Source organism: Synchiropus splendidus, chromosome 11 (genome assembly GCF_027744825.2).
Source record: "Synchiropus splendidus isolate RoL2022-P1 chromosome 11, RoL_Sspl_1.0, whole genome shotgun sequence".
Classification (NCBI taxonomy): Eukaryota; Metazoa; Chordata; class Actinopteri; order Syngnathiformes; family Callionymidae; genus Synchiropus; species Synchiropus splendidus.
In genome coordinates this window covers 14,006,692-14,075,802 of record NC_071344.1, presented here as the reverse complement: position 1 = coordinate 14,075,802, position 69,111 = coordinate 14,006,692, and the positions used below count along the sequence as shown (strand labels likewise).

At 45.7% G+C, this 69,111-nt stretch overlaps 7 protein-coding genes across 9 annotated transcripts in view; 5 read left to right on the top strand and 2 right to left on the bottom strand.

Annotated features, from left to right (window-relative positions):
* trim105 (tripartite motif containing 105) overlaps nucleotides 1-2,619 on the bottom strand; it is a 6,525-nt gene extending 3,906 nt beyond the window's left edge. The window contains exons 1-3 of the mRNA XM_053879214.1: nucleotides 2,502-2,619; nucleotides 1,842-2,160; nucleotides 1,116-1,211 (exon numbers count right to left, since the gene is read on the bottom strand). Of these exons, the coding sequence (XP_053735189.1) occupies nucleotides 1,116-1,211; nucleotides 1,842-2,135 (390 nt within the window). The 5' untranslated portion in view covers nucleotides 2,136-2,160; nucleotides 2,502-2,619. The remainder of the gene's footprint in view (nucleotides 1-1,115; nucleotides 1,212-1,841; nucleotides 2,161-2,501) is intronic.
* Nucleotides 2,620-8,670: 6,051 nt separating this feature from the next.
* On the top strand, nucleotides 8,671-9,780 carry npy7r (neuropeptide Y receptor Y7). The gene has a single exon (XM_053879906.1). The coding sequence runs from the start codon at nucleotides 8,671-8,673 to the stop codon at nucleotides 9,778-9,780; it is 1,110 nt and encodes a 369-aa protein (XP_053735881.1).
* A 1,737-nt stretch (nucleotides 9,781-11,517) lies between these two features.
* On the top strand, nucleotides 11,518-14,532 carry prelid1a (PRELI domain containing 1a). The gene is made up of 6 exons (XM_053879907.1): nucleotides 11,518-11,625; nucleotides 12,449-12,557; nucleotides 12,977-13,202; nucleotides 13,273-13,386; nucleotides 13,525-13,603; nucleotides 13,669-14,532. Exons 2-6 carry the CDS (start codon nucleotides 12,466-12,468, stop codon nucleotides 13,785-13,787), a joined length of 630 nt encoding a protein of 209 aa, XP_053735882.1. The 5' UTR covers nucleotides 11,518-11,625; nucleotides 12,449-12,465; the 3' UTR covers nucleotides 13,788-14,532.
* A 565-nt stretch (nucleotides 14,533-15,097) lies between these two features.
* Nucleotides 15,098-18,753, bottom strand: mxd3 (MAX dimerization protein 3). 2 transcript variants are annotated; one of them, XM_053879908.1, is made up of 6 exons: nucleotides 17,561-18,753; nucleotides 16,876-16,975; nucleotides 16,753-16,782; nucleotides 16,384-16,498; nucleotides 15,996-16,161; nucleotides 15,098-15,928 (listed from the first exon to the last, which is right to left on the bottom strand). In XM_053879908.1, the coding sequence occupies exons 1-6, from the start codon at nucleotides 17,628-17,630 to the stop codon at nucleotides 15,810-15,812; spliced, it is 600 nt and encodes a 199-aa protein (XP_053735883.1). In that variant the 5' UTR covers nucleotides 17,631-18,753; the 3' UTR covers nucleotides 15,098-15,809. The 2 variants fall into 2 exon arrangements, with proteins under 2 accessions (XP_053735883.1, XP_053735884.1); XM_053879909.1 differs by having other exon boundaries at nucleotides 15,996-16,158.
* A 361-nt stretch (nucleotides 18,754-19,114) lies between these two features.
* fam193b (family with sequence similarity 193 member B) lies at nucleotides 19,115-26,014 on the top strand. The gene is made up of 10 exons (XM_053879231.1): nucleotides 19,115-19,419; nucleotides 21,099-21,377; nucleotides 21,947-22,130; nucleotides 22,425-22,640; nucleotides 23,227-23,629; nucleotides 23,696-23,879; nucleotides 23,985-24,218; nucleotides 24,375-25,371; nucleotides 25,439-25,514; nucleotides 25,611-26,014. Exons 1-10 carry the CDS (start codon nucleotides 19,261-19,263, stop codon nucleotides 25,705-25,707), a joined length of 2,829 nt encoding a protein of 942 aa, XP_053735206.1. The 5' UTR covers nucleotides 19,115-19,260; the 3' UTR covers nucleotides 25,708-26,014.
* A 909-nt stretch (nucleotides 26,015-26,923) lies between these two features.
* ddx41 (DEAD (Asp-Glu-Ala-Asp) box polypeptide 41) lies at nucleotides 26,924-32,969 on the top strand. The gene is made up of 17 exons (XM_053879205.1): nucleotides 26,924-27,100; nucleotides 27,416-27,511; nucleotides 27,613-27,763; nucleotides 27,838-27,912; nucleotides 28,001-28,061; nucleotides 28,151-28,287; nucleotides 28,368-28,440; nucleotides 28,590-28,743; nucleotides 28,818-28,954; nucleotides 29,234-29,396; nucleotides 29,480-29,611; nucleotides 29,689-29,760; nucleotides 29,837-29,933; nucleotides 30,073-30,222; nucleotides 30,295-30,366; nucleotides 32,503-32,613; nucleotides 32,691-32,969. Exons 1-17 carry the CDS (start codon nucleotides 27,074-27,076, stop codon nucleotides 32,825-32,827), a joined length of 1,845 nt encoding a protein of 614 aa, XP_053735180.1. The 5' UTR covers nucleotides 26,924-27,073; the 3' UTR covers nucleotides 32,828-32,969.
* Nucleotides 32,970-33,084: 115 nt separating this feature from the next.
* LOC128767407 (docking protein 3-like) lies at nucleotides 33,085-39,021 on the top strand. 2 transcript variants are annotated; one of them, XM_053879448.1, is made up of 5 exons: nucleotides 33,085-33,234; nucleotides 33,929-34,213; nucleotides 35,647-35,737; nucleotides 35,807-35,994; nucleotides 37,295-39,021. In XM_053879448.1, exons 1-5 carry the CDS (start codon nucleotides 33,178-33,180, stop codon nucleotides 37,976-37,978), a joined length of 1,305 nt encoding a protein of 434 aa, XP_053735423.1. In that variant the 5' UTR covers nucleotides 33,085-33,177; the 3' UTR covers nucleotides 37,979-39,021. The 2 variants fall into 2 exon arrangements, with proteins under 2 accessions (XP_053735423.1, XP_053735422.1); XM_053879447.1 differs by having other exon boundaries at nucleotides 35,644-35,737.
* The last annotated feature ends 30,090 nt before the right edge of the window (nucleotides 39,022-69,111 follow it).

The window sequence follows — 69,111 nt, the reverse complement described above, 5'->3', positions numbered from 1 at the left end:
ATGGACCATACTCAAGACATTTACGACCACACTACAGTCTGTGTCATCCAACGTTCCTTGATAATTCAAAGTATTACGGGATTACGTGATGAAATGTACTGAATATCCATTACAGCACATGATTATATAATATAATGTGTGCAGTGCCATCTGAGGCTGATGAGCTCAGCAGCTGCAATCAAAACCATTCAACAAGTGAGTCAAGACGCCGCTCCTGATGAAGACCGTCGGTCCACACAGCACTCGACAGGTTTATTATGTCGCCTGACCTCAGACAAGTCAGCTGCTCCTGCTAATCCTCAGCCACTTTCAAACGGAATGTGAGCCGGCGAAGATAAAACCAAACAATATTTCACTTCAAAATAACCTCAAATAGAAAGTGGAACTACGGAAATATTCAGCAGCAGAATCCACTCAACACCATGGCATACAGTTCAGCGTAGACTTAAGACTTTCAATTTCAATTCTCAAGTAAAAAAAGCCTTTCAGAAATGGCATTTTGGGTTTAAAATGAATCCCAATGAGTTCACAGACAAATGTCAGCTAAAGCCATGGGGCAGAATAGCAATCCACTCACACATGCCACGCCTGAGCTCCCAGGTAAGAATTTTTTTTCTACCAAAATAAGTCCAATTACTTCCCTCATTTCACATTTTAGCAGGCAAAAGACCTTTTCCCTAACTCTACCACAACTTAAGGCTTGGCCAGGATAGCTCCGCATCTTTAGTCAAAAATAAAGGAGTCCCAGTCAAATCTCTGCGTTTCATGTCTCACGTCTCTGAGGTCAGAGGGATACAAACATCACGCATGTTCCATTTCTACCGGGACACAACTTGACCAACAGCCGTCTTGCCAGTTTGAGCAGGTGCCCAAACAGAGCAGGACTTGGACTCCCAAGGAACTCTACTGTCGACCGTGGAATACTGATACCTACAGGACCCACTGAATAAACAGCATGTTTACAGAGTGATGCGTTTCCTGGTGATCATCTCTGAACTTTAACCCTCTTATCTTCCATCTGTCTCACATACTTCTGACATGTCGCGGCAAACAGCAGTTAGCATGAACAACAGCAGTCTTATCTGTTAAGTGGCAGCTTCTCGAGCGCACTTTACCTTTATGGCTTCCATCTTCTCTTTGTTTCTCTGAATCGTGTTGATAAAATCCTGCTTTCTCAGTAGATGATTTTTCAAGTCTTCTTTCAGTTGTTTCTGTGCAGCAAGCGTAAAAATAAACACCAAAAACATTGAACATCAAGGGACAAATGAAACAGCCGGAAGCCACAATGACTCACAGCCTTGTTTCCCTCTTAAGGAGCTCCAAGTAAGAAAACAAGACTGGAAGATTACTCTTTTTCATCCATAGAAGTACCTTTCGTCATCAGTTTTTGAAGCTTATGTGATTATACACAACTGTATCTTTCATTTCCAACGTTCCCATTACACTTTCAAAGCAGACATTTGTTCGATTACTCGCAATGTGAACATGAAGCCCTGCAGGAAACTGCAAAGCCACTGATTGACAATTACATATGAACCTAATAATTAAGAAATGCCTTTTTAATTTACCACTTAAACAGGAAAACCTTGAAATTAAAAGGTTTAAAGTTGAACTGAGAAAGTGAGAACTAGTCGATAAAAAGTACAGGTTGAGTGTGTTTTTATTGGATTAAATGGACTAAAATCTACATTTATAAACATCATTGTTTTTCCTGGGGAAATAGTTATACTAGATATCCTTTATGACTTCCTGACTCTTACAGGAAACATTATTGTTGTTTCACAAACCAAAATAATGACACAGTCACTGTTATCAGTCATACGACAACATAAGGCTCTGACCTCCAGATTTTTCATGTAGGTGTCAGATGTGGTGGTCCTTATCTTCTCCACCATGGCGGTCACAATATAGTTGGTGTGAAACTGCTTGGTCCTGAAAACCTTCCGGCACTGCGGACACGTCACGGGCCCTTGGGCTCCGCGCCAGTACCTGGATATGCACGACTTGCAGAAGTGGTGCATGCAGGCCAGCATGACGGGCTCGCGGAAGAGGTCGCAGCAGATGACACATGTCAGGTCTTCTTTCAGGCTGCCTTTGTTGGGGGGCGCAGGCGGAGCACAATCGACAGCAGCCATAACCTGGTAGACACACGTGACCGAGCTGGGACACAAACAACGCACCATTGTCAAAGATACAGTCACGTGTAATCCTTCAAGTCATGTACGAGGAGCCGTCTACATCTACTTTTAAACCTCTCTGGACACTCGGAAAGCTAATAATGTTGTGAATAAATGTGAGCAGGATTTCATTTTAAGCGAAAACTTAAATTCACATTCTATCTTTAAGAGCTACTGGTTTGTTTGCTGTGACGAAGTGAAAGTTGCTCGTCGACTCGACTGTAAACATGCCGCACTGACTGCCAGGAAACCCTGCTAACATAGAAAACACACCGCGGGGCAGTCGAACAGAACATTTGACATTAGCTTGAGAATCAGACATACTTGCCGCTGGTCCTATTCTTCGTAAAAGTACACGTAAACTTCGTCCAACGTCTTTGCTATCGGTAGCATTCCACTTGTCAGGAGGGGGAGGCTGGTGGAACAGGATGTTACGACAAAGTGCGCATGCGTAGACGGAAACCTGTCGTCTGATTGGCTCATATTTCATCCAATCCAAACATTAAGTCAAGTTCCCGCCTTTCGCTGCGGAGTTGAACGTCGTATGTTTATTTTTGATTGGCATTTTACAGACACAGAATCATGGGAAATGAATGTACATTTAATTAACAACAACCTTTGAATAATTATACTAATGTATTATTGTTGTTGTTGTTATAGACTCCTCCTTGTGTTGCATTCACATCTATGGAAATATCAATCATATGTAAAGAACATACATAAAGCTTAATGTATTGATTAATTGGTTCATATTCAAGTTCAAACTTTATTTATCTCTTCATTTGTTTATTGTTTTGACTTGTCTCGTCAAAGATCAATTCATCTCGAGAGACCCTCAAGACCTCACATGGCGTTTCGCCCCACTTTAATCCTGAAGACCTGTTTTTGAATGCTGGGCCCCTGAGATCACTGAGAGAAAAAGGACAGTCAGATTTGTGGAGAGCCAAAATCACAACACAGAAAGAGCATCAAGTTTGTCCCCGATGGGATTTCATCTTCCCTGCTCTCAGATCTCTGCACACTTCTGTGATACAGAAGTTTATTTTTAGCGCACCTAGATGCATATTCTTCACTTGTCAGACGGGAGGTCACTGAGTCTATCTGCTGTTGACATGCTAATTAGCTAGCAGGGAGGCGGCGTGTGCTGACATCAAACACATTGGAGCATTGTTGACATTGCCTGTGCAATATTAATCTGAGGTCATTGTTTGCGAGGCCAGCATGGTACAACGCATCGTCCGTTGTAATATGATCATATCTTGTGTTGTCGTCGATTCCCTCACTTACCGTATAGTGACAGAAACACTGAGGTGGGAAGCATATGGGTGACAACATGTCGTGTTCATAGGTGTTTTATTATGTATATGTATTTATTGCCTCCACAAGAACATGTGGAGGTGAAGGATGACACAAAGGACAAATGACTGCTGGAAGTCAGTCGACAAGCTCATGATACAGTGGGAACAGTGGTCAATTTTCGCCGACAAACAACCATGACACAGGCAGGTAATGGATCTGACATTTACCTTTTGCCCTGCTCTGAAATGCAATTCCATCAATGCGTCCAGTAATGAATCAGGCACGTCAAACTGTCCACTGCTGTAGAGTACATTGACGACTGAATGGACTCATAAAGGCCCATTTTCAGCGTAAAAACTATCTGATCATAAGGAGATCAGTAGGGTGAGCTCATGGAGTAGAAGCCGTTTCTGCATTCTGGCCAAGTATTTTTGTGGATTCAGAGAAGCCAGGCTTCATTAGCATCAATAAAACCCAAATTCCATGTGTCATTTAATTCTGTCATCACATTGATTCAAAGGCCTGTTTGACACATATGTTTGATCTTCTCTCTGGGTTCTAAGCTCCATAACCACATCATACTGGGAAAGCGACAGATGTGGCCAGAGCATCCAAATTCATCAGCAGCAGACAGTAAGTCCAGTCCCGGTGTGTTGCGTGTAGCGACAGCAGGACGCCTGGGATCTTGTCAGCAGATCCGTGGCACCAGCTCTCAGAAGAGCTGTGATCAGAGGAAGACCCCTTGACCAAAGTAGTCTATTCATGAAGGCTCATTAAACTGAGTGATATGCAGCAGGTTGGAGGCTCAGCTTCAGCACTTTTCTGTCGTTACAGAGCGCAGCTCCGAACAAACAGTGGCCTAGCAAACTACAATCAATACAACGCCATTCAAATGACAAAGAGAATAAAGAAAACACGGTGCAAACTTGTTCTTTCTCACCTCATCATCCTGTCTTGATGGCTTCAACTGAAAAGAACCCGTCTTCTCGGCAACAACCCAGAACCGCACAACAGCCACTTACAGACAAACAAGCTGGAAAAAAACAAGCGTTTGCAGGTGAAGCGAGATTGACGGATGGACTCTGGAGAAGGTTCTGGTAATTGTGGAGATAAACTGGAGCAAACAACAGCCTTGCCCGATCAATAAGACTAATCTCAGTCCTTAAGTCGATGAGTGCTCCAATTATTGCTCCTGGCAATCTGTGCTTCTCTAGTGACTCTTCTCTTTCATTGTTTTCCTGACCGGGATTATATTTCCCTCACTCGTGAACAAATGACAAGGCAGGTGAACCCTCCACTGAAAATCTAATGTAACAAACAGCCTTAATCTGGAGGAGAAATAAAACATATATGAATTTACTGCAATTTAAATTCTACTCTAACGACAGCAGAAAGTTAAAAGAGCTTCGAGGCTATTATTTATTCATTTATTTATTCAGTTTTTCTCCTGAGATATCATAAATTCTACACATTTTTCATCATTAGATGGTTTATAAAGTTACACTGCTCTGTCAGAGTTTGAGATGGATAGATGGATGGATGGCTGGATGGCTGGATGGATGAATGGATGATGGATGGGTGAATGAATGGATGATGGATAGGTAGATGGATAGGTGGATGGATGGATAGGTGAATGGATGAATGGATGGACAGGTAGATGATAGATGGATGATGGATAGGTGGATGGATGATGCATAGGTAGATGGATGGATGGATGATGGATAAGTGAATGGATGAATGAAAGGATGGATAATGATAGGTTGATGGGTGAATGGATGGATGGATGGATGATCGATGGATGGATGGGTGGATGGATGATGGATAGGTGGATGGATGGATGAATGAATGGAAGATGGATAGGTAGATGGATGGATGGATGATGGATAGGTGGATGGATGAATGGATGGATGGATGGATGGATGCATAGGTGGATGGATGGATGGATGAATGAATGAATGGATGGATGGATGGATGGATGGATGGATGGATGGATGGATGGATGCATAGGTGGATGGATGGATGAATGAATGAATGAATGGATGATGATCGGTAGATGGATGATGGATACGTGGATGGATGAATGGATGGATGGATGATGTATAGGTGGATGGACAGGTGGATGGATGAATGAATGAATGGAAGATGGATAGGTAGATGGAGGGATGGATGGATGCATAGGTGGATGGATGGATGAATGAATGAATGAATGGATGATGGATACGTGGATGGATGAAGTATAGGTAGATGGATGGATGGATGGAGGATGGATGGATGATGGCTGGATTGATGGCTAGATAGATAGATGGATGGATGGATGAATAGATGGATGAATAGATAGATAGATGGGTGCATCAGGACCAGAGACTCATCTGCCCTACAGATCAGGATAATGGCAGGCAACTGGCTGTAATGCAAATGAAAACGTGATGATTCAGCAGTTTGAGCGACAGTAGCCTTTCTGTTGTCCGGCCATGTGCATCAACGAGTCCCGGTCTCTGGTGACTCTCACTGGTTCACTGCGTTTCCATCCTTGGATCACTGACCTGCACAGGACTGTTTGACATTGTGTGTACATCTGAAACAGTCAACACGTGCGCGAGGTGCGGATTGAACCCTGCGGATGAGGAGATTTGCCTATTATATGGTGCTGTGGTGCTTGGTGGTCAACTCTGTGTGGTTGGAGTCAGTACAGTGGCCACACCTGATGGTACTTTTTACAGCCATTACCAAGTTCAGTGACACCTATAAACAACCCCCAGCAGGTCAGAACCAAGTGAGTTCACACATAAGCGTATAATGTTCCGTTAATATAAGAGCAGCGCTGACCCAGACTCACGCTGAGCGCGGAACCTGCCCAGTCGAGCCACAAGATGCGCACCGGTGCTCCAGCCGGGGAGGAGCCAGGGCTTCTCGCTCCTGTTTGACGCCAGTCTGCCATGAAAACGAGGAGGTAAAGGGGACAAGGTAGGTTCGTCGCGATGATTATATACTTGATTTGGATTGACATCTCCGTTCACATCGATTCGTTTGTGCGCGGATGAAGCGCAATGCTTCCGCTCTCTTGGCCGCGCAACTGTTTCCGAATGAGAACCGATGTCGGCTCAAACTGTTGCACGTGCATTCATATGCGCTCTTCAGCGGAGAATTCTGGACGTGAGGTGTTCGGAGCGCGACTGTTCGCGCACTGATCCGCGAGTTTAACGAATGGAGAGGAATTACGCACGAACGAAGGAACGACGTCTGGAGACTGGAGCCGCTCTGTGGATGCGACCGAAACCACAATTGTAGCTCGACTGGAAGGATAAAAATGGTATTATGTTTTAGTGGGAAGCAGAAGAGGAAAAGTCATGCGCGTGAGTCAGGCCGTGCATCTTTACTGCCATCCATCATCGTTAACATCGGAGCTGATGTGTTGACACGGTGTTTTACGTGTCATTCCAATTCTGCGGGATGATGAACGATGACTGTTGTCGAAGTTTCTTGTTGGTGCCTAATTCTGTTTTAGCTTTGTGCATGAAAGGAAACGCATGACGCGTCAGCAGGATTCAGAACAGCTCTCCTTATCTGGTCCTGCACGATAAACATCAGAGCATCTGGGGCTTCTTCTGCTGTGTAATATGTTCTCCAGGTGGGCTGCAACGGGCTCCATAGAGGACGGCATGTTATTTTAACTCATCTTATACATAATGTACATTGCTACTGTGTTCGAATGTCTTGCCTTGATATTTATTTATAAGCCCAGAATCCATATTCCCCATTTTTCTTAGTTCAGCCATGTACTAATAATGTTCTCTCTGGAAAAGATTGCATTTCGGCCTGCTTTACATTCGGCTAAATCACGATCGAAAGAGATAGCGTACATTCAAACTTTCATTTCCTGGTTGTATGGTTTTAAGCAATCTGTATCTGGAGTGACTGCAAGGAGGAGGTGAAAGAGAAGTGGGAGAGAAGAAGAATGGAAGTCAGTGAGAGGAAGGAAGGAGGGATGTGGTGAAGAAGAGAGTGCAGGAGAGGCGGAGTTAGCTGAAGAGTGAATGGAATAACCTGTTGTCTGCACTTCAGATTCATCATGCCTAAATTGTCTTTGTTTTTTTTGCGCAGCAGTTGGGCTTTTTCAATGGCCACATACAATACAACTGGCAGTCACGAAGTTTAATCTGTTACTTTCGAAGACGATACACCAGATCCCACTTGTGAAGCGGTTGATAAGTGGCATGTCTTTATTTGCGGGGAGCAGTTGAGCTGGCCATCTCTAGACTCCCTTTTTTTTTACTAGACAACTGCGCCAACACACCGTAGATGATCTCTCTCCCTCAGTAAGTTTCCATTTTGGCATCAAAGTGTTCAGTGAATTGCCAATCGAATGGAGCAAGTTCAAATTACATTTTAACGCTAAGAAGAAGAGTGAAGTCATAATCAAGGAGAGGAAACTTGAAGAATAAAGGGTTGAGTTTTCACAGAAGTATGCAATGCTCCCAAGGGCAACTCAAGAGGGAACAATTCAAATAAAGCATTCAAAACGCTCTTATGTGAGAGCACGGAAGCGCTGCAGTCATTCCGATGGAAAATGGTCAAGACGCAGACTCAGGCTATATATATATATATATATATATATATATATGGGATAGTAGTATGTGTATACATACTACTATATGGGATCGGAGTTTTTCTCTCACAGCTTGGCACGTTTGTTATGTATATGGTACTATATTCAGCCAGCCATGTGTAGATAGAGAGGAACAAACTCATTTACGTTGATGCTCTTTAACGTCTGGATTCCATTTGTCGGCTGCTCAGAGGATTTGTCACCTGCGCACCTCTCTTATCATCATCTTCTCTTCTGTCGCTTCATATTGGACTGGCATTTCAGCAGCCCGACCCTTTTCTGCTCTGCGTGAAGGAGACTATCATATTCCATCCGTTTAATTATAATGCCCAGAAATTCATTAGCGCCTTCCATTGTGATGCTGTGAGAAAAAGCCTGTAACCAGATTAAATAGTTTCTAGTGAACCGCTCCCGTTAGACCTCCTCCTGTCTCATAAAGGACACAAAGAAAGCCTTTGTGTTGAGGTTTGGAAGGGGTTTGTTCTCCGCAAAAGAAATCCCTTGAAAGCTTTGGTCACTGTCATCGTAATCTGGACTGTGAGCTTCTATTGCCCAAGGTATGTCACTTCCTTTTCGTCACCAGATACCATGAGCCCTCCAGACATGTCCAACAGCAGCGGAGAGGGAGACTCCGCTGACCCAGAGCGGTGGCTCCTCCTCAATGACAGCCAGCATCTGCACGGGTTTCACAGCGACGTCACCAAGCACGTTGGGGTGCAGGTCACTCTGATCACCGCCTACTCCCTCATCATCCTCCTGGGCCTGACAGGAAACTCTCTGGTCCTCTACATGATCGTGCGCTACAGAACCATGAGGACCGTCACCAACTTCTTCATCGCGAACCTGGCGCTGGCTGACCTGCTGGTGGACACGCTCTGCCTTCCCTTCACGCTCATCTACACGCTGCTGGACGAGTGGAAGTTTGGCGCGCTGCTGTGCCACATGGTGCCGTTCGCCCAGGCGCTGAGCGTGCACGTGTCCGTCCTGACTCTGACCGTCATCGCGCTGGACAGATACCGCTGCATCGTCTTCCACCTGGGCCACCGCCTCAGCTGGCACGCCAGCTTCCTCATCATGGCGCTGACGTGGAGCTTGTCGGCAGTGCTCGCCGCTCCCTTGGCCATCTTCAGAGAGTACCGCCATGAGCAGTTCCCACCCATCAACCTGGACATTGCCGTCTGCTCAGAGAGGTGGCCCCACGGCACCAGCAGGGACGGGGTCATCTACAGCCTGTCCATGCTTCTCCTGCAGTACATCATCCCTTTAGCTGTCATCAGCTACGCTTATGTCTGCATCTGGGTCAAACTCAAGAACCATGTCAGCCCATCCAACCGCAATGACAACATCACTCGCCGCAAAAACACCACCAAGATGTTGGTCCTGATGGTGGTGGTCTTTGCCTTCTGCTGGCTTCCGTTCCATGTGTTCCAGCTCGCCAGTGACCTGGACTTGGTCCTCATATTTGAGGAGTACAAACTCATGTACACGGTGTTTCACATCGTGGCCATGTGCTCCACCTTTACAAACCCTCTCCTGTATGGATGGATGAATAAGAACTACAGGAACGGCTTCCTCATGGTGTTTCGCTGCGAGGATAAACCGGACGCTTTTCACCCCGAGGGCTCCTTTCGGACTCGGTCCTTCAGAGGCATGACTCTGAATGGGCGCAACGGTGGACACCCACCGACGGCTGTGTGAGATTCACAGCCTTTCAGACTGTCATTTGTCTTGTACTGTTCTGTAGAGATGGGTAGATGGGGTGTCATGGATCGGGTTTTCAGAGGCCACCTGTCTGCTGTAATCCGATTGCATTTCTTTCTCCTCTGAAAATGACTACACCGTTTCGCCAAACTTGCACGACACCTCTCTACCCATCACTACTGTGGTGCATTACATTGACTTGAAAAATATTGATGGAAAAGAACAATGCTTTTAAATTAAAAACCTTACAATGATCATTCTTTTTTGGATCACTACAATGTAATCTGACGTGATCAGAAGGTTATTTTTCATTGAGAAAAAACAGTGACCATGTACATGACTTCCAGTGAATGTAATTATGCCTTTGATTTTCATCGTCTCTGCGGCTGGAAAGGACTTGAAGCTTCGCATGTTGTGATCTTTGAAACCAATGGTCACTTCTTTTGTAACAGTCAGTGATGTTAAATATCTTGGTCGAATGTTCGTCTCGATGTGCTGAAGGTGTGGGCTCTTGTGAGTTTATTTAGGTCCATGGTGTCATGTGCTTCTTGTGTGGCCAGATCACTTTGACTAATGTGATCCATTGCAAATGTCAAGCATCATGAATATGACAGAAACAACTGGAACTATTCTGGTTCTTTGACTAGAATATTGTCTGCTTTTATGTCATCTAACTTTAATTCAGTGTGCGGAGAACTGAAGCAATTCCAAGGGTCCGATTTGGCACATGTCCCGGTCGAATCAAGGTGGTACATTTGGGAATCAATGGGAAACAGCAACTCCTTAATTGCTTAAGACTTTGAAGCTGTTTCAATTGAAAGTAAATTGGAATTGTAAAGCAGCATCCCTGAAGTAAATCAATTACTCTTTTGTTTCCTTTTAGTTTATTCTGTTGGAAGAAACAAAGCCTGAATAAACCCATCCAAAAACAAAGTTGAAATGAAATGAGATGTGTAAAGACATGATTATATCAATCTCAGAAAACACTGAGATCCGTTCAATTGTTATTCTTATTGTTGTTGTTATTTTAAGTTAAATATGACTGCCTTTGCTGCTTGGTTTTAGTGGCATGCCAAGTCAGTCAGCAAATATTTTGGATGGAAATTGAAAACACTTTATGGGAAACAAAACAAAAACCTGTACATATGGAGGTGAATCGTTCAAAACATGCACTAATCGACAACAACTGTTTGGAGCATGGACTGAGATATTTTCAGGATAATTCTGTGAGAATTTAACCAACGTACCTGTTGGAATAAAAAAAAACATTTTCCAATATGGAATGCTATGACAAATGATGAGTGCAACCACAGATGGAATGTGTTTTAATAAAGCTGCTGGTGAGGAATGTGTGTGATTCATTTGACAGCACAGAGGGATGCCTGCCAGGGCCGAAGGAATCCCTGCTCTTAACACCCACATGCTTGATTTCATGCCTTTCATCTGCAGTAGATTAATATAGAAACTACTGTATATCCAGCCTCCAGCTTTGCAAAAGCCTTTGCTGTTTTCATGTGTAAACTGAATGAATCTATTTGATTCTCTGTCGACTGCATAGGGGACTGATCATGCCCTTGGGCTTTACCACATTCGTTTTTCCTTTATTTATTTTTTCGACACCAAGAATTTACACACCAGCGGTTCAACCGTCGCTGAGCGCTTGTATTGTCCTCTGCCGCCCTCTAGTGGCTCTCAACACACATCACATCGCCGTCTCCTCGCCGGATGTGACGTATGTACTTGACCTTCTTCCTTCTTGGTCATGGTCGGAATGAGTTGCAGGTAACGGAATCGCAGCCGAATGTCGTGGGAAAAGCTTTTCTGACCTTTGTCATGCCACAGGTAATTGTTTATGTCTGTGTAGAGATGGTAGCTTTGTATTCCCTGTGCTTGTGTCAACCTTCGTGGCGTTTTTTATTCATTTGACGTGCTAATGCTAACGAAGAAGCTAACTGTGTGCGGACGTGACAGACGCGTCTCAGTGGTTTTATCAATCGAAAAGCGTTTTGCAGTCATCACCACGGTGGCTACATTTACCTGTCATTGTTACGCGCGGTCTGCCACCGTGGAGTTTAAGCGACAGGTTTCGTGGTTGTAGATGTAAAGCCGTGTCAGTTTTGGGAGTTGACTTTGGCATTTGCTTTTCTGTGAATGGTCAAACCGTAATAACTGTTTTCGGAAGCGAACGTCCAAGGTTCCATTTCCTCATTCCCCTGCCGCATATTCCCGCGAGAGGCCTTTACGACAGCCGCTAGTTGGTCGCATACTGTGTATCGACAGATGACCATTAATCACGCACTCAGATGGGTGTTTGCCAAGTTCGCCTCAGGCTGGATTTGACCTTGAATTCCAAATAAAAGACCCACGTTTCATTGAAACATTGTGCAACATGCTGTCTCTGATGCAAAGTCATAAGAATAAAGCAGCACTGAACCGATTTCCTGAATCCTAATGCTGAAGTTATTCATGCGTTCGGGATCTGTCACGATCTAAAGCTGCTGCTAAACTAATTTTTTCTTTTTTATTCTGATGAGTACATATGACAAGCTGAATAAACAAAAAGAAAATAAAGATCAGTATGGTTTCTTTATGTAACATGCACGTCTGTGAAATGAATATTTGTTCTGCCTGCATGAGCCTTATCGTGTCCATCATTTATTAACAGGGTAAACAGTGGGAACAATGGTGAAGTACTTCTGCTGCACAGGTTTGCTGAAAAGCACCTGGGACCAAGTATGCATTGCCTTCTGGCAACGATATCCCAACCCCTACAGGTAAGGTACCTCGGGGTCACTCGCTGGTTTTAAACACACAAAAGTGGAAATCCCATCATCTGATATTAAATCATCATCATCATATACTGTTTATATGTGTATGAAAGTCACACAGATGTAAATATCTACACATTTAATTTGGAGACAATCTAAAAAAAGCGTTTTTGTCTTTGACTTGAACTGAAACAATTTTCTTTCTAATGTGATGGATTATTCTGGAGCAGAATACGTTGAAATAAATGGGTTAATGCTGTGGAAAAAACACAGGTCTTTGATTTGCTCTTTGAATTTTCTTTTGTTCTCATGATAATTATTGTGCAGCAAGTGGTAACCAAAACTCCAGTAGTGGATTTACTCGTAAATCACATGTCCCAACTGAAATGTAAATCAATTGTTTTTTTGTGGTCTCCCATCTCCAGTAACCATGTCTTGACGGAGGACATTATTTTCCGGGAGGTGACCCCATCCAACTGCCTCATTTCCAGACGTCTGTTGACCAAAACAAGCCGTGCGCCCCGCTGGATGGAGCGGTACCTTCCAAAGCACATGGCCAGCTCTGCTTACATCATTGAGGACTCCATTGTGGATCCTCAAAGAAAGACTATGACCACACTGACATGGAACATCACTCACGCCCGCCTCATGGTACTGAAGTTTCGGTGACGTTTAGAGTGTGAAGATCTCTTCATTTCACTGATGTGTGTTGTGCCTTCAGTCAGTGGAAGAGCGGTGCGAGTACAGAACTAATCCTGAAAACGGCAGCTGGACTGAGATAAAAAGAGAAGCTTGGATTGCGTCTAATGTCTATGGTCTCTCTCGAGGAATCCAGGTCAGTGGAGCAGATGTGTGCCACTCGGCTGTGTCACTGACCTGAAAAAGCGCAGGGTCAGACGGTCGATATATATTTGGAATTGTGATCCTGAATGTTCAGCTGTGAATCCACTCTGCTCACCTTCTGTTTGTGCAGGAGTTTGGTCTTGCAAGGTTTAAGACGAGCGTAACGAAAACCATGAAGGGATTCGAGTTTGTGCTCGCCAAAATGCAAGGTGTGTATTGAAAGTGACCGCAGCTGAAGTTCCTTGTCTGAGGTTTGGTTTCCTTTGTGCTTCAGGTGAAACACCCAGAACCTTGACGGAGGCGGCGACAGAGCGAGCGAGAGAGACAGCGCTGGCAGCTAAAGAGAAAGCCAAAGACCTGGCCTCGCAGGCCCACAAGAAGCAGTATGTGTGACGTGCTTCCCCTGAGTCCAGCATGGGTCTATCTCCACCTTGCTCCCCTCCCAGTCTGGCTGCGGGATGAGCCTGGTCCTGGACGGGGGTCCACGCCTCTCTGACGGAACGGTTCTGGTGGACCAGTCGAGTGCTTCATCGGCCTCCTCTTCCTGAAAACAAGCTATGTTTCTACTTAATCCATGCAGATTTTGATTCTAGCTTTGCATCAGATCACAGCCACAGCCACAGCTTTCATCCATGAGCAGCATCATGCAGACAGTTCACATGAAAGTGACTGCAGAAGCATGTCCGGATCGTTCTCGTACAGAACGTAGCGCGCTTCTTAAGTCATTTGTGATCATTGTTTCACATATTCTGAGCTCTGATTTGTGGCAGAATAGACCTCATGTTAATTCCTCAATATCCATGCAATGTCTTGTTCATCTGTGTTGTTGTTATCTTCAAGATAATTTCACGATCTTTTATCATTCTGCCATGACCGATCGACTCTCTGCTTCAAGTTGAAGTTCATGGATCAAGGAATCATCCTTGCTAGTTGTATGTTCTGAATTAGTTTGTGAGCACAGACGTATGTTCATTTACTCACACAAAAGAAGAAGAAATCATGCCTTGTTTTTGTACTTGAAATCTGATAGTGAAACTGCAACTAAAGGCTCTTGTCAGGTAATAAATGCTCGCATTGTTTTTACCAGACCACATGTTGAAGCCCTTCACATCTCATGGTGATGCCTCATCACTCTGAGCCTATGTTACCGTCTGAGTTGTGTTTTAAATGAGGAAAATCAACCTTTGATTTCAGTGTAACTCAGGTGGAGAGCAGATATGGCCATCAAGGAACTCCTTATTCATGTGTATTAGCAGCTCGTTAACCGGTTATGATGCGGTAACAGCGCCATAATTACACATTGTTAACAGAAATTTGTTCATTAATAGGTAATATATTTCCCAATCTGATTTATTTGTAGCACCAGATTTGGAAGATGCATGAAGCTGTCAGGTTTTCTATCGTGCCACTTCATGGCAAGAGTTGGAGTCCAATCGCAAGGTTTCTGTGCCGTTGTAGCACCTTAAGTTCAGTGGGGCCAGGATCGGCAGACACCGACGTCAGGGCTCTTCATCTTGGGTCCTTTCTTCTCGGGAGAGTCTAGTCTTCCCTTGTGACTGGATCCTCAAAATACCTCTGTGGTTGACTGATTCATCTGACATGGATTAAATGCATTTTTCAGTGAAACAGTGCCACCTATATAGTAACACACGATCCACACCCCTCATTTTCATCTAAATAATCCAGAAGCTAAATATAGAAAATATTTATTCATTACAAAAAGCTTACACCAGTACAAAATGCTACATGATATTACTGGGCAGAGAGACAGATGGATGCATACGTCATTTGAAAAAGGTAACAAGGCCTCTTGCATAAACCAAAGTGAGGGCCAACCACCCCTTCAGTTATTAAATACAAACTCGCAGACGTGTCCTGTCTGATTGGTGGAGCGGCTGGAACAACTTGGAGCTGAGAAATCAGGCACATCGGATCAAATCACTTACTGTTTGATCTACTTGTAAAACCATTCAGAGAGTAAATAAGTGCATCTATGGAGGTCTGTGCAACAGAAAGAGAATAAAATAAGTACAGGCATAGCGAGATTAATGTTTAAGTGCATGCTAGACGTGATCTGGTTGAAACGAAACACAGAGGTGTGTAACTTAAGGCAGAGTTCAGTAAAGGCATAGCTAGGTTAAGAATAAGTTAATAAGAGCCATTACTTCGGAGTATTTTTTTTAAAAGCCCTGAAGGTGAAGAAGTAATGACCAGACTGCGTTGGTGAGTTTTTCTGACGTCCGTCCCAGCCCAGTGACTTTTACTGCCGTTCAGTGCAAATGGACGCGACCACCGTGTGAACTGCCGTCGAGGGTTTGTGGAAAAGGTTCAGCAACATTGTCCCCTGTGATCCCTGCTTTTGGAATGTTTTCTCCTCTTCATATCCTGCTGGTGACTTTTGACTTCCGGGCTGGGTCATAGCCAGGATTTGTCCAAACTGGAGTAGCAGTGATCCACTCCGCTGTGAGTAATGCTCACTCTGTCTGAGTCCACGCAGTCGAACACGATGCTTTCCACGTCCACCTCCACGTCCTCTGCGGGGTTCACAGCACATTCATCAGACTGACTCCAGTGACGGATACGCTTGAGATGTTTCCTCACCTCTGTCAGAGTCGGAGCGCTCCGAGGACATGGTGGAGCCCTGGCTGTCGTTGCGCATCCTCTCAGTCCCCCGCTGAAGCTGCTCCAGTCGGACCTGCAGCTCCCTCTGCTCCCAGCGCAGGCGACCTTTCACCTGCTCCGCGCGCTCGTCCTGCTCCTGCAGCTTCTGGGGTGTCAAGATCAAAGAGATCAATTAAGAACAGAAACACATTCTAGATTCTTCTTTCATAAAGCCTAATTTGCAAGTGTCTTTTTGTCTGTTCAATCACGAGACCAGACGTGACTCGTGAGTTGCTTCCTTTTGCCATTCTTCATAATGGAAAGAAAGAAGATTCCTCCCTTGTTTCTTGTTGTTTGTACACTGCGGCACAGTGTCACTCATGCCCACCTTGATATGCATCTGCGCTCGCCGCAGCAGGTTGAGGGTGGTGTTTCTCATGGAGTCCGACGACAGAGGGACTTGCTTTTTGAGCTGCTCAAGGCAGTGCCTCAGCTGCGCCCGTCTACACAACAAACAAACCATGTTGGCTCACACAGTCAGAGAGAAAGAAAAACCTAACTAAAACCATGTCCATAAACTTATGTCCAATGTGTAGGACTCCTATTTTACAGCCATATTATGACAGAATGTGACTAGTTTAAATGAAAAAGAATCAGCATTTTGTTCACATTTATCGCTAGCACGTTGCTGCACTCAACAAAACACACCATTTCTAATGCTGTATTAAGTTATGACTATGTAGTTACAATCTGTTACCTGTTCTTTTCCAACTCGTTGTGAGCCGACCTGCAGGGAGAACTTGGGTGAGTTTTTCTGATTGATCAAAGTGAAAGCTCAGGGCCACACCCTGTCGTGGCTTGTGTTAGGAAATGTCTTCACCTATTGCCACCCGCAGATGTCCTCTTGCTCTTCTGTTTGCTTCTCTTATCGGAGTGGTTCGGGCTCAAAGGCAGGACGGACGCGTATCCATGTTCCGCTTCTGTGCAGACACAACAATCTCCCTCAGTCTCATTTGTGAACAAACAGAAATAGCGTTCAATGTAAGATTCGCGAGGTGAAAACTCGCTGACTCAGTCTGATCGTGCTATAGAAACGGGAGGTTTTCTGGAGGTTCCGACGCGGACAAAGACGCCGGTCCGCTGTCATCATCAGCTGGACGCGTAGCTTTTGGCGCCATCGCATAAAATGACCGAGGCAAAGATTTTCGTCTGAAAAAGTCTTGGTGAAAACATCGCAACGAGTCATGTTTGAGGGCGAGAAAGACGCAGAAACGCGTTAGGAGTTCGGGCTTCTCGGTGAGCGCTCGAGACTCTTTTTGAAAACGGAGCAGATTGGCGCCTTCGAGTACAATGATGTGAGCGACATGTAGGTCACTGAGTCAAACGGTAAATAAGGCCGAATATGACCTCCCTGCGGACCAAACATTTCCAAGCACGCTCCCCAATGCTTTCACTATGTGCTGTGCATTGCATGCATTGCTATTTATTTCCTCTATTAACGGTGGGGTTTAACAATGAGCATTTCCGTCGCCGTCAAAACGAAAAAAAAAAACAACAACTCTCACCTCTGTCTTTTCTCTCCAGAAACTCAGCTGCACGGATCAGAACCTGGATGTTGTCAATGGTGCTTTCCATAGTGAACTTGGGGTGGACAAGAGGAACCGGCCTAACGCGGGGCTAGAGACTGCAGAGCTGGAGTCGCTGGAGCTGTCCGTCCCCGTGTAACGTCCGTAAACCGCACAGCACCAGCGCTGGCGCCGCCTTCACGGGCTCCACGTCACCTCGGAAATCTGCGACTTGACAGCAACGCCTCATCTGTACTTGGTTTAGACTCTTTTGACAAGTTTATCATGATTAGCTTTTAGAATATAGAAGTACGACCGCAATATTCTGAATACACGACGTTTTGTTTCTGGACGAACAGTACTTGACAACTCAAATGTACTTTTCGCCATTTACACATTCACATAATATAAAACTAAACACTGAGTTAATGAAGTTTGATTCAGTAAACCCATATCTATAATCCGTATTTAAATTTTTCAGAGAACTCCATAGTGACTGAAGGCAAATGCAAAGCAACTCAAATACTCAACAAGAGTATTTGCCACCTCTGCTGTGACAACAGTGGATCAGTTCTGGCCATTGCATAAGATAAGCCTGCAATATTGATCAAAAAAGCTGTAGCGATTTCATTAATCGTAATACAGATATGTAATTACCACAGCAATTACGATGTCAAATAAATGCAAAATCGTGTTTATATGATTAGTGAGTCATGTAAACACATTATAACAGATATAATTGAAGAATGAGAATAGAAGTAACTTGAAGGAAAAGTCAGAATGAAGTAATGATTAGAACGTGTAACTGTGCATGTGTATTTTTTTTCACTGCATAGGGCTTTCACAAAAGCATAAAGATATACAGTATATTTTAGGACTATTTCATAACAACAGCTATGGGGGAAAACATTATTTACATCAAAATCTTTCAACAAATACCTCGTAGATATTAGACTCGTCAATCGTTAAATGATATTTGAATATGTCTACTTTTTATCTATTAGCGTTATTGTCTACTTAGCTGTCGGTGGTATCAAAGTACGTGTCTAAAATAATCATTAAAATAACCTAACTTTATTGACAAGCTGGGGTTGGGAATTGTCCCGTTCCACGGTAAGTGAAGGCATCATGTAACGTCATAGCTCAAATCCCTCCCACTCGCCCTCATGTCGTCTGTCATCGTCGACACACGTAAAAATAATTACGCTGTCATATCCCCTGGGATCCAATAAAATACATAAGAATATATATTTCTGAAGTTGACATTTAGTTATATATATATATATATATATATATATATATATATATATATATATATATATATATATGTGGGATTTTAAAAGAAATGCTCTTTCACATCTGCTCATTTTCAAACACACAAACAAGCGATGAGAATTTCAAGTTTAATGAACATATTAATAGATTCCCCTTAAGACATTTCCCTTACTAAATATGGCGCTGCTGGCGTCACGAAGTGGGAGGGCTGCCATTACGTTGTACGGCAGTCAGTGAAGCCACTTTGCCAGTAGTATCTGTAACCTCTGAACTCCTGAATGTGCCAGCCCTCCGCCATATTGACTGTTGTCTTGACTGGTAGGAGAGAGGGAACGTTTCGAGGTCCGCGAACAAACGAAAGTGTGCTCTGAAAATACCCGAAACTGGTGCAAACTTGGCCAAAGCGCTTTATAAGGACTATCGCAATGGCGAGGAAGAAAAGCAAGCAGCAAGGCGTCGCCCAGAAGGACCTAGTTCCCGGGCAGCAAGCCGCACCGAAGAGCCCAGTCTCTCCCGGCGATGCAGCTGGCGGTGGCGGCGGAGATGCTGGGCTGGATCGGTTGGCGACCACCAGAGCGAACCAGGTAGCTAAAGCTCCTGCTGCCTTCATACACGACTATGGGCCTCCGTCACAAGGAAACTACAAAACCGTGTAGTTTGAAAATCAAAATAGGAATCTGCAGACGGAGATTTGCCCAGACAGCGAGTGTTAAAGCAGCGTTTAATGTAGCGGTCGTGGATCTTTGCGACGCTTTGAAAGCTTTACAAGTTCACTGAAATAAGGATGCCGAAGTGTCGGCTTGCAGGGTGGAGCTGGTCTGTGCAGCCTCCTCTTACTGCCGGACAGGTGACATTGTACCCTGGACAGGTCGCTTGGTTTCCAGCGTTTCCAGCAGTTGATCCGCCCTGCTAGTGTTAGCCAACAGGCTAGTCCGGCTAGCGTGCTGCAAGCGTGCTACACTGGAACTCAAAGGCGAACCAACCATCAGCTAATCGGCTAGTTAGCTGAGAAAGAACACCCTCTTTTTATCAAAAGCCCTGTTAGGTAACGGTACGAAATCGACTTACACGTCCTTTAGCTTGGAAATACTTCACAGTGTGGTTGTCCTGGACAGACTCTTAAATGCGTGCACCTTAACCCAAACTTAAAAGGGCAACCGATCGCGATCTGATGAAATAACATCAACGAGATGGACAAGACTTGAGTGTCTCGGTTTGTGTTGTGTCCAAGGCGTGCATCATTTGGTCCGGAGTCTGTAGTGAAGTCCTGGTTAAAACAGAAGGAAAAAGTCTGTTTTGAGGTTTTTATTTATTTATTTATATGCATGTTATTTCTGTTATTCTGAGTAACATAGTTATTTTTTAGTTTTTGGACCAATGTTTTCCATGAATTATTTAAATATTTCTTACCATTCCAAGAATAAAGACAGTCTTATCTAATTCCATAACTCCATAGGGAGAAGCAAACATGGCAGGCTTCTTTTGATTGATCAATTTTTCCTTTTTGGATTTTGGGTTCAGACACTGGAAGGTAGTCATACGCAACATAAGAGCAGGCTTCTCTATTACGATATGCCATCTGAACACGGGCACCAGTGAGCTTCTGAGCGCAGGCCGTTCACATGCACTCGACTTTGCAATGTTTCTCCTGTATCAGCTCCATGGTTGAAAGATGATTCACTTAAAGTATGATCTCGCAGGATTTAGTCCTGAAAACAAATAACCCAAAACAAATCAATAGCTAGATAATATTTATCTGTATAGTAGATTTTATTGGTATAGTGTTTTATATAATATATACATATTAGCGATGAATATAAATGCCTTTCAGCATGACCTTCGTAACACAGGTTTTACAGCTTCATGCAATGGATTTTGTAACGTAAATTTCCCCCACTTGTGTATGTTTTTTTTCTTCAGATTTTTTTCATGCATGTGACTTAAACTCTGGAGTCACTTATAGTTTGAAAATTATAGTGATTGTTGAGTGTAATTAAAGGCCTGTTGTAATGTTGTTACAATGTCCATTTTAAAGTAATTTTGGATGAAATCCAAAATATATATTTGCTTCACCACAAAATCATTCTTGACAACTGACAGAGCGATCACACACACAGACACGAACACTACTGTTTGTCCAAAAGCTTGACAACATCTTTGCAGACTTGTTGGCTGTGTTTATAGAAATCCTAGAGTGTACGTCTGTTATTGGTCAGATTTTCACTCATGACTCACTTCCATCCATTTCTTCCCTCCTTGACAGCCTATGCACACCTGCTGCCTTTTGTGCCACCGCGAGTTTAAGGACTGGGGGGCAAACTCGATGAACGGACTAACCGGAAGCCATGGGACCAAGCTTGCTGACGCGGTGCCCGCGCTCTCTCAGGCCTTATTGCGGGAAGCACCAGGGCGTAAACTTGCAGATGCAGTGCCCTCGCTGTCTCAGTCACTTTTGGGAGAGGTGCCGCTGTGGATCTGTCAGAGCTGCTGTAAGAGCGTGGAAGAGGAGGAGAGACGGAGCAGTCAAGAGCAACCAATGCCGGTAAGTCACTTGGATAGATTTGGGTCATATGTTTACACACTTCTTTTCCACTGAAAAAAAAAGAGTCATCTTTAAACGTAAGCCTCTGCATTTTCTTTTTAAATGGCCTTTGGGTTCATTTGATAAATGAATCCCTTTTCTTGGAAAGAATAAAATGTCATCTTGAATGATCAAAGTAACCTTAAGTTAAAGATCTTGTGCATTATACTTTTCAATCACTTGCCTGATGGTGATCATCAAGGTTATGCAACTGTAGAGACGCGTTTTTGCTTGTAAAAGTACTACTTCTTTACTGTCAATACAATGTGATGTAATGAAAATAAAATGTATAAATCTCTATCGTGAGTCAGTGTATACAAGTTTTGTGCTTCATGATCGAACCAACTGAAGAAGTGTTTATTCTATTTTGTTCAAAATGAAAGGGAAAAAATATGCATTTGTTATAAGTAATAATAATGTTATAGCTATTTAGTGATTATTGATATTCTATTTTTATAGTATAGTTTGTTTTCTTGGATGGTCAACTTCATGACAATGAACAACATTTTTTTCTCTTTTTTTAAACTCAGGTACCATTGTCACACTCTTCGTCCTGTAAATCCCAGGGCTGTGGGAACGGCTACCCTGAGCAAAGTACTGTAGATTGGGATCCAAGTTCCTTCCTGTCAGCCCACAAATTGTCAGGACTCTGGAACTCGGCCCACACCAATGGAGGGGAACATTGCAGCCACAACTCATCACACTCACAACAAGGTGCGTATTCACCGACCACACACCTGCGGCTCACTTCCATTCAGGGAGTCTTGTATCATGGCCATCATGTGATTCTGTAATTAGTGATTTCCTTATTCTCACTTTTTGTGTATATTTTTTGTAGTAGCTTTTAAAATGTCTTTTCTAAATGTTTACTGTCCTCATTATTCTGAACTCGGTCTTTTCAATTTGCTAAAATAAGTGAGTTAAGCTAATCTAAGGACATTCAGAAGAGTGGTTTGAATTCGATTGTGTGTTGGTTTGAACATTTGTTTTGCATTTTGTTACATGCAGGTGTAACACCGAGCTCCTGTCATGAAAAAAGAGTACTCCATGAAGCACCTGGTAAATCTGCTAAAAGCGTGGGAGCCAAAGTGTGTCCGTACAGTCACCCATCGGCGCAGAATTCCAGTGGATCTTCTGCTGGGAACCCACTTTCTACCTCAGCAGATCATTGCAAGACCACTCCCAAGCATTTCAAAACTATGTGTCGCCGACCCACGCCACCAGGTACAGGTGCTCCTCATCTTACGTTTCCTTTGACATTAAACATTTGGGAAAGGTTTCATTGATGTTTTCGCTTGGATTCTGCCAAGTACAACTTCATGACTGAGTAGCCTGATGTGAGACGTTCAGGCTCTAACATTTCCAGGAAGTAGACAAACGCTGATCAAAACATTCACTTTACTTTCCAATGTTGCGCTGGATAGACGTCCTTTGTTTCCTACCATGATTTAATGCAGAGGTTGTTCTTCATTAGTTATGTCCCATTTGTCACGCGAGCTTGGCAATTAATTGACACAAAAATTCCTTTATTTTTCTGGAGGTCCATAAATAATGATGAGAGGCAGGGAGGCCTTCTGTCTGGCTTTGTACAGATGGTCACAACGATTCACGAGTGCTGCTCCACTTCTCATGGTCTCATGGCACAATGATTGTAAGGTTGCTTGCTTCAGAGGACATGGTTGAAGTCCCCATCGTGATTCTAAAAATGTGGAGTGATCCAAGTGAATCCCCCGTTCATGTTAAACTATCTTTACTGTTACGCTACTCGAATGTTGCTCCAGTCTTTAAGCGCACTTTGTTTTTCTTCAAGGTGAAGCCTTTCATCAAAGTGATCATCAACACACAGACTTGTCGGTTCCCCCCAACAGTCCAACCGGTTTATCTTCCCAGCATTCCACCCTGCTGGTCCCCAAGCCAAGCTCTGGTCAGCACAGTCACGTCACCTCTTCCTCCAACGGCGCTGCCCACGCGCCCTTCTCTCCCCTGGGACCCAACCTCCACGGCCCGACAGCAAAACTCTCTTCTCCCAGCCCAGACAGTCCCACATCTGTTCACAAGCCCAGCACATGCAAAAACTCGCACATTCCAGCCAACAACACTCAACACAACAAGATGGGCTCCTCGGTTATGGGGTGCAACCATCCTTGTAACGGACACAGTGCGGGAGCAGCGGCGACTTCTAATGTTGGGCATTTGACAGGTGGCGCCTGCAGGTCAGTGTGCTTGTCAGGATAATTGTGCTCTTGAACGATGTCAGTTAATGTTGTGTTTCCTTCAAGGGACCAAGCATGTAAGGGGCACAAAATGACTAATGGGAACTTGTGTCATCCACCTTCCGAACTTGAGGAGGGCGAGGATGAAGACAGCAGCTCTGAAAGAAGCTCCTGTGCTTCGTCCTCCACCAATCAGAAGGATGGGAAGTACTGTGACTGCTGCTACTGCGAGTTCTTCGGACACAACGCGGTACTTTCCTACTGTTGCACAATTCATTGGATCATTTGTATCTCTGTAAAATATTCAACATCCTGATGATGCGATCAATATTTAAATACTGTTTCTTTCTCACAGCCTCCAGCTGCACCTACAAGCCGCAACTACGCTGAGATCCGAGAGAAGCTACGCTCCCGCCTCACCAGACGTAAAGAGGAGTTGCCTCAGCGCCAGGACTCCGATCTAACAGTTCCCGGGGCCATAGACAACCGGGATGTGGACGAGCTGTTGGACTTCATCAACAGTTCTGAACCCAAACCTGTCAACAGTGCCAAGGCTGCTAAAAGGGCTCGACACAAACAAAAGAAAAAGGTATCCAAACTTTTTTTTTCCCTGCGTGCAAGTAGTATTCGGAGTCGGCATGATTGCAAACTTTTACTTGAAAAAGTTTGTTTCCAGGTGTCTTGCAATAGCCTCATTCTTGTAGTGAGATCTTGCAACTTACTCTCCATGTTGCGTCTGTGGCAGGAGAAGGCTCAGCAGGGACACACGGGAGCTGCAGGCAGTGACCCCCTCGCTAATCCACTGGAGCCGGCGGACGAACCCATGGCTGACGAAGCAGAAGCCAGCCGCCTCCTGGACTGGCCCCAGCTGGAACTCGAGCGCGTCAACAGTTTCCTCACCAGTCGCCTCGAGGAGATCAAAAACACCATCAAAGACTCCATCCGGGCCTCGTTTAGCATGTACGACCTCAATCTGGATGTCAACGACTTCCCCAAGAAGGCGGCCATGCTGGAAGGAAATCATTTACTGTCTCATCTCAACGGCTCCTCTGATATGCAGCAGATAGACCTGGACCTCTCGCCTCTTTCACTGGGGAATTTCAAGAGCCATATGGACCTGGCGAACGGTTGGGAAGACACGGCCTCAGTCACCGCCCCAAACACAGCCACAGGTGGCAGTGGATCTAAGGACAACCAGCGTGCAAACACAGCTCAAAATCCCTCTAAACTCACAAGAATCTCTTCTCCAGAAAAATGCACTACAGCTGACGGTTTACCGCCGCCGCCAGTCCAGGCAACAGCAAAGTCAAAAGACAGCGGAGACGCCAAGAGTCAAACGGTTGGTGCTACAAAGTCCAAGAAGAGTAAAAAACAGCAGCAAAAACAGGAACCGCCCGTTCACGAACACAGTTCTAAAGCCGGGGAGACCAAAGTGGCTGAAAACGGCTCCAGTGGTGCTAAAGCTGGATCCAAACCCACACAGCAGTGTGTCGACAGTCAGAGAAACGGCACCAGGAAGCTAGACGAAGGCAGGTCGACCAAAAATGCAACAAATGGTGCAAACTGTGGCCTCTTGAGTGCGCCAAAGGGCCGTGGCGAGACAGAGGTGAAAGTGGGGCGATGCGATGAGGTGGACAGCAAGGGCCAACCCAGCGTTCAGACTAACGGACAGCAGCAACTTCAGTCCAAGAACAAAAACAAAAAGAACAAAAACAAGGGAGAAAAGTCCAGCAATGCGATTGGTAGGTGCTTCCGTCTTCATGAGTGTTTTGTCGGTGGTTTTAACCTCTGACTTCCTTTGTTGTCTAGATGATGTCTTTCTTCCAAAAGATGTGGATCCAACAGAAATGGATGAGATCGACCGAGAAGTGGAGTATTTCAAAAGGTAAACAAATCATCAGAAATCAATCAGAATGTCTATAAACTTGGAGCTGCCGTTGAGACTTAATCTATTTCTCTACTGTTTGTTTATCCCTTTCAGGTTTTGCCTTGATTCAGCAAAGCAAACTCGGCAGAAGGTAGCAGTAAACTGGTCCAACTTCAGCCTCAAGAAAGTCCCTTCTAATGCAGCTCAGTAACGTGGACGATATCAGAAGAAAACCGTGACAAACTCTTTCAGTGGAGCCTGAGACTCTGTCTCCTTCCCTGTCCTCTTCTCTTCCTTACCAAGCAAAGGAATCCCAGTTCAAAATTCTGACACATGACTTTTTGGCTGTTCAAGCCAAGGATATTTTTTTGTAAGGCCAGCGCAACATTTTTACTATTGCAAATGATCACTAAATGAGAGATGCTGAAATGATGACCAGTCTGTTCGAGTCACTGCATCCATGTGCTTACGTATGTAGTATGTAAAAAATGACCTTACATGAAATAAATGTTTTTATCACAAAGTGACATTTCAGTGCTGTGAAACATCTGCCTTCCTTTGTTCAGTTTGAAGCGTTGCTCAATTCATGCGAGTTTCCTGCCCACAGCACCTGCAGACTTGCTGAACGTACACAGACTGTATACACACCTAACTACACTTCAGTCATAACACGTTCGCCGTCGCTGATGTGAGGACACCAACGACCATTGTAATAACCAAGGTTATAAGAAACGGACTCAAAATTTGAACTGACCTTGAAACTGAGAAGCTGCGGTAGGCGACTAAAGCAACACCTGCAGTCTTGAATTCTGGAGCTTGTGTGTTGCCAAGTTATTTTGGGCCTTTTTGAGCCATTGATCTATTTTTTGCCTGAGTTTGACATGAGGCATACAGAAGCATTTCATAAATCTCAAATCACCTCCAAAATTCAGGCCGTCTCAAAAGAGAATCTATGTTCTTCTCTTTCTTGGCACCCACTGTGTCTCACATCTTTATTTAACATTTAAATACATGCAAACTAGTTTGATTTTAGGTGACCTAATAGTTAAATCTAAATGTGATTCTCTGGCTATCTCACTCTCAATAGCAGAAAAACGTAGTTGTCAACCTGTATGTTCTTGGATTGTGCCCAGAGGAAACTCATGCTTACAGGAAGCACAAAGTCCACTCGAAAGGTGCCATTCAAACCCAGTTTTGCCTCATCTGAATTGGAACCTGCACCCTCACTAACCACAGTTTGTTTGAAACTTTCTAATGTCTAATATTAGTATAATAATAATAAGAAGTGTGCTCACAATTTTGAGGATATTTTGTTTTACTTTTATTTTTTTTATCAGAGTTTATTGAAATCAGAATTTGTTCGTGCTTCTTTTCACGGAGGAGGAGACGCTTCCGTTGTTTATTTTGCGTTTCCGGTTTTAGTTTTGACCCTGAACGTTTGCCGTACTGCTTGATGCGCCACAAATTACGTAAACATGTGGATTTCTCTTGATCGTAAATGCTGATTTACCGAACTATACAACTTCCGCCGCTTTTAACAAGACAGACGGAACGAATATACTGAACTAGCTGCAACAATGGAGACCGAGAATCGACTCAAGCGGGTAAGTCTGTGGTTTGTTTTATGGACGCTAACGAAGGAGCTAACGCTGCCGGTTGATGCTAATGCAGACCTTCAAAAACCTTCAAAGAGTTAAGCATTCATTTATGTGTTAAAACCAAATTATTGTGTGTCAAATTACACCCGGCAATGCACAGTTCTCAATGCAGTAACATACTGAAAGGCTACAGGTAGCGACTTTAGCATGCACCCACAGCATGTTCAAACGTGCTATACAACACACTAGCAAAGGATGAAAAAGCGTCGTGGTTTTCTTTGGTTACTTATGAATGTTTAATTGCTCATGGTTGTCGTCTAGAAATCGAACGGGGAAAGTAAAGAGTCTGGCTCCGAGGGCTCTGAGGACGATGACTATGTTCCCTATGTCCCTGTTAAAATCAGGAAGCAGCAAATGGTGAGTTTGTAATGAGTCCCACATTTAAAATATGGGACGTTTTCTGCATTACGTTGTGATATGTTGGATGTATAATCGTGAATGATGTGGTCTCATCATAGCTTCAAAAGATGCTGCGCCTTCGAGGTAAAGCTGTGGATGAGGACCTTAAAGACAGTGGAGAAGAACAGAGAGATGAAGAGGAGGGTCTTGGTCCACGTTCCAACGTCAGTCTCCTTGACCAGCACCAGCACCTGAAGGAAAAGGCAGAAGGTACGGGATGTAACAAGGTCATACACACATGGGCCCTTAGTGCAGATTGTTCAACTTTTGTTTTCACCTTTCAGCCCGAAAAGAGTCAGCCAAGGAGAAGCAGCTGAAGGAGGAAGAGAAGATCCTTGAAAGTGTAGCAGAGGGCAGAGGTAACACCAGCCACTCGTGGATTGACTTCAATATCGATCCACACATTGAAAGGTTTATTTCAGAACTGATTTCCCCCCTATCTTTCAGCTCTGATGTCTGTTAAGGAAATGGCTAAGGGCATCATATATGATGATCCAATTAAAACAAGGTGAACGTCTTTGGTGACTTCAACTATCAACATGTCCAAATTATCTGGCACATTATCATTGATACTAATATCATCATTGTGTCTTCCAGTTGGAAGGCGCCACGTTACATTCTGAATATGCCAGACACTAGAAATGAGCGGGTCAGGAAGAAGTTTCACATCCTGGTCGATGGCGATGGCATTCCTCCTCCAATCAAAAGCTTCAGGGAGATGAAGTTACCACCAGGTGAAACCTGCCACTCAGAAACAGGCTACTTGTGCCATGTAGCAATTGGAGTTAAACCTTTTCATGTGACGTTTTTGCAGCGGTTTTAAAGGGTTTGAAGAAAAAGGGCATTGTGCATCCCACACCAATTCAGATTCAAGGAATACCCACCGTGTAAGTGCATATTATTAAGCCTTTTCTTTTTCATAAAGGCTGATGAAAAGAATTTATGTCAAGACTTTTCTGTGTGTTTGGAAAGGGTCCAGTGCTCCAGATGACTGACTGCACCCATTCATCTCTGTCTTTTCAACTTGTGTCTCCAGTCTCTCAGGTCGAGACATGATTGGCATTGCCTTCACCGGTTCTGGAAAAACTTTGGTTTTCACTTTACCAATCATCATGTTTGCACTGGAGCAGGAGAAAAGGCTGCCGTTCTATAAAAGAGAGGGACCGTACGGACTCATCATCTGCCCTTCAGTGAGCTTGACCAAACAAGTGTGCCACAAGTTTTCAAGTGTTTTCTGACCGTGTTTATTTTTGCTTCGCCACAGAGAGAGCTGGCCAGACAGACACACGGCATCATTGAGTATTATTGTAAACTGCTGGAGGAGGAGGGCGCTCCTCAGCTGAGAACTGCTCTCTGTATCGGAGGAATGTCGGTCAAGGAGCAGATGGAAGTTGTGAAACAGTAAGTGTCATTGACAGTTTCTCTTTTTCAAACAGGAAAACACACGTGCCAAAAATAAATGCTTGTGTCTGCTTGTTCTGATTTAGATTTTTGTGTCATTTCTCAAGTGTCTGTCATATACAGTATTTGAACGATTGAATGGTGGATATAGATACAGTGTCCCTCACACTGATAGGATCCCTTCATATTTGTATCCGCAAAGACTGAACATAATAAGCACCTCATGTCATTCATATACATCCGTTTGCTGCTGATAACTGTTGTTCTCCCCGGCTGCAGTGGAGTTCACATGATGGTTGCCACCCCTGGGAGACTCATGGACCTGCTGCAGAAGAAGATGGTCAGTCTGGACATCTGTCGCTACCTGGCGCTGGATGAAGCCGACAGGATGATTGACATGGGTTTTGAGGAGGACATTAGGACCATCTTCTCTTATTTTAAGGTGACTGCTTTTAACTGTGATTTAGCCCTGACTGTCCATAAGCTATAATTCAGAGCATTTTTAAACAGATGTTTCTTGTTTAGGGTCAGAGGCAAACGCTGCTCTTCAGTGCCACTATGCCAAAGAAGATCCAGAACTTTGCCAAGAGTGCTCTGGTCAAGCCTATCACCATCAACGTGGGCAGGGCTGGCGCTGCCAGTTTAGACGTCATCCAGGTAGATTCATCTGGATCTCAGTTGGCCTTTAGGATTCAGCATAACTTAGTGGAAGTGCTTTGTATGCTTGTGTTCAGGAAGTGGAGTATGTCAAAGAAGAGGCGAAGATGGTGTACCTGCTCGAGTGTCTGCAGAAAACTACCCCGCCTGTAAGTGTTTTTAAACTCGATCGATCATTCAATATTTGAAACTTAAAACACGGATCTTTTTCATTTATACGCGCAGGTGCTGATATTTGCTGAGAAGAAGGCAGATGTAGATGCCATTCACGAGTATCTGTTGCTAAAAGGTGTTGAAGCTGTCGCCATTCACGGAGGGAAAGGTACTTTCCACTGTCCGATGTAGTATTCCATTCTCACCACTTGGTGGCACTGTACCCCTATATGACGCATCTCCCCCCCAAGCATAATTAAAATGGTTAGAAACAAATTAGAAAAACACATTTTGCCCATTTCCTCCAGATCAGGAAGAGAGAACAAAAGCCATCGAGGCCTTCAAGGAAGGGAAGAAGGATGTGTTGGTGGCCACCGACGTGGCCTCCAAGGGTCTGGACTTCCCTGCAATCCAGCACGTGGTGAATTACGACATGCCTGAGGAGATAGAAAACTATGGTCAGAGGATGTTCTTAGAACTAAAGCTGGGCTTTTTCATCATTTCTCATCTTTTTCACTGCCTGTTTTTAGTCCACAGAATTGGAAGAACTGGGCGATCGGGTAAAACTGGCATTGCCACCACCTTCATCAACAAAGGCTGTGGTGAGTCAGTCCACTCGGAACAGCCATCGTCCTCTGCTGCCATTCTCATTGTTGTAGGGGAATCAAAGTGTTAGAGTGAAAGACACAGAATACTGAGCACGACAGCCCTGAAAAACAAATTATTGTGTGAGCGTGGATGAGTTCAGACTTTTAAAATGCGTGTCAACAGCTTAGTCTGACCATGGGTGAGGAGTTTGAATTTTTATTAGTTGGTCTAGTGCGACCTGGATAACGTAGCTGCCACTGCAGCGCTGCCGCAGCGTAGTTCAGCAAAAAGACCGTAATTTATAACTTATAAGTTGCTACTTTTTTCTCACTGTCTGAGCCCTGAGGCTTATACAACAGCCTGGCTAATATATATGTTCTTACAGTCTGAAATCGGATAAAATCACAGGCTTTTATTTACCCTTAAAGCACTGAAAACAAAAAAGATAAAAGATGTGAGGAGACGTCTCAAGACAATGTGTGTTCGGCTTAAAAGTCTGACGTGAACACAAGCGAGTCAGGTTTTGGCCGCTGACTTGATCCCGGCTTGAGAGCTGCACCTCGTCTATTGTGAGAGCAGCGTGGGTCAATCCAAACGCTCCATATTACGCAGCTTGTTTCCACTATTTCCTCACTCTCCATGCTGGACCCAGCGTTTCTAAGCCGCTGCACCACTGACCTGTCCACAGCACCACTGAACCTGCGGCTGATTGACCGCTGCGGCTTATGTGTGAACAAGATCTATTTTCCTTCTTAAATTTAGTGTATGCTGCAAATATTCCGGTGCACTCGATAGTCTGGAAATTATGGTCATTATTTTCAATCTCCCCCGGTAGTGGAGCTGCACTACTGCACCGCAGCACTGCTTCAAATCAGCAAGGAATGTAGTTGGACACTGCCTTGACCTTCACCAAGCATCACCATACATGAAAACACATCATCTCCATGTTAGCAACTGCTAACTGGCCTGGTTGCTAAGTTAGTGGGGGCTCATGCGCAGCTTATGATCTGAAGCGCAGCTCTGTTGTTAAACAAAGAAAACGGAGTCTCATGAATATTTAACTTTATTCAGAAAGCATTCTCCCTGCGATGATTCACATTTTTTAAACGTGAACTGAGAACGCAGAAGCTCACTGCACAAGCTTCCACGTGCAAACACCAGGGCTCAGAAATAAGAAAACGTGCTTGTGCTCTCAAGGATGATGTGGTAGTGTGGGTTCCAGATGTAACATTCCTGCGTTTGGCTTTTTTACTTTCTTATTCAGTCATCACAAGCAGTGTGAAAACCCTTCTCTGCCCGGTAAAAGCAAGTTACAAACTAACAAAAAAGAATCTTGGGCGAAAGAAAGTGTGGTTGTGCTCGCTGCTTTGGGGAAAACAAAGTCCTCTGTATTAAATTATTAGGCTCAATAGTGTCTTTTCTCCTCCAGAACTCTCTGCATCTGAGGCTCTTCTGTCGGTTTCTGGTCCCAATCTTTGGTTAACTAGTCACTCACTACCTGAACCACCAGTTGACTGGTGTCTCTATGACACATGGCGGCAACGGCGTGTCTGAGGTTACTGTTCAAAAAGGAATATTTGGACGTTGTGAAATGTAATGTTGCTCATCTAATTGTTGAATAATGTTGTTGCAGCCCTAATCACAAGCGAGTCCAGGCTATGTTCCACCCTCAGATCAGATCAGAGCAGATGCAGACGTATTGGTTGTATAATTCAAAAGGCAGTGACTATGGTCAAGCTGTGTTTTCGTGTTTTCAGTGCCAGCGTTTCTCAGAGTAGAGGCTGGTGGTATGTTTGAATTCCAGTTGCAGCGTAAGTTAGGGAAGTGGTGAGCTCTGAGGGAAGCGCAGATAAGATGGTTATCAGCCAAAAAGCATATCAAGGTAACTGACCTTGCTGTCATCTGAGACAGTTATTTTTAGTTTGTGGCACTGCTGATACATACTGAGCAGCAGTTTGGTGTTTTTTGTCACTTGTGTTTTCTGTGGAAATTCATCCCTCTGTCACTTCTGCAGATGCAGTTGAGTGGGATTTCATGCTTAATATTTTGATCCCCCAGTTCCTCTGTAAACAGTTCCATCCATCCATCTCTGCTGTTTGTTTGGTTCCACAAGTTTGAAAGACACAGTTTGAGATGTGTTTGCCTCACAGATGAGTCCGTCCTGATGGATCTGAAGGCTCTGCTGGTTGAAGCCAAGCAGAAGGTCCCTCCTGTCCTCCAGGTTCTCCAGACAGGAGACGAGACCATGCTGGACATCGGAGGTGAGTCAGTCATTGGGAGTGCCCTCACTGTTGTCAGTCACTGTGGTCACCAACATGTGGACGTCTTGCCTCTGCAGGCGAGCGAGGGTGCACCTTCTGCGGAGGTCTCGGTCATCGCATCACGGACTGTCCCAAACTGGAGGCCATGCAGACCAAGCAGGTCACCAACATCGGCAGGAAGGACTACCTGGCTCACAGCTCCATGGACTTCTAAAGGTTTTTCATTCCAGAACAAGCGCTGCCCCTCGGGATCACTGAGAAGCAGCATCGCTATGGTGTTACCTGATCATGCTGTAGCTCAGAAATGCTTCGTTCTCATCTCTTGTTTTTGTACTATTTGTAAATAAACCTGCCATTCTGATGACTGTGGAACAGAAAAAGCTTTTTTTGTTGTTGTTGCTGTGGAGGAACTTACTTCAACGCCCTGAATAATGAAAAGGGAAGTTCCACACGAGCACACAGCTACCGGTGTGTTGTTCGTGTTGCAATCTGCTTCGCGGAAGTGATCTGCTATCTGAAGTAGTTGAGCTGCACGCGGCTTGATCGCAGAAGGTCTGGACCAGGATGGATGTCGTCTTTAAAGAAGGCCTGGTGCATCTGCAAGGCTTCAAGTTTGGAAAAGTAAGGAAGCACCTTTGCTCTCTGAGTGTGCTGATCGTGCTCAGTAACTGCAGTAACATTTCAAACTGTATTTCAACGTACCTTTTTCATTTTGTGAGACAACTTCATCATACCAGCCTCAGTTCAGCGCTGTATTTTGATGTTTTGAGCTGCATTGGTGGCGCTCAGGAGATGGAAGCATTGATCTGGCCGTAACAGTTTCACTTGCGCGTATGTTTGCGAGCGTTTAGCGGGTGTAACACTGATCCTGATAAGGGACGGTTTCGGGATCTAAAAAATGCAAGTGAGCCTGCTTCTCTCTTCCGTCACTGCTGAAGGGTATTTGTGGGTAGAAGCTCATTCTGTCTGCCTTTTCTCTAGAGCTGCTCTGTTTTTCTCTCACAAGTGTACGACATTAGAAATGACCACCTTCAGACCCCCGATACTGTCGCTTAACTCTCTGTTGCCATAGCAACTCAACATTTGCTCCGTTTTAATCTAATTCATGTGACGGGTCCATGTATATTTTCAGTCATCGATAGTATCACTTTTGCAGAGCCTTTGTAAATGTGTGTATTTACACTGGAGTTTTCGCGCTTTCATGCTGATCGGCCCAAAACTGTATTTAGCATTCAAATCCATGTATTATGAAGTGTGCCTAACGTGGGAGAATGTGTCAATGATCGACGACTTGTTTTTTTAAATTCCTCCAAAGAAATCGTGGCGTAAAATGTGGCTGGTTGTGTCCCAGTCCAACTCGTCTGGTGTCAGCCGACTGGAGTTCTACTCTGCGCTGGAGAACAGCTCCGCTGCAGACCAGAGGTCCTCCCTCAGGAAAGTCATCCGGCTCTGCGACTGCATCAGTATCATCCCCGCGCCAAACACCCCCTGCCCTGCAGGATGCAGCGCCTTCTACCTAAACACCTCCGAGTCCACCTACACGCTGGCCTCCACCAGCAGCCAGGACTGGCTGCACGCCCTGTGCCTCCTGGCCTTCCAGGTACCACGTCTTCTCCTGAAACCATCCCCGTGTTGACAGAAAGAAAGACACTCTGATCTGCTCGAGCTGATAAGACATTGAGGAAGTTTGCGACTGTAACTTCTGCCGCCTCACTTCTCCAATTCTCTGCTTACACAAGTGATGCACTGTCTTGCAACTTATCTCTGAAAAGTCATAAAGCTGCAACGACTGAACATCTCAACTTCACCTTGGAAGCATGGACTGATGCTGCTGGCATTTGACTCAGTAACTCCGCCCTATTAGTGGTCTTCACAGTGAGAGGAATTAAAGGGGCCCCAGTGTGCTCTCTCTTCCTTCATAGTCAAAGGTCACACTGTGGCTTCGCATCCAAATGTATTCATTCATGTTTGTATTTTCAAAGTTCTATCGAGTTAAAGTTTACAAAATGGCTGCCGCTAATGACCTTGAATGAACAACGAAGACTACAAATACAGTGGTACCTTGATTTTCAAACGTCTTGGACTTTGCGGAGTAAAAAAAAAAAAAGAATCGAGATTTTTTTGCTTCGGATATCGAACGAAAATCCATAACTTGAACGCCCCGGAAAAAAGCGGGAAAAACCATAACATGCGCGGACCGATCAGCTGACCCACGACGCGCTTTGTTATTGTGTATAACGCAGCCTCTGCATGCAGACGTGTCCCGTTAGCTACATTTACTGACTGTTTTCTCATCATATTGAGGTGTAAAACCTTTCCTGTCTCCACACTGGACCGTGGTAGAGTGTCACAGGGGAGGTGCTCCAGTACTCTAGGGTTTGATGTCCTGTTGTGGGCTGGAGCTGGGACAGGGATGAGGCGAGTCTGGGACAGAGCGTGACTTGGTTTATGACTTTGTCACAGCCAAACTGCACAGAAGCGCACATTCAGAGCTGGACACGCACCGGGCACCTCTTCACTTCTGGAGAGACGTCACTCACTCAGCAACCCCTCCCACATGCAGCGGCCACACACATAGAGGAACAGCGCACCTGCAGCAGACACTCTACATTCACTCCTACAAAAGCCTATTTTAAGGCTTGGAGCACATTATTTCTTTTTCCATTCATTGTAATGGGAAGAATCGATTCAGATTTTTAACAAATGGCTTCTCGAACGGCCGTCTGGAACGGATTGTGGTTGAAAACCGAGGTCCCACTGTATGGCCGACTTCATTTCAACTGATCACATACTGTATACTCACTGTAACATAGTGTCAAGCTGGCAGTTCTGTTCTTCCTAGAGGTGAGAATTTGTTATTTGAAAAGGTCTGCACGTGTTTGGGTGGCATTGCATTGTCCTAACACTGGAGATGAATCTGGTCCTCGTGGGTTAGTGCCGATGGCTTGCTCATCTGTGCCGTGGTATCTCTGAAGGATGATCTGAGGATTGAACTGCCACTGCCCTCACGTATGTTTCCTGTGCTGACAGAAGGATCCTGACGGGGAGTCCCTGCACGGGGGTTCGGAGGCAGACCAGGCCATGGCCATGACCGACAACGCCATATACTCAGCGTGGGAACGCGGTAACGCTGTCCTCACACTGCCTTGCTGCTCTGTGTTTTCTGACTCCCCGCGCGCATGTCGCCCGTCAGATATGATCCTGCCGCAGAACCACTTCCTGGTCAGCGCCCAGACCACGCCCGCCTCACAAAGGTGCAACCTGGCCGGCGACTACCTGGTGGTCCCGCAGAGCGAGACGCTGGTGCTGCTGGACGTGCGCTCTCGCCATGTGATCTACAGCTGGCCGTACAAGCTGCTGCGCAAGTACGGACAATTCCAGGTGAAGCTTGACTTCAGGCCCTTGCTTTTCTCCCATGAGATTCACACCTTTCTCTCCAGCAGTGGTCACGATTGTGAAGCAGCTTTTGTTTCTGTCTACTGCTTTGCTTCATACAGCCTGACTATCTCTAGATTCAGTCTCCTGTTGGTGGAAACTGAAGCACAGATAAGTCCTCACGCCAAGACTCAGCCCACTTCCTCCGTCTTATCGAGGCTCAGATGTCCTCTGACTCTGCAACTACGTCATATCCGGTGTATTTGGATCAAAGAGTCGAGCAGATCATTCTGACTCTGCTGTCAAGGAGCGATACAGTATCCACCGTCCAGGCCACTGTTTTAACAGGACAGTTCCATCACATTCCCTGGGATTTGCAAGAGTTATTCCTTTATTTTCAAGCTCTCCAGATCAACCTAAGGTCTCTGCTTGGACAACAGCAAGTCCATCAGCAAATGCTAAACGCTGTAGTCCAGGGATCGTAATATCGATCGTGTTTGAGGTGAAACAGTTGCAGTTTTGTTTGTGGAAACCTCTTGCGGGCCTCATGAAACGACTTCGCCCCCAGAAATGGCAACACGTGAAGACATAAACTGATATTGTCTGAATGTTTACACTGAGGTGGGTTGTTGCCACAGACCAAAGTGTGTAAAGCAAGAGAGAACCAGCAGGATCAGCATTTCTGACTGTTAAAACGGCTTCGTTTGTTGTAGTGCGTTATGGGATGGGATTGTGTGTGTGTGTGTGTGTGTGTGTGTGTGTGTGTGTGTGTGTGTGTGTGTGTGTGTGTGTGTGTGTGTGTGTGTGTGTGTGTGTGTGTGTGTGTGTGTGAGGGTTTTTCTAACCACTGAGCCAGCAGTTCTGTCGTTCCATCTCCACTGAGCATTGGACCTGACTTGGCTGCAGACAGATGGCAGCTCATGATCAAGTGAAAGCCTTTAGCTTTGAGACTTGGTTGTGTTTTGTCTTGAATTCGGAGAAGACCCTGCCAAACCTTCATGACACGTCCAACCGTACACCATGAGTTACAGTCAAGGATTGTTTACACCCCCGAAATATGTCTTTTTGAGCTGTTATATTTTCACTCTCAAATTTTGTTGGTGAACACAAACATATTTCACCCTTAGTTTGGGGACATTTGGTGCCCCAAGTAAGATAATAGAGGAAAAAAAAAACAAAACCCCCCCCCCTACCAAATAAAAACCTTCCATTCATTTCCATTCAATTGATATATATATATATTTGTAATTTTTTTAAGAACATGAACGTGAATTAAAATCATTTCTTTTCCATCGTGGTTTTTCAGGGGGGGTTCAGCATTGAAGCGGGCCGTCGCTGTGACTCCGGGGAGGGCGTCTTCTCCTTCTCCTCCAAGAGCGGGCCTCAGATCTTCAAGGCCATAACAGCTCACTGCTCCTCAGCTCATATGAGCGTGTCAACGCTTGACCAGCTTCCCCTGGTGTCCCCACCTGGACCCCCTTCCAGTCACCCCTCAGAGACAGAGAATGAATATTCAACCATTAATTATTTGCCGGCAGAAAGTGGACAAGAACCGTCGTTTCCAAGCGTCACAGCTAAAGAGGAAGAGGAGGAGGATGAAGATGAAGATGACTGGTGTCTCTCGCTGGAGGCGGTCAACCTCCATAATGTCATAGACCCCAGTGTTTATTACAACTTAAGGAAAGTGGCGCTGAAGTCTGAGAAAGCAGAGTGCTATTCGGACGTCACCCCTCAGACTGCTGTCTATGCCCAGCCCATCCCCAAACACCTGCGGCAGCGGCAGCAGCCGGAGAACAGCGACCCTGAGGTGACCTCCCAAGTGCGGGCGCGAACACAGCCGACAGAATACCGGAGGTCGTCTGGGAGCTTGACTCCCTCGCAGACCAACGGCAGTTTTAAACGCAGGCTGGCAGAAATCCTCTCAAAAGACCCAGGCAAAGTCCCCGCAGCTCTTTCCCTGGGTGCTGGCGCCGCGGACCTCTCCGACTAGAGCCTCGTGTGGCTCGGCTGATGGACTCTGTTATCGACTCCACTCTCTCACATGGCAGAATAGAGCTTTGGACCTTTTCGTCTTATTCTTCTTCAACTGTTAACACCTGCCTCATGGAATTATTTAAAATTAAATCACCATACTTTACTTGCAAATGTAGTAGTCTACTTACCAAGTGTCGTCACAACTTGTTCCGGCTGGTCAAATGAATAGGCTGTTCTTAATAGGTCAGAGGTCAAATCACTCTCAGAGAACGACACTACCACCCTCCTCTCTTGTCGGCTGATCCACAATTCTGCCGCTCTCCCTTCAGGCTTTTCCTTTTTGAACCTTTTGAGTGCCATCTTGTTAGTACTTCGTCCCATCTGGCTGGTGTGAAACGCTGGTTGCCCCATACAGACTCTTGAAATGAAAAATGAAACCCTTGATCCACAAGTTGTGCAGCATTAAAATACCACTTGACGTTGGTGACTTTTAACCTGCCAAATCAAAAGGTAAATATAGCCAAAAACAATTGTTTTTGTCTGGTCATGTCTGGTTTCTGGTCATGGTCACATGTTCTGAAATACATGTAAATATCTTGTCAACATTATCATATCAACAGTATTGACTCGGCTCATCATTTTGTGACGTACATTTGCTGTCGACTTGTTTTGAGCCTGTGCTCATATGTGCATTCTGGCAGCCAGTAATAGCTTTAAAACCTCATGTAGCTCCAAGTTCTTCCAAGATCCAGCATGAATAATGTGACATCGTCTGCATACAAAGATTGTTCGTGCTCCCACCATTAAACCTTGAGGAACCTTGTTTTACTTCTTTTCCCGTCTCATATATGTATTTCCTGTTGAAATATGATTCTGGCATCCACTTCTGAAAATAGTTGTAGAGCTGTGCAGATCCAAAACATGAATTTGACCATCGTAGGGGATTGGGAAAAGACATTGGACTGAACATGAATGTAATGTTGCTGCTGACGCCAGTAAAATGGTTATTGAAAAGAAAATTAGAGAAAAAATAGAATTGTAAATTATAATTTCCTTGAATAAATCACACTTTTGTCTGAAAAAAACACTTTTATTATGAAACGCACATTCTTTATGAAAAAAAATAAAAAAAACACATAAATACCAAAATAGTTTTAATTTAGTCTATATAACTGGTGTCTTAGTCCGTTTAAAGTGCAGAGCAGACCTCTGGGTTGGAAGAAATCCGCTGAGTTTCTTCTCGTCCATCCGTCACCGATGGCTAATATTTGGCTGTGGAGTGATTCTCCTCCAGGTCGCTGAGGTGACACGACTCTCCATCACTGCTGTGACACGAGTGGGACCTGGATCCCACCATGACCCGGTGACCCCTGGCAGGAGCCTCCGCGGATGCCGGGTCCTGCTGCGTGGGCGCTGCGGGTCGGAGCGCGTGGATCACCCGGCTGCTCTTCTCCGGAGCCCCTCGGCTGACCGGGTCCACCACCCCCGCCAGGAGCTCAGACAGTTCCGTGATGTAGATCTGCGCCATCTGCAGCGTGTCGTACTTGGACAGCTTCTTCTCGTTCTCCAGGGACGGGATGACGCTGCGCAGCTGGTCGAAGGCTTTGTTCAGGCCGTGCATCCGCCGCCGCTCCCGGGCGTTGGCGGCCACTCTCCGGTGTCTCTGAGCGCCCAAGTAACCCGACTTGCCCTGCTCCGCCGCGGCCACGCCAGTTGGCTCCGACGCCGCGTCCGGAGTGGAGACCCCCCGCAGGGAGAACCAGCTCTTGGAGTCCATGCGCTCGTCGGTCCAGACAGGTGACTCTGCTTGGGCCATCACTGCTGACTGGTGCCGGACTGCGCCGAAGGCCCCGATATATAGCCCGCTCCCTCCACCCCCGGGGCCACCTTCCCGGCCCACGCGAGCCTGTCAGAGGTGGAGACAACAGCTATTGTGCTCTGTAACTCAATCACGGCCTCGTTACGACCAGCAAACAGAAGGTGGACGCGAGGATGAATCATTCAGGAGCGTGGCGCGCTTTCACACCAACTCAGACAACTTTGCTGCTCCAACTTTGTTTCACCGATCAATAATGGATGCGTTCGGTGCCGCGACGCGCTGGCAGCGCGCTTCTGATCCGGCTCGCGTCCCGTCACTTCCAACACCGATCCTGTCACCCGCCGCAAAGAAGTTTGGTTTCAGATGAGACGCAGTTCAAAATGAGAAGCAAAGCCAGATCAAACATTACTGGATTTAAATAGGAAATTCAATAAGAAAATTATTTTGTTTCACAAGATTCGTCCACGTTTACTACCACCGTTACCATCAGTAGTATTAGTACTACTTACATTATCTGCTACTTCTGTCAATATGACTTACATATGAGAACTAATTCTTCAAAAATCCTAATGCTCCTAATAATAATAATAATAATAATATAATAACAATAATAATACAAAATCAATAATAACAATAATGATAATAATAACAATAACCACTACTACTACTATTATATTCTTCTTCTTCTTCTTCTTCTTATTATTATTATTATTATCATATTTCCACTGCTCCTACTTCTGCTACTAAAACTGTTGTTATTACTCCAGCTGCTTCTTTAATACTTCTTTTACAGTGCCTCTACAATGCTACTACAATTGCTACTTCTGAGATTACTACTTCTTTTACCATTATTATGACTACTACTTCTGCGTTCACCTCCTGTACAACCAAATTCACTACTACAACTACCATTTCAACACGCCTTGCTCCCAAATACTACTTCTTATCGACAGCCACCATGACATCTACTACAATTACTACTTCTTTACAACTTCAAAATTGAAGTAAAAAAGATCAACTATCCATGGTATAAAACACATGGCTTCTGCTATAACTACCATTACTACTATAAGTACAAGTCAAGTAATAATAAGTGCTACCTGAGAGAAAAGTGTTAATACCAAACCATTTTAAGTCACACATTTTTGCCATAAAAATAGAGTAAAATTCGTGCCACGAAGAATGCTAACAACAAATACAGCTTCTACTCTGCTTCTTGTACTAGTACCAGTACCACTACCCATGAACAAGAGCGCTTGTCTTTCTGGAGGTGCAAATGAAACATAGTTGAATTTGTATCTAAGGAGAATTAAAACAAAAGCTCTCCTGGCTGCCTCCACTGCAGCCTGTGTCCTCAAACAGAACTGATGTTTACAGAGGCACCATAAAAGGGACAGGTGGAAGGCAGGGCCGGGGACACACCTGTCGTGTCGAGGCTGTGCTTAACTGATACCTTCTCTGCACAAGCTTTTACCAAAGAGGAGGAATTCCATCATATTTCCATGCTGCTTGCTTGGATGGCGCTGAGGAACAGGAGGGCTCCTGCCGATCAGCTGGCGTCCCCTGGCACCGCGACACACCTCGTCTTCCATATGCTGCGCCTCACGCTGCCCCCACACCACAGCTAATCACTCATTAGCTCATCAATTACGGGACAGGCCAACCTGGGCCGGGGGCTCATGACCGTCACGCCGGCCGGGTCCTGGCTGGTGGGGCAGCGGCGGAGAGCTCGGCACGCTCCTTCCACCCGGGTGTCCATTCAGTTGGGGCTGGACATGAATATTTCATTCCTTCAGCCCCACTGCCAGCGCAACAGCCTGCAACCCTGCGCTGCCTTGAAAAATGCAGCTCCACTCCCCATCTGGTGCGGGGCGTGAGTGGGGAGGCGTCAGCGACATTTCTTAGGTCAACTGGAGTGACCCCCCGCAGGAGAGGGACTGATTCCTCCCAGCAGGGGGTTCAGGGACGGAGGACAAGGCAGGCTGACTCTCATGTACCAGCCTCCGTCTCCGGAGCTGCCCATCACTCAGAGGAGCTCTGGTTTAGTCTGACACTCCGTATGGAAAAGTTTGAAACCCTGAAGACTCCAAAAGTCTCATGATCCACTTCTGACTGACGAATCAATAGATCAGCCAAGTCCAACTCCAGGCCTGGGGGCCACATCTGACCTGTTCTGGCCCTTGACATCTGAAAGTTTGTTTTTCCAAAAGCACTGCCGCAGCGCTCCAAACCTCTGAAGCGTGATATGAGCAGCGTTTACATTCTTGACTGAACAGGATGAGAAATAGACGCCAGTATTTTCACCTAAAGATATGAATGAAGTCACATGCATGCTGGCAGCCAGTGGCTTGGGCAGGCAGGGTGTCGAACAAAACACGACTTCCAATCTCAGTAAGGCCAGAATAGGGAGAGAAAAGCAGGAAAAACGCGCAAACACACAAAGAGAAGAGAAGGGGCGGAGCCAGGGAACAACAGCTCGCATCACGAAATATGCTCATGCATCTTGGCAACAGATGTTGCTTGTATTGTAGAGAGAAAGTTCCATCGAAAATCAAACTTTTCTGCGCTACATAGGTCTGGTTATTAAGTGGTTGGACGATGGAACCGATAAATTCAACCGGGAAATTCACTGGTGTTGGTCACTAAAGTTAGCAACCTCTTGTCCGCTAACCTTCTATCGTCGCTTGAGTCAAACCTCAGAAGAAGAACAGCAAAGAAAACCTAATCCAGAGTCAAAGTCTTTGTTCTTATATTCCCAATAAGATCAGCATCTGTTGCCGGATGAACCTAACTCCACCACTGTCGTTTTGGGCGAAGCACTGAGGTGAAATGAGGTGGGCTACGACGTCTACGAGGGACGGACATTTCTCCATCTGCGCACCCTCAGACTTGCCTTCAAAAAGCACCAATGTCAGTCAAGAACGGAGAAGGAAGAACTGGCACCATCTTCCTTAACCCTTAACATGACGCATTTGGGCACACACTCTGGTTTCCTCCCACTGGCCAGTTCTTTACAGAGGCTTATTGAGTACCATGTGTTGGTGGGCGCCTGTGAATGGTTGCTAGTGCCCGTGTGCCCTGTGATGGGCAGGTGACCCGACTAGGGTGCCCCCGGCCTCAAGCACCACCACGGGGAAATTCCCATCATGCAGTGGTTTATATTGCGTCTCTGCTGCAGGCGGATGTTGGGTGTCGGCGCCAGGACAAAGACTTTATATGGATCTTTGGAAACTGAAGTCGCACTATTCAAACACAGCGGCACCAACTTATGTCAACACTGTTTCTTGGCTGCAAACACAATAAATGTAACACCATCGTCTTCATCCGTGAAGCTCCAGGCTGCGGCGTAGGGGCCACGTTTCTGTGACAGAAGTGACGACACGACGTCCCGTGCAGAGGAGTGACATTAAAACAGCAGCAGCACCTCGGTGATCCTCCGTCAGCAAGTCATCGTTGGCCTCTCATGTCGCTCTGGTTTTAAACCTCAAGTTGATCAAGGTAGTTGTTGTTCATCTCAGACGTCTCACCTCAGATTTGACTGAGTGTCACACGTCACAAGGTTCCAGCTGTGCACTTATTCTTGCCCTCAGAGTCACGGCTGCCGAACCCCTTCAGCAAACCCAAGTGGGGAGTTAAAACTCAAGCCCATGTCCAGAAACGTTTTGAGTGGAAAAGGCTACATTTAGTCGGGCAAATCCACTCTTGTGCTTTTGGATTCAATTTTGCCCAATAATGGCTTCCTCTGGAGGAGAGTGGTGAGAGGAGGGTCACCGTTTTCTGCTCACTGGCCGAGACACGACTCACAGCGAGGAGGAAAGCTTCTTTTCTGCAGCAATAAACAGCAGAAAATGATGCTTTTTTCCTATTAACGTAGCACAAATGAGTGGCTTTTCCAGTGGCGGACGCCTTCAGTGCTTGGGCTGAAGCTCTCCATGGCTCCGACTGAGGCTTTCTCTCCCAGCAACTGCTCCCCCTCCAGCAGCTCTCACCCGGAGCTACGGAGATGTCGGGATTTCACGCCCAAATTAGGGCAATCAGAGGCCTCGTTAATTTAGGAAATGGGAAGTGATAGTGTCGTTAGGAAAAGCGGTCATTAAGCTTTCCGCGGAGATGGATGGCGCGCGCGTGACGTCAGCGGCACTGCCGGACCGGAAGTCTCACCCCCCACATACCTGCTTCTTATTGCGATTATTTCATTTAATATTCTCAGCGCGTGATGTCACACGCTTCGGAAAAGCAGGTTTGGATTTGTTACATCCTTGAAAAACGTACAGTCGCTGAGACTGCGATGTCGCTGCGTCACGGCTTCTTCAATTGACCCGAGGTCAGCAGGTCGACGAGGCGTGACGCGGGGGTCACAATGAGGGTCTTCAAACGTCTGACGCTCCGCTGATCACGGCCGGTCTGCGAGGACACTTGTTTAACCGAAACACCTGATCACACTCGGGTGAAGTCGCCAGCCTCCGATCGCTCACGATGTCACTGAGAATCATTGTTCGCTACCGTTTACACCTGACACCGAACCTTGACGCGCGAACGCTCGACCCTCAGCGGAGGAAGTTGTGACTTCTCTAGCGGTTTGATACTTAACACTCCAAATGGAGACTTTCATAGTCTTATAGTTTGTTTATTCTTGTCAATCCCTCGCCAAGTTGCACCTAAAATACAAAGGAAATCTTCTTTCTGATTCACTCTTGAATGTATATTACCACAGTAAAGTCAATATAATTTTAAACATTCACTTCCCACTGAGCTCTCTCTTTGTTTTAGACACACAGTAACCAGACCACGAGCACTGCAGTTTTACTTAGTTGGTTAAACTTATTGTATTCACTTGTGGCCCTAATGTGGAGTTTAAAAAAAAAAGCATTTTCCACTCTTATGTCTCCTGTCTAACTGGAGAAGGACAAGCCCATCGCTGATGAAACATATTCCGTTTGCCGGCTCAGAAGAGAAGGGCTTCCTTCACTGGGCCGCTCCACCTCCAGTGAGCGGACCATATGGCAGACAGGCAAACGTGGAGGCCGCTGGGCCTCGGCCTGTCAAAGGAGAGGAAGCCCCGGAGAGCTGTCACCGGTGGATAAATGCTCACAATGTGCCACTGTTATGCTAATTAAAAATGACTTTTTGGCTTTGAACTGCGGACAATACACGCTTGGCGTCACGGTTGTTACTTCAGAAGTGACTCACGCGCCTCATTATTTGTGCGTCTGTTATTGGTCAGACGATGGAATACATTGTGGACTGTATTGCACATTGGAACTCAAAAGAGAAGTTTGTGATGCTGTGTTCACACTTGTGTTCGCCTGCAGTGGACGGTATTCTGACTGGCGGCAGGTCTCATGGATAGTGACACAAATGCATAGTGTGAGAATATGAAGATCAGGATTATAATATTTTAATGGTTGCACAGTACCGCAGGCAAACGGCAGAGAGATCTTATCTTGCCGCCACTTTTATTTTCTAAAAACTTCTAGTAATTGGCGTCTCATTTATTCATTTTGCCCTGGGTTGATTTGCCTGAATTATTTATCTAAATTGTTAACACACAGCGATATACAGTGAGTTTTATTTGCACCGCTAGATGGAGACAAAGCCCAATAGATGCCGACACATAAACTCCATGTGATCAAACTTCCATTAGTTGCTCGTCATGAAATAAAAGCAGACGGTGACCACGTTATTCGGCGACACGTTTATTTGTTCACCGTCTATAATACATGGACCTCACAGCAATCACTGGGTCGGGTGTGTGTGTGTGTCTCTGGAGGCTGAGCAATGAACTCGCAGGATGAAGATGTCTGTTTTATCATCGCAAATCTCAGATCAATTCAGTGGGGATTACACGCTTTACTCGCTGCTGCAGTCCAGGACAACAAGTGGCCCTCAAAAGGCTTCAAGTGGGAGCCCAAAATAAGGCTGGATCAGACGCTTTGAATCCCCGTCCGTCGTCAGAAGCCGTGACTAAGCAGAGAGCTGCAGGCAGCCGGCGCTAGAGAGCAGTCGCACACCGCTGTTCGGAGCCTCGGCGTTCAACGTGAGCCACGCTCCGTCAGCTGACCTCCGAGACCCCGCGATCCTGAATGAAGCAGGCGCTGCTGCAGCGGAGTCCAGGGAGCATCATCCCCAATCATGCCTGGGTGTTTTCAAACAAGTGACGCGACCTTCACTGTCTCTGCCACTTGACGAGTCACTTCACTGCTGCGACAACGACGCCCGTGAGTCACGTGCTCCTCCGCTCGGACGCGACCTCACGACCCCTCTCTGCCAGACGTCGCGAGGCTTCTGATCCCCGGCCCAGTCCGGGGACACGAGACTGACAAGTGGCAAACAACCGCAATTCAAACAGTGCAGTCCCTTTCATTTGCCTGTGAAAGTCCTTCCTCCACCTTCAGTGCCTGACTCCCTCTGCAGATGGTTTACAGACTTCCTGACCAGCCGAAGTCAGCGTGTGCGGCTGGGGACGACTGTCTCTGACACTCGGACCCTCAACATTGGGTCTCCTCAGGGCTGTGTTCTCTCTCCATGGCTCTTCTCCCTGTACACTAACTGCTGCACCTCCAGCCACGAGTCCGTGAAGCTGATCAAGTTTGCGGACGACACCACCATCATCGGGCTCATCTCAGATGGAGATGAGTCGGCTTACAGGAGGGAGGTGGAGCGGCTGGTGTCCTGGTGCAGCAACAACAACCTGGAGCTCAACGCTCAGAAGACAGTGGAGATGATCATGGACTTCAGGAGAGTAACAGCTCCTCCGTCCCCTCTCATGTTGGCTGGTTTATCCATTCCTATTGTGGACTCCTTCTGCTTCCTGGGAACCACCATCACTGAGGACCTCAAATGGGAGCCAACCATCAGGTCCCTCATCAGGAAGGCCCAGCAGAGAATGTTCTTTCTGAGGCAGCTACGAAAACTACGACTGCCGACGAAGTTGCTGGTGGAGTTCTACACAGCCATCATCCAGTCCATCCTCACCTCCTCTATCACCGTCTGGTACAACAGCGCCTCCTCCAGGGACAAGAGCAGACTGCAGCGCATCGTACGTTCTGCTGAGAAGGTGATGGGTTGCAGCCTGCCACCTCTTCATGACCTGTATGCCTCTAGGACCCAGAGACGTGCAGGTCGGATCAGAGCCGACCCTTCTCACCCTGGACATGGACTGTTTGTTCCTCTTCCCTCTGGCAGGAGGCTACGGTCCATCCAGACCAGAACCTCCCGTCACAGGAACAGCTTCTTTCCCTCGGCCGTCAGATTGTTAAATTCATGAACAGCCTTGTTGTAATGTTATTCTATTTATTTTATTCTATTTGTTTTTTGTTGCACTTTATTCCAAGGCACTTTCCTAGTCAGTGGGCTCCCCACTGACCATGGCAATAAATTTGATTCTGATTTGATTCTGATTCTGATTCTGATTCTGATTCAGAGTGGATTTTCTGCGGCCAATGAATGTAACTGGATTGATCAGAATTCGCTTGAATCTGACGTCAGTGTTTGTGGGAGAAACGACGAAGACTGAAGCGTAGAGGCTCACACTCCATGGTGGCGATGGGTCGGTGAACCTGGTCAGTGCTCTTCTGGTCACTGCCCGTCTAAAGCAGCTGGTGCTGAAGCTGAGGGCAGTGATTCTGGTCAGAAGATACACCTTCCAGGTGACGATGCTGCCGTTTACTGTGAGGAAGCGTCGTCCTCATTCAGGCCTGCGAGATGATACACTCTCTCTATAATGTCTCTGTAACCTACAACAACCACTGTGTCTGCATCATACAGATAAACAAACACAAGTGATCTTTATTGTTTAGTGTTTAAAAGAGAAACTAAATTTCTGACAGTTTCAATTTGTCAGTTCTCAACAATGTTGGTGTCAAAGTCTACAAATAACAAAACCATCACATTATCAGTAGAATGCAGGGCGTGTCTGAAAACCGATCCCCACGGCTTCGCATCATTTTTAAACTGAGAGCCACAACTGCTGTGCCCTTCAGACCAGGACACCGCTTCATAAAGCTTCATCTGCCCCTAGCTAGTTGAACTGGTTTGTGCAGGGCAGAAGTTGAGTTTTTTTTTTCCTTAAGAAATATTCCGTTTATTTAACTGGAAAATATCCGATGCTATACAAACAATGAAATTGTGTCCATGTATGTATTATAAATATAATTTCATTTGTTCAAACCAAGTTGGAAAATGAGGAGATATATTTGACACATGGCGTCACAGGTGGGGTGATAGAGTCTCCCAACAGACGCAAGGATGTCACAGCTGCCCTACTTTATGCTACTTTATCGACTTTCCATATCATTCAGACAGGAAGCACCGTAAATTATGTACTATGGAGCGCAACAGCATATTAGCCCCGCCCACTAAATTGAAGAAGGAAAACAGATCCATCCATGAGCTGCAGCGGTCTCTGAGCCGTGGGTGCAGTGGTGCTGTCTGCGCCGTAGAAAGGCTTCAACATGCATGAGGATCACTTGTAAACTAGTTTGGAAAACATGGAGACGGACTCATGAAACACACTGGAATCATCAGCTCCTCACATCTGTTACTGACATTAAACTGCTCCGACACCACAGCCGCTCTCAGCTGCTGCTTCTCCTCTCCGCTCTGTGGGCGGAGCTGCTTTAAGGTCAATAACACGCCTGTGATGTCCTGGCTTTGATGGGACCAGGCTCAGTGTCTTAGCCTGTTAACATCCATATATTAGCGGAGTCATCTGACCGCAAGGAAAAAATAGCAGCTCGTAGTCCAGACTCGGGCAAAGATGTGTTTTGCCTGGCGCCGTCTCGACTTCAGAGGTCATTTACAAATCCACGCCTTAATCAAACACTCAAGCCTCTGGCTGTTAATTGACACCTCCGATTGGTGCGAAGGCTGAGGGTGTCTCTGCCAGGAAATCCTCCTGTGATGAGAGCGGAGAAGGCTTGTCTGAAGTCGGAGTCGCATCCTCCGTGACATTTCCAGATACAGACGTCTGCAAGAAATGATGATGTCATAAAGCCAAGGCTTTATCCTGGATGTGATCTATAGCCGGGGGCTAAACCGAATGGAAATTGTTAGCACCTTCTCCTCGGGCTGCAACGACGTGAGAGCGCCGCAGGAGTCAGGTGAGCATCGCAGCCATGGAGTGCAGTGAAAAGTGATGGATGGGAACACGGGGGCAAAGGTGTGGGTTGAAGAAAAGGACAACTGACTCTCCAAGCTGGAGTTGAGGAACGGCAGCTGATATTGCTAACGCTTGCAGACGAAAACAACCAGCTCACCAGCTGTTAATGTATCAGCTTCCTGCTGACCATTTCCCCTCTATAACTGCTTCTTTATCGAAAAAGCAAGAAATTCAGATGCTTGGACTGGACTATATTGATAGATATGGAGGGTTTGGATTTAAAAAACGACTTTATATAAATATATGATATATATATTATATTGTTTCATTTCATATATATCTATCTATATATATAAATATACAGTGGTACCTCGGTTCTCGACCACAATCCGTTCCAGAGGGCCGTTCGAGAAGCGATTTGTTCGAAATCTGAATCGATTTTTCCCATTACAATGAATGGAAAAAGAAATAATGCGTTCCAAGCCTTAAAATAGTCTTTTGTAGGAGTGAATGTAGAGTGTCTGCTGCAGGTGCGCTGTTCCTCTATGTGTGTGGCCGCTGCATGTGGGAGGGGTTGCCGAGTGAGTGACGTCTCTCCAGAAGTGAAGAGGTGCCCGGTGCGTGTCCAGCTCTGAATGTGCGCTTCTGTGCAGTTTGGCTGTGACAAAGTCATAAACCAAGTAACGCTCTGTCCCAGACTCGCCTCATCCCTGTCCCAGCTCCATTATGTTTTTCCGGCTTTTTTCGGGGGCGTTCGAGTTCTGGATTTTTGTTTGAAATTTTTGTTCAAACTCCGATTTGTTCGAAGTCCGGAATGTTCGAAAACCACTGTACGACTTTATATATGTATATATATATATATATATATATATATATATATATATATATGAAATACATATATGAAATGAAACAACCCTTCGAGTTAAACAGTAACACCACAAGTGGTGCTCCTAATTGCAACAAAACAAAAGACTGAAAATTTCTCTCTTTCTCATTAAAAGGATGAGTTTGAGTTGAGTTCACATACGTTTCAGTCAAAAGTGTTTTTTCTGAAGCCTTTATATGATGCACAACCTGCAACAGTAATAGCTGTCATGATTGTAAAATGGAGTTTTGTTTGTTCGTCTCCAAACTCCGAGTGAGTAATGAGTACTTCAGGCGGACATAAGCAACTTCACCGGCCTCAAGACGTGCTGCCCTGGTGCCTCCATATCTACCTGTGTGTCGCCGACTGTTGGCGCTTTATTACTTTACAGCCTGGGAACAGCACATTATCTCTTTCCCTTTCGTGTCCCTGCTGAGAGCGAAATTGATTGCAGTTTGTTTTCTTAAATATACACCACATTAAGATATGATAATGTGCCGACACGTAAGTGATCACAGACTGTGGAGCTGCGCTCAGAAGTTAAGAGACAAAGTGCAAGTGAGGACATGTGCAGGGTGTCTGGGAAGGAGGGAAGACCCAGTGAAACCTGGAAGCTGTGGGCAGCACCTGCTCTCTTCTACACTCCCTTCTATACCCTCAGCTCTCAGTGCTGCTGAGCACATGTGTCGTCTCCACTGCTGATACTGAGATCATCCTCGCTGAGCTGCAGCCACGAGCCAACGCTCCTCAAGGTCATCAGTGACGCTCCTCAGCCGGAATCACAGCGTCCATGACCAACTTCACTTTCCTCTGCAGACCTGGCACTGCTGCGGCGATAATTCATCTCTCACTGGTGTAAAGCTCAGGCATAAATCACACGTCCAGACCTTCATCTGTCAGCTTTACACCCTCACTCATGACCCGGTGTGGACAGGGCCCTGCCGGTGATGCGGCTCGGCAGAGCCCCCTGGTGGCCCTGCATACTGTTGCTGTCTCCAGCAGTTCAGAAGCACTTGCATCTGCCACAGTTCGGGCATCGTACATCACTTGTCAGCTGCATATCACGAGGTCAGTAGAACCTGAAGGGAAGCTCGGCCCAGATGTTCCAATGATGCAATGCCTTCCATCAATGGAAATATCGCAACCTCATTTGGATGGAAACTCACTTTTTGATCCTTCCTCTTCCTCCATGGCAGCAGGAGAACTGGACTGTGAGTAGCTGTAGCTCAGCTCAGTCCAGGCACGTGCTGATGTCTATACAGTTACTGCTGAACCATGACCCGAGCATGACATCATCGACAAGAGGTTCATCCTCAGGTGGACATCAATGAATATGTTTCATGCGTCGTGTGATTTGTTCATGAAAACATGAACAAGAAAGGAGTCACAGGAAGTTGTATGATATGACATGATCAGAACTACGACGACCTACTGTCACATGACACACAATGTATTGCGCATTGGCTTCGTATACAGCGCAGTTCATACGTGACTCTGAATAAAAATGTTAAAAATGCATACACACAAGCATGAAAAACCATGTAAATTCTGAATATCAGCCACGGAGGACTCCGCCTTTTAAGGTGGACCGATAAGGAGGAGTGCTAAGGATGTACAGAGAGCATGGACGACACTACTTTTGTTTTTATTACCTGACCTAGGAGTTGTAGCGGCGACTGACACGTTCATCTGCCTCGAGGAATCGACCTGGCATCCAAAAACTTCTGTTACATCTCTTACTCTGATCAGAGGATGAAACTCATTTCGCTGCAGGGGAGAGTCCACAGACCGTGTGGAGGAAACACAAGTCATGTAGGGACATTGATTTACTGGTAAATCACCCAAGATTTTGGACGAGTTTGTCTATCGATCTCATCCCTTCCTCATCGGAGGAACTGGTTCGACCCTCGGTCCATGAAAGGGCCACAGCGAGTGCATGTTTTGGTTCCAGCCGCTCCTTTTGACCAGTGGTGTGTCTCAAGACTGTGGTCACTTGGTTGTGATCCAGGCGTCCCAGCAGTTACCGTCCAGAAGTTGTTTAATGAAGAGACTGCAACAGAGCCCGGAGCTCCACACGTAAATAAGTCCAAGCTGTGCAGATTTGCTGACTCGAGGGCTGCAGTTGTGAACTTTATTGAGTTAGGTAAAGGGAGGTTTGGTCCGTTGCTGCACAGTTGGAATCGGCCCATATTGGAAAGTTAGATGTCTACACAGTGGAGTAATATAGAGATTGCTGAAGTACAGATGGTGCCTTGACATTTGTTGCTCAAACATGGCCCCATTTTTAAAGTAGATCCCGCACTGATTAAAAACCTTCATGGTGTGAATAATGCCATTTTCACATCTGTGCTATGTGATTCATTTCAGACCTGTCAGTCACGCAGCGAGGGCTTATTAGAAGCTGCAGTTTAGAAGGTCCATATTGCAGGTCTGACATCTGTCTTGTATTGAGATTCTTGTTTGTGCACCTGCACGTGATAACGCACTCCCTCTGATACAGATCACGAAGAAAAGTTGCCCTAAAGAGGAATCGATTGTAGCTGCTCCTGTCACAAGGCAAGTTTCAAAGTGCTTTACCTGAGGAGCAGATCTTTCTCCAATATAGATCTTTTGTTGCAATAAAGCACAGCCCACCTTCAGGCCCACAGGCTTGTTTCTCAGGTTTCCGTGCAGCGTAAGCATTCATCATTGATCCTGCAGCGCACAAACACCAACCTCTAAATAAACGTGAAATTCAGTTGATTTTCAATCTGCCTTATGTGAGAAGGACTTTTGCCGAGTTTGGAGTGCGATTTGATTCAGAACTGTCGAGGAAGAAGAGGTCAAGAGTTGCATGGTGGAGCGATGAGTGGGACATATTGAATGGGTGGATGGCCTTCTTAACCTTCTGAGGGTGTTATATCCGTTACATATGTAAGAGCGGAACACTCTCCGGAGCCGATGGGAATATCACTGACCTCACTTTGAAGAGAAATGAAGCATGAATAGACAAACAGTGTTGAAAATAGGAGCGAACGGTCCTTATTTTGATCGGAAGCAATGGAATTTCTGAAACGTCTTTGGCTTGCACTGGCCCAACAAGCAAACACAGGACACTAATGATGATGATCAAGTGTTATTAGACGGTAATAACCACTGGAACCATCATAAGAGGCTCAGTGGCCTGGTCTCCAGACGCACCTTTGTGTCCAAAGGCCGATTGACTTCTCCATGTCCAGCAGGGTCCACTGTAAGTACACGACTCTCACGCATCATAATTCTATGAATTCAAAGCCTGTGAGTTCTTTGTGTATGGTTTTACGATCATATCTTTGGTCTGTTTCCAGATTCCTTACCAAGGCTCTTGTAAACTTCAGTGTACTTCAGCTGTGTTTTTACACTGTTGCTCAGCACAACCATGACCTTGGTCCATTTTGGGTGAGACTTTTAGATGCTCGACTGAAACTGTCGAGACTGTTTTCCACACTCTTGGAGGTTGTCTGACTGTAATTTGAGCCACTTTTACGAAGAAATCCAGTGACAGCTGAATCTGAAGCGGCTTTAAAGCTATCGATGTCGGCTTTGACTGACTTGTCGTGCTGTGTAAAATAAGACTTTATTGATCCTGTTGAGTGGAAATTTGTTTGTCAAAGAGCATCACGCTACATGACGGACAGTGTTCCTGATATGTGAGAGGTAAGTGTGATGACCGGTTACAGTTACGCCAGTTAGAGGTACATGGTGTGTGTGTGTGTGTGTGTGTGTGGATAAGCATATCTATCCTAGTGAGGCGTTTGTGGGACGTTTAAGGCGTTTGAGGATGAAAAGAGTGATTCTAACTGGGTTCCAGTTTGGTTCACAGTCTTGATTCAGGCTGTGAATGGTGAACCGTGTGTTTTAGAGGGTTAGGAGGCTGGGGAAAGGGTGATGGCAGGGAACACGTCCGAAACACGCCCGGTGGCAAAGTGCGACCCAAGAAAAGTTGGAATAGAGAGGGATGATTTTTCACCTCACCATTTCAGTGGGTGCCTTTGACCAGGTGTGTAGAGAAAGTCTCTGCTCTGCAAAACCTTCCAGTCCATCAGGAATGTGTTTTGCGCCATCTTTATCTTTCAAAGTTGAAAGTCTGACTATCCCTCCACGTCTTGCTAATTTCAGTGTACAACTGAAAAAAAAACATTGCATTATATCATCATGTGCTTTGGATAACTGAACTGAATATCAAACCAGAGGAGCTTCAGCACTGCCTCGCTCATTCACACCATTAAAAGCCGACTTGTGAATAGCCCATTTGAACGAGAGCTCATTTAAGAGCTTTACGTGTTCTGTGAATATGAATCATGCTGGGACACTGGCGGCTGAGGTGAGCGGTGCGTGTCTGACTGAATTACGTCTCAGTTTCCTTCAGATAAAAAGGTTTGGTTTTCACGAACTTTAAGCGCTGTGGAACATCATCTGTTGCCCCGCGTTGTTTGTCTTTTGGACTGAGGACGACATGGAGCGGAGGGCGGGGTGTGTGCGGGGTGGAGTGTGTGTGTGTTCAGTCTGTGAGCTGGCACTGTTGGGCTTGTTAAATGCTTTGTTGGAAGTTTGGTGCTGAGGATGCGGCAGACAATATCCTGAAGTCGTTTCATGCTGGGCCTCCAGGGGTGAGCCGTGAATGGCAGCACAACATTGGAGGCAGAACCACAAATGTGAGGCGACACACACAGAGTCACCTTTAGAGTGTGTGAGCGCTCCCTGATGCCAGCGCTGCTATACTGCATGACTAATGCAGCCCGCGAGTCACCGTTTCTCCCCACCGAGTCCTAGAGAGCTGAATTAATTGGCTGTCATCATGCTCTCATTCTCACACACACACACACACACACACACACACACACACGGAGCAGCGGCGAGCGAGATATAAATAAACCACGTCATGGTGGCATTTAGATGACAGTAAGCCATGAAGGCTTCAGCGAGGGGATCCTATGGGCCACCGTACACTTCAGCCACTTCCCTAAATCTGTGTGGTGGTTGTTGCAACACAGTTCTTCATAATGTCCCCATTATCTCTCTCCCCTCATATCGGTGTGCGATGTTCAAAGCTAGAAGGTAATTAGCTTAGCATGAAAGCAGTAAGCAGCATAATCTCTGCGAAATAAAAGATGTCTGCCAGCTCTGCCGACGCCCGCAGTTTACCCACAAGAATTAACATCGCCGCTTTAAACCACTTAAGCCAGAAAAGACGTGGCTGTGGGTCCAAACAGGAAGTGCACTTTGTTGTTGTCTCCTGTGGTTTAGAACCAGAGCATCAGACCCGTGTGTCTCCAGACGTCTGCTGAACATAATGAACGTCATTCGCTTTTAACCCTGCCAGGTTTGGTTCAGCTGGTCGAGCTTTTTCAACAAAAACGAAAATGATTCCGATCCACTTGCGAGCTCTCCACACTTTGATATCGCAGGATCAGCGAGTGTGCCCTGTGAACCATGATTTTCATAATCACTTCTCTCTTTGGGATTATCATGAAAATTCATCTCCGATTTAAAAATGCTAATCTCTCATTATTTAAAAGAGGAAAAAAAGATGATTTGAAAAGGAGATTCTTCTAACAGCTGAGATCACTTAAAAGCTAACTAACACTGTTGCCATGCAAAATGGATATGTAACTGATGCAAGTGGGACCATGAGCCTCCTCCTAACCCTCTTCTTTTCGCAGACTTGCCCTCAGTACATTGGTGAGATGTTCCTGTCTTTTCCGCTGGTCCTCAATATGTATTAACTATTTCCTGTTTTGACTCATTGTTTTCGTCTCTTTGGTCTTTGCAGACTCTGCAGTCTGGGCTGGGGCGCCCCCTACGTTAAATGGTCCCCACGCAGGTCCCTCGTACAGGTCACTAACGTGGGTGATCTCACCATCATGTCCTCTCTTGCTCCAAGGCTTCTGTTCGTCCATCACCTCAGCAACTCTTCTGCGTTGCATTTTTTTCAGAGGAAAACTGCCATCTTAACTGGAGCTAGTTTGAAGAAAACCATGCTTCAATTTAGAATGCAAAGTTTAGTGCGCCTCCAAGTCTGAGGCCATGGTTCTCGACCGGAATAAGGTAGGTTGGTCTCTCCGGGTCGGAGGAGAGTTCTTGCCCCAAGTGGTGGAGTTTAAGTATCTCGGGGTCTTGTTCTCGAGTGAGGGAAAAGGGGAACGTGAGATTGATAGACGGGTTGGTGCAGCGGCAGCAGTGATGCGGTCGCTGTATCGGACCGTCGTGGTGAATAGAGAGCTGAGTCACAAGACGAAGCTCTCGATTTACCGATGGATCTACGTTCCCACCCTCACCTATGGTCACGAGCTTTGGGTAATGACCGAAAGGATGAGATCGCGGATACAAGCGGCTCAGATGAGTTTCCTCCGCAGGGTGGCTGGGCGCACCCTTATAGATAGGGTGAGGAGTTCGGTCATCTGGGAGGAGCTCGGGGTGGAGCCGCTGCTCCTCCACATCGAGAGGAACCAGCTGAGGTGGCTCGGGCATCTGATCCGGATGCCCCCTGGACGCCTCCCTGGGGAGGTGTTCCGGGCATGTCCTACCGGGAGGAGTCCCCGGAGAAGACCCAGAACTCGCTGGAGAGATTATGTCTCCGGTCTGGCCTGGGAACGCCTCGGGATCCCCCGGGAAGAGCTGGAGGAGGTTTGTGTGGGCCGGGAAGTTTGGGCTTCCCTGCTCCGAATGCTGCCTCCGCAACCCTACTCTGGATAAGCGGCAGAAGAAGAAAGAAAGAAAGAAAGAAAGTTTAGTGCGCCCTGGACTCTGCAGCAAAGGAGTCCAAATGATTCTGACAGAAAGGGTCCAATCGTAGGAAGGATCAGCCATTTCATTCTTTACATTGTCCTCGACACAAATGGATCCATTTCATTCGGATTAATACTCTTGTGTTACCTCACTTAAGGGAAGCTAGTAAATGCTTTATTTTCTGTATCTGCCGCCACATAAAGTGAGCGTTTTATCTGCCTGTGTGTTTCACATCTTTTCTCCTGGTCCTGAAACACTCAGTATCCTGTGTTTGTGATATCTGTTATGAAATATTAAAATCTGATTGATCCTGATGAATGAATTATGAAACATAGAATGTATTTATTCGCTCATTAAAAGTTTGCAGTGAAACAAGCTGTTGCTGTCAACTTGCAATAGCTCATTGATGTTGGTTCCTTGATGCTGCTCATTCAGTTCAGTTCAGTTTCTTCAGCAGACGCCCGTGACTGAATCTCTGAGCCGGGACCTTCACGGTCGGTGGGTGACGTCGTCCCTAAATGTTAAGTTCAACCGAGGGCCACATTTTATTCTTAAGAGCAGCAGCAGCCATCACAGCAGCACATAAAACAGAATGCGAGAGTGAGATTGACTGGTATTTAGTGGGTTGTTGCGTCGTGATGTCTTCAGGCTGACGGACACTGTTCTGATCAGATTGAAGATGTGTGAAGTACGATTGCTTTCTCACGCAGACTCTGGTTTACTCGGCAACTATTGCCGTTCCGTGCCCATGTTGAAGGGTCAGAAACCGTCTTGGTGCAGTGGAGTGATTGTTGCTGAGCAATTACCTCCCTGGCTGTCGGAGACAGAGACAGATATTGACATGCCTCAGGTATGAGGGAGGCATAAATATTAGCTGATCAACATGGCCTAAGTGGCTGGTGTTGATCTGTTCTTCGGGAAAATAACAACCTGATGTGCAGGAGGCTGATCTCAGACCCAAGGGATCCTAGCAAACAATTCCCCGGGAGGTTGTTCATGCGGCTCCTCGACCCCAAAATGGTGACTGAAGAGGCAGTGGGCTCCCTCTGTGGCGCATCTCCCCATATCAACAAGATCTCTGCTTGTAATGAACAGATAAGGTGGCACATAGTTTTATTCAATGAAGGCACTGAGCTGATGTGCATTGTGAGATTAGATTAGATCCATCCTTATTGATCTTCCTCAGGGGAATTAACCGAGTGACGTGGCAGCACAAAAGACGGCGAGCAGCAGGAGGAGGAGGAGATCTTGTGTGGAATTAGCGCACGTCTGCCACGGTACGTGCATTTGATGGCTGCAAATGGTTTAGTTTCATGGCATTTTAAAGGTCTACATGGTTCCGACCTGGAACTCCGAGACCGTGTTGCTCCCACCGCCACAGGTTGTTTCTTCAGAACTAGAGCTGTCAGTCGCTGAAGCAGTGGCTGCCACCGTATAGTGCAGTCCTTTACCTTACTGTCAAACTGTACCAGCTCAGATTAGATATTAACCACAATAAATATGATTTTAGGAGCATCTTTCATGATCGTGACAAGGTCTTTTAGGTTTCATGAGAAAGAAATAGATATTTTGAGTGACTAGATTAGATTGTAGTTTACAACTGGTGTAGTTTGACTACCAAAAAAAAAGACCCAAAAAGTTATTTTTGAGGCTGATGAAAATACGAAAGCAGCTTTCTGTAAGCGTAGTTCAGCTACGTGTGCTTTAAGACGCCACAACACCGATGGCAAATATGGACAAGCTGGTTTGGTATCTTTGCAACCCGACTGCACTGATGATGCTGGGAATATTCACACAGAAATTCAGATGCTTTTCCACCATATTTTGGCGTAATTTGAGATGGTTCTGGAAGCAGGAGCGGTGTTTTGGTGTGGACAAGGTCTCTCTTAGAACCACCAGCGAAACTCTCTCCTTTCATCTGGATTTATAACCGTCTTTCAGTTAATTGGATTAAAACCTTAAACACCAAAATCCCACTGACCCGCGGCAGTTTCACTGCAGGTTTAAGTGCTCCGCTCTTCCCTGAGTCTTTATTGTTCCTGCCTCTTAACTGATGTGCGTTTCCACCCAAGACGCTGTCTGTCCTGCAGATCGACAGGATAGCAACCCGACTTGCTGCCAATGTCGGCAGCAACATTATAGGAAAACAAGTCATCGTTGATTTATTGTTTCTTTTGGTCAAAAATAGACTTTTCTTTAAGTTACCAAGAAGAATAATGTGTTGTACATGTTGAGCCATAATTCATTTGTTCAATGGAAACAGGCACCGAAGGAGGTGCAATGTGTTCAGCTGCTGTAAGCAAAGACCTGCTCTGTCTCTGCTCAGTCATCCAGCGTTCACTTGCTGCTTTCACATTTAAAGATGTGGGTCACATGTAGGTCGATATATGCTGTTGATTTCTGTTATTTTGGAGCATCACAACTTGCTGTACGACTATTGATTATCGGCAAAAGTGAATGCCAACGTAAAGTAAATGTCATTTTTTATGATTTATTTATTTATTTTTTTTCATGAAGAAGGGTTCTTTATTAATCACCTAGAGCCCTTGAGTGTGTGAAGTGAAGCCGTAGTTGCGCTGAAACATCTGGCCTCAATCCAAAACAAGAGCATGAAGGAGTTATGAATTTACGATCCTGAACCTCCTGCTGCAAATCATCGCTAGAATTTGGGGTAGTCGAGCTCAATCCTTGCAAGGAAACAGAGCAGCAGTCAATGGCTTGACCTGCTTTTGTATGGAGCCTTGAAAGTGCAGAAAGGAACAAAGATGCGCCGGAATATTTGCCTTATGCTAACGTTACCTCAGAAAAGTTTGTCTTATTGACTTCAGTCTTTCCGATTCTCCAGGAGGAGTAGACTTTTAATCACGTGTACACGCACCGCTGAATCCATTAGAAGCACTGGGATGCGATTGTTTCGGCTCGTCCATCTCATCCGTCCTCGGTTGCAATTGCTCTGCTGAAAAGACAAAGAGATCTGTCTGGATTTCCATTTTGCTGTGCCTTGGACCATAAACAACATGAATGTTTCTCAACTGTTTGCTGAGGCTGAATTTATAAGGGGCTGTTGTTGTGACCCTGTGCCTTTGCATAATGTGGCCCCAGCAGAGGAGAGATTTCTCTTAATGGAGGTGCCTTGTTTTCCACATGCCAGTTTAATATGTCAGCAGCGGGAGACTTGTCAGAGGCTGACAGTGATGGGTCGGCCTACCGTCGGAAGGCTTTTCCTTTAATGACCTTCAGCATTGTGCATGTAAGTGAAATTACGATGGTGTCATTGAGACTGGTTTGTCAAATGAGCGGTGCATTTATATCCCAGTGAGCGAGCTGCGGCTCCATTACCGGCCTGCCTTGTTAGCACACCACCAGATATGCAGCCATCTTCAGAGCAGTCTTCCTGGTCCATGTGTCTCCTGGTGGTCCAGTGAATAAGGAGCTGCTCTCTACTTTCTTTCTCTTTAAATGATTCTGGTTGGTGGTGGAGAGGTGAGCAGTGGAACCCAGACTCTCATTTCTTATACAATATTAATGTTGTTGGAATTGCTCATGCTACTAATAAAGAAGTTATTCACAGACGGAGGATGCTGAATGAGTGAAAGAGAGAAGTTGCCGATGGACTACAATGGCGTGAGTGAAGCAGACGCTGGAGGCCTGAGCACAACTTGTTGGCGGGTCCAAGGTCAGACAGAGGAGGATGGAATGGAACCATCTTCTCCAGGGCTGGATGGTGCTGGTCCTGATAAGAGCCACCTGGGTCCGGAGTAGGGGAGCACGCCTTGTGATCGTTGCCATGGTGACGAGGGAACCAGCGACCGGCACTGGCGTCAACGGCTGAGGACGAATCAGGCGAGGATAGAGCCCACGTGGAGAACTTTTGTGTATAAAGGGTCAAGACCTCAGATAGTTTTTGTCGCTCTACCGGACTACTGCCAAGGCTAAGTCCAGTGTATCTGCTGAGCCAGAGTTCTGCGTATGTGTTAGACTCCTCTGTCGGGGAATACTTTTCTTGGACATAACTTGTTGGTTTCTTGGCAGTCATTCTTACGAGTGAATGGATGCGCGGAGATACATGGGCGGTGTATTTCCAACATCAGCCACATATGCCACACTCAGCCATCACCAGTCTCATCTGTTACCTACTTTCCGAGACAGACTTTTAGTGACGTGAAATTTAAGGGAACTGTTGTGTCTACGATAATACAATAATATTCAAGATTACAAGTATGACACAAAAAGCCAATTTCTATGCTAATAATTACTGTGTAATTACAACCTAGGGCTCTAATAATCAGTGGTGTTTATCATTTGGCATTATAAATGGATTTTCCATGGAATTTTCAGGAATTCAGGAGTATTCTCTGCAAGATAAAGCCAGACTTCATGTTTCTTTTACATTGATTTTAATGGTATTTTTCTTTCCTTGAGGACAAATATTATTGTGTTATCATGTGATAATAGTAAAACTGGGGCAGAGTGCTAGCATGAGTGAGGGTTTGGGTGATGAACTGGGTCAAGTAGCTGCTTTCTGTGTGTCACCCCTGGGTTAAAAATAACAAATATAAACTGATACATTGTGTTTGTGACACATGTAATTTCTCTTCCAGGTCAAACATTCCAGTTTTTTTTAGTGTCAACAACTCCAGAGACAAATTCACTGAGGTCCGAGTTTAGAAATACAGCTAATGATCGGGCAAGCTGTCCATGAGTCATGAAAGGTTCTTCATTGATTATTGGGGGGAACTTGCTTAGGCTGCATTAGGACAACAACGTATCGGCAAAGTCCAACTTTCAAAGTGAAAAGGTGTTTGAAAAGGTTCCCTTTTAAGAAACTTTGCGATGATAGCGAAGGCCTACTTTTGAAATGTCAGTAGATCAATGGGACTTCGGGCGGCTTAACATCCTCTTCCCATCAGAACGTGTCTGTAATCTGTGTTTTTGTGACATTTCTCCGTTTCTTCACGTCGCTCACCACACGCTTGAAAAGAGTGGCGCGCGGTGAGACCTCACAGCGGCGACATGTTCAATGGAAACCAAGTCTTACACTGTAAACATGTTGCCCTGCTCCCTTGCAGTCATTTGTAGATTTTCTCTGCGCATCCATGCTGGGTAGTTACAGAGTCACTTTAAAGACCGATTTAAACGCCTGGAAGGCATGTGTACCTGCAGCACCTCCTTTGTTTCATGAAAAGGAAGCCACCACCAGCTTTATTCTGACTGAAATCAAAGGCACATGTTCCTCAAACTGGCTTCCTAAAAGCATGACAACAATGAAGTATCCAGTCAAACATTGGTGGCTGACAATGTACCATGTTTGGCTCCCTGTACTCTGGAGAGTGAAGGGCTTCTGCCTCATCAGCCATCTGAGAGACGCTCAGGTGCCAAGGTGCAGTGCCTTGGCCAAACACTTGTGCCAAACGTATCTGAGTTATGTTGTTTTTTTTCACCTCTTCCACCCCACCTCTCAAGGTGCGTAAGAAAGTTGGTCTGAAAGTCTGCAGCAGAGCGGGTCCAAAGTTACTGAGACGCAGACGGAAGGGCAGAGTGGCAGCACTTTGTCTCCTGTGGAAGTGTCTGAAAAGCTGTACAGGATGTGGACGCTGCCATCTGTGGGTCAATCTTCAGAGGCGCTCGCGGGTTGGTGCGTCCTGATTTCCAGCTGCTTGGAGGAGCTTCTCCTCCATTTCACCTCTTCGTCTGCTCTAAGTTCTGGTCTCTAATTTACCCCATTTCTGAGTGTGATGTGACACGTCAGACCAAACATGTCGCTTGCCCTGCTCTCATATTGGAGCACCACAATGAGTCGCACATCATCATGCTTAAATTGTGTTCTTGGCCAGTCACTGACTCTAAGGCTGTGTCTCATTTCTCATCCTAACAGTGGGTTTTGACCCTAACACTGGGCTCTGCGCGTCACATGTCAGTGTGGTGTGTCTCAATACTCCTAAGAGCGAGGGCACTGGCTGTTCACCACTTGAAATGATCCCTTCAAACCCAGGGATCTCCAGAGCTGACTTGAAACCAAGTGGGAATATGAAGTGTGGATAGATTTCCAAGTACCAAAGTACTTTATTTAAATACAATGTTGGACAGGACAACAGGGACATTTTAGTCGCGAGGACTACTCGGCTTGGGCTCCGCCCAATTCTTCTCCGTTGGTTCACCAAACCAAGTGAGATGTTCAGCGCAGATGCAAGAGGTTGCAAAAACGTTGGAGCTGGCATTTCCAAACATCTCCAACACTGGATATGCAGGAAACAAACAGCGCGGCAGCCAATGACACATTGTCTTTACGTCATCAAGTGTTGTCCCAATTCTTAGGGAGGTCAGTCACTTCACTTGGTCGTCGGAGGGTACTTCATAGTGGAGGGCGCTCAGAACCAAGTGCTAGTGTTAAGTGCTAGAGTTAGGGGGAGAAGTGGGACAGTCTAATCCCCTGAACATTGTTGAGTCCCATCCATCGGCCAGTGGCGTGAAAACAGTATAATTTCACATGTGCTCTTAAGAAAATTGTAAATGTATTATATCCATCGTCCTCACATTTTAGATGGATTGAAGAGGTGAAAACCTTTTTCAGCTGTGTTCTACCTGGAAGTCAACAATGTGACAACCGTTCCTTGACTGACCACAGAGGTTAGCAATGGATAAAACAAATTCTAATCTCACTAATCCAAATAGTTTTCACAAGCAGGGAGAGCAGCTGTGTGTGTGTGTGTGTGTGTGGGTATTGTCTGCTTGGTATCCAGAGACTTTCCCTTCAGTCAGACTCCAGATGTTGTCTCCTGCTCATTTGGGATAAGACTGAGCAGTCAGGTGTGAGTGAGGATCCCAACAACAGGATTGAAATGAAAGCAGAGCTCTGCCATGTGTCGTTACACAAGTCTGACTTAACAGCTTATCAGCTAGAGACAACAATTATCAGCCAAGTCGTGACAAGACTGCGCTCAGTCGGCGAGCAGCGTGACAGGGTTCCATCAGTGAGAATGCAGATGTGTTTTCCACTTTGTATAACCCACAGTCATCTGACATTAAGCTGGCCATGACAACCGTGCACACAGTGGAACAAGGTGTCACATGGCGACTATCTGCACCAGGACTTTGACTTCTGTGTAGCATTAGGCTCCTATTGATGGACATATTCTGCAGCGTGTCCTTACACTGTGGGCAGCGCCTCACGTAGGAGGAGGCGGGGTTAGAGTTCAGGCTCTCTGGTGGTGTAGGTGTCAAACATGTCACACCCCACTGCTGCGATCAGATGTTTTGAGACGTCTTAATGAGGTAATGGAACTTTAAATGAAATATTCCATGGTGCTTTCTAGCACCTCTCCACTTCCTGGTCTGACAACGATCTATGTACTAACGTCCTGTGATTGGCTGGCATGTGCGGTGTCATCATCAGACCAGGAAGTAGCCGGGACACATTCTGTTATTTTTGCTCTTAATGAATAAATGCATCCTCTGAGGTGCATAACTGTTTACCAGGAAGTTGTGATGTGCTCCTTGTCAGAGCAGGAGGTAGTGCTTCGCAACTACAGTGGAACCTCGGTTCTCAACCACAATCCGTTCCAGGCGGCCGTTCCAGAATGGATTTGTTCGAAATCTGAATTGATTTTTTCCGTTACAATTAATGGAAAAAGAAATAATGCGTTCCAAGCCTTAAAATAGGCTTTTGTAGGAGTGAATGTAGAGTGTCTGCTGCAGGTGCGCTGTTCCTCTATGTGTGTGGCCGCTGCATGTGGGAGGGGTTGCCGAGTGAGTGACGTCTCTCCAGAAGTGAAGAGGTGCCCGGTGCGTGTCCAGCTCTGAATGTGCGCTTCTGTGCAGTTTGGCTGTGACAAAGTCATAAACCAAGTCACGCTCTGTCCCAGACTCGCCTCATCCCTGTCCCAGCTCCAGCCCACAACAGGACATCAAACCCTGGAGTGCAAGCTCCAGTCTCGGAGAGCGAGCGCCTCCCCTGTGACACTCTACCACGGTCCAGTGCGGAGACAGGAAACGTTTTACACTTCAATATGAAGAAAAAACAATCAGTAAATGTAGCTAACGGGACACATCTGCATACAGAGGCTGCGTTATACACAATAACAAAGCGCGTCGTGGGTCAGCTGATCGGTCCGCGCACGTTATGTGTTTTTCGGCTTTTTCCGGGGGCGTTCAAGTCCTGGATTTTTGTTCGAAATCCGAAGCAAAAACATCTAGAAATTTTTGTTCGAACTCCGCTTTGTTCGTATTCCGGGACGTTCGAAAACCGAGGTACCACTGTATCCTCTTTTGCAGATAGAAATATTTGCCATGTGGTGGAAAGCTTTCACTTGAAGTTCCATTAACTCATTAAAAAGCTTGAATAACTCACGGTGATGTCGTCACCCAGCGCCAGCCCGGACACATTGTGGCTCTGCATTCACACCGTGGGTGGGCAGGCGTGAGGAGTACAGGCGAGTATGCTACTGTATGTACTGTAAACCAAGCTCAACAAGAGAAAAACCTGCACCAACTGCTCTTGTGGATCAGTTTGACACAAGGGCTCAAGGGCCTCCAAAACATAAAGCGTTGACTCTTGAAAGGGAATGAATGGCAGTCTCTTATTTTCTGCGGTTGGCCCGTCACGGCTCCGGTGAGCACAGGTGAACTCGAAGGACTGGAAGCAGCGAAGCCGTCCTGGCTTGAGCGTTGTTGGGTCCTTGAACAGCAGCGGTGTCTATCCGTGGTGATTTCAGTCTTGGCCCAGATGAGTGAAAGTGGAGAGCTCTGGCTTCCTTAATAGCGGCCTGAATCATTTACATTTGCTGAGAAGCAGCTGCAGCATTGGGGATTCTGTTGGATGATTTCCAAGGGAGATGCAAAGGGTGATGATTTCCATCTCCACTTCTTGTCCGTAGTTGATGGATTGCACAGCGATTGGAACAATGTTAGCCTTCTCTGTCAGTTCAGCACTGGACCACATCCTTCCCTGTAGAATATGTACAAAATCCCACACAACGATTGATGGAAGACCAATCGGAGACCCACTTTTTCTCATTTGACATTAATGAAATTGATCAGCGATCTTCTTCCTTCGCCACCTTGTCGAGCCACCGCCTTTTTAAAGCCTGAATCCACTTCTTCTTTGCCACCAGCGCGGGGGATGGAGACGTATGACATCCTCCAAGCTAATCAGAAGCCATAATCTTGTTATCCCTCTCGGTGACAAATGTAAATCCCTCCAACCATCCTTCATTTTTTGGACCCAGCTGAAGACGGCGGATGAGAGTGATGTATCGACGTGTCTCTTAGGTGTGAAAGACAGAGAAATATAATCACATTAACACTTAATTTCCATTTTCCCATGAATAATTCTCTCTCTGTCCATAATTCTTTTGCATATTTCATACTTCGGAACAACTATGGACAAGTAAATAACATGAACGAAGGCACGTCTCAGTAAATGATGATTTGTTGACGGCAGACATGTCTGAAATATGCCCTCCAATAACAGCGGTCCACTCTGATCTCACAGACAGACGGCAAGCTATTTCTGTTCTTTAATCAGACTTAGCATAAACTCTGGTGTCTGTGCGGAACACTTCCTAAATGAAAGATGGTGAAGGCTCGGAAAAAAAGGATGATAGCTTAGTGTCACACACAGTTATTGTAGCATTTCCAACATTTGCCTATATCGCATCTCGTATGAAAAGATTCTTCTTAAACAACTGTTTGAAGTCCTCCTCAGCCCACTTTGAAACTTCAGTCCAAGATACTTTACATGTACTGTTTCAATTTTTCAACCCTAGAGCCACAGCAGGCAGTTAAATTTCCTCAGGGGCCACATTGGATACCAAAAGACAAGACGATGAAAAAGAGGCCAAATAGGATGAAAAAAAATGTAAAGATATTAAATATAATTGTGTCACATGGAAATAGTAGGTACCATTATTTTAGGTGCATATAATTTCATTCTGGCTTCTCACCCTGGTTTCTTTATTTCTTTCCCTTTTTTTCCTTGCGGCATGTAGCGCTACATTAGCGTAGCTAGCCAAACGGCATGTTTAGGAGGATAGGTGAATTGGTTGTGCTGCCATTGTGACAGTTGATGATATGTGAGTGTCGGAGTGTAGGAGTTCACATTTGTAATGTAGTTGCCCCCTACCAGGCAAAAGCACAGAGGAGAACCACAAACCACAAAACACGGTTTTATATATATATATATATATATATATATATATATATTCAAGTTTTTATATCATATTATTATGTCTCTTTTATTGTCTTGAAAATATTTGTATAAGAATTTCAACTCCATTCAGAGTAGTGGAAACCGTGGCCATTGTGCAGAAAGAAACATCCCTGAACCAAAGCAAACAGATGCTTTTGTTTGCTTTTGTTCAGGGATTCCTCCATGTTTGTTGTTGTTGTTATCATCCTAGCTGCCACGTGTCTTGTGCATCAGTGTGATCAGTGGAGCAGGAACTCCAGCACTTACAAAGGTTCCCTGTGGTCTGGAGAGCAAACTGCTAAATTAAATTAAATTAAATAAAAACGATTAAATGCGATTAAAATATTTTAATGCATTAATCGCGATTAATTAATCGCAATTAACTTGTTAAAGTCCCACCTATATATATATATATATATATATATATATATATATATATATATATATATATATATATACCAACAGATGATCTGTGCAGCTGTTTTCCCCCCACTGTGGCCTTGAGCCACACGAGGCTTGACATCTGACACATAGTGTTCCAGGAAGCAGCACAGAGGCTCTGATGGATGGTCCAAACATCTGCGCCCTCAGAGCCCCCTCGCTGATGTTATTCTTGACCAGCTCTATCGTGTCATTGATCGACACGTCCCAGTGACATTCGGTGTCCTCAGCCTCTGATGTATTTTGGGGCAGCTAAAGAAACCAAGGTAGATTTTGCCCAACACCTTCTCTTGACAAAACTTGTCAGCTGGAGGGAACAGAAGCCCTGAAACCTCCAGGCAGGTGGGTCACTCTCAAGGTCAGCAGTGAGCAAGCCATGAGCGTAAAAGGTGCAATGAAATCAAATGAAAAATAACCGGTGACTTTGTCTTCAGGAGTTGAGGTAGGGAGTGGATTGAAGTGGTGAATGGATGAATACAACTTCACTTTTATGTGTGGAGACCTTTTCTCGGACTGATTCCACTGGTCTGAAACGCAGATCGTATTTGCTCAACAATGGACTCCTCAGTGTTCTCCACTGGCATTTTTCGTTCCATGCTAAACTGATGCAGAAAGCTGGGTATTTTTCACTCCTGACACCTGCTGTAAATCCTCACCCGGTGTGTCTGCGCGTACTTGACAACAGATCATGAAAGAAATGAATGTCAGGGAAACAGATTGCGGCGGAGCGATGACACCATCCTATTGACGGAGCGTTCACACAGATCAAAGCGTAATTGCTTCATAATTAGCGGATGATTTTCCATGCTCTCTAATTGGCGCGCGGCAGAAAAACAACAAAATTCATGGCTGACATTTTAGCAGGTGACCACTAATGATGCCGCCCCTCCTGCCTGTGATAAAGAGACGGACCTGCTAACTGGCGTTTGGAGGGTGGCAGCGACTGCTTCCCTGGGGACATTTTCACGCTCAATCACGGCAAAACAAAATAGTCATTTCTGACTTTTGTTTTTTTTTTTAACAAAGCCTGTCGACTTTTCTTTTATACATTAGATATATATAATCGATTAAAACATGCTTCAAATTCCACGCAGGGTACATTTGTCTTGAGTTCTAATAAAAACCAGATTGTTTTTGTAACAATTCTGATGTTAGAAATGTGGCAAACACTGTTGGTTATTACACAAATTCTCTTTGTTGACATGGACCAGGGCCAAACAACACCTCTTGCCAAGGCACAAGTACAAGACTTGAAGTGAGACTTCCCTCATCTGGCTGGCATTTCTGCAGGTGAAAGCCTGGCTGCTGCAGAGCCTCTAACTCTGCTCCGCACCATGGTTTCCCTTGTTACCTCCTCATAACCATCCTTATTCTCACCCCCCACCGTCATGATGTTGATGTCCGTGTCACCTCACCAGGCCCCACCGTCCTCTCACTGACAGCGGCGGAATGTTGGAATGCCAAGCAGGAAGTTGTAATGAGTTTTTGAATTGCAGTTGTTCATTTTCAAAAACAGATTCCCCTCTTCGCCGATGTGCCATTTTTGTGCATCTAAGATTTAGTTCTACAGTAATTAGAGTTTTTGCTCCAGTGATTCGTTGCTTTAATTAACAGAATCAAAAACATATTTGCGAGGGAAGAGATGGGAAAGGGTGGGGGGGGGGAACCATCTGAGTGGAAATGTGAGGTAGGATAGCAGCCGCACTTGTCTGCGCTCCGGATACTCTAGAGCCGCGGCATCAGCCGCTGCGTGTCATTTCAGGGCCTCTTAAGTCGTTCATGTCACCGAAGAAAACTCCTTTTTATGTTGTTCATCGCGATGTTACTCTCAAAGTCACGGAGGACGGCAGGAAGGTCTACTCAGAGAGAAGCTGATAAAGAAGGTGATTCTCAAGTGCTGCTCCAGAGCTGAGAAGAGAAGACAGATCTTTAACTTCTGACACCATAACGGAAGTTGCTAGTCTCATCGACATAGAAACAAGGGAGTGATC

Bases quoted from the DNA above. Each gene is read 5' to 3' on its own strand.
- fam193b (XM_053879231.1), top strand. From the start codon at position 19,261: ATGGCGAGGAAGAAAAGCAAGCAGCAAGGCGTCGCCCAGAAGGACCTA. The intron at 23,630-23,695 runs GTCAGTGTGCTT...GTTTCCTTCAAG, and splicing joins TTGACAGGTGGCGCCTGCAG to GGACCAAGCATGTAAGGGGC. The intron at 24,219-24,374 runs GTATCCAAACTT...CGTCTGTGGCAG, and splicing joins GACACAAACAAAAGAAAAAG to GAGAAGGCTCAGCAGGGACA.
- prelid1a (XM_053879907.1), top strand. From the start codon at position 12,466: ATGGTGAAGTACTTCTGCTGCACAGGTTTGCTGAAAAGCACCTGGGAC. The intron at 12,558-12,976 runs GTAAGGTACCTC...TCCCATCTCCAG, and splicing joins CGATATCCCAACCCCTACAG to TAACCATGTCTTGACGGAGG. The intron at 13,604-13,668 runs GTGTGTATTGAA...TTTGTGCTTCAG, and splicing joins TGTGCTCGCCAAAATGCAAG to GTGAAACACCCAGAACCTTG.
- ddx41 (XM_053879205.1), top strand. From the start codon at position 27,074: ATGGAGACCGAGAATCGACTCAAGCGG. The intron at 27,913-28,000 runs GTAACACCAGCC...CCTATCTTTCAG, and splicing joins AAGTGTAGCAGAGGGCAGAG to CTCTGATGTCTGTTAAGGAA. The intron at 28,744-28,817 runs GTGAGCTTGACC...GCTTCGCCACAG, and splicing joins GACTCATCATCTGCCCTTCA to AGAGAGCTGGCCAGACAGAC.
- LOC128767407 (XM_053879447.1), top strand. From the start codon at position 33,178: ATGGATGTCGTCTTTAAAGAAGGCCTGGTGCATCTGCAAGGCTTCAAG. The intron at 34,214-35,643 runs GTACCACGTCTT...CTGTGCTGACAG, and splicing joins TGTGCCTCCTGGCCTTCCAG to AAGGATCCTGACGGGGAGTC. The intron at 35,738-35,806 runs GTAACGCTGTCC...GTCGCCCGTCAG, and splicing joins ATACTCAGCGTGGGAACGCG to ATATGATCCTGCCGCAGAAC.
- npy7r (XM_053879906.1), top strand. From the start codon at position 8,671: ATGAGCCCTCCAGACATGTCCAACAGCAGCGGAGAGGGAGACTCCGCT.
- mxd3 (XM_053879908.1), bottom strand. From the start codon at position 17,630: ATGGAAAGCACCATTGACAACATCCAGGTTCTGATCCGTGCAGCTGAG. The intron at 16,976-17,560 runs GTGAGAGTTGTT...GTGTCTGCACAG, and splicing joins TCTGGAGAGAAAAGACAGAG to AAGCGGAACATGGATACGCG. The intron at 16,783-16,875 runs GTGAAGACATTT...TTCTCCCTGCAG, and splicing joins ACATCTGCGGGTGGCAATAG to GTCGGCTCACAACGAGTTGG.